Source organism: Peromyscus californicus, unplaced genomic scaffold (assembly GCF_007827085.1).
Source record: "Peromyscus californicus insignis strain IS unplaced genomic scaffold, ASM782708v3 Scaffold_2__1_contigs__length_46816999, whole genome shotgun sequence".
In the NCBI taxonomy this organism is placed as follows: domain Eukaryota; kingdom Metazoa; phylum Chordata; class Mammalia; order Rodentia; family Cricetidae; genus Peromyscus; species Peromyscus californicus.
The window spans coordinates 17182674-17254762 of record NW_026294540.1 but is presented as its reverse complement, the minus strand read 5'-3'; the positions used below and the strand labels follow the sequence as shown (position 1 = coordinate 17254762).

The 72089-nt window shown below is 44.5% G+C and overlaps 1 long non-coding RNA gene across 2 annotated transcripts; it reads right to left on the bottom strand.

The window, feature by feature from the left end:
- Nucleotides 1-43877: 43877 nt before the first annotated feature.
- On the bottom strand, nt 43878-53946 carry LOC128121077 (uncharacterized). 2 transcript variants are annotated; one of them, XR_008222057.1, is made up of 4 exons: nt 53752-53946; nt 52863-53137; nt 50529-50684; nt 43878-46669 (listed from the first exon to the last, which is right to left on the bottom strand). It is a non-coding gene; the product is annotated as an uncharacterized LOC128121077 (long non-coding RNA). The 2 variants fall into 2 exon arrangements; XR_008222058.1 differs by having other exon boundaries at nt 53784-53946.
- Between the last annotated feature and the right edge of the window lie 18143 nt (nt 53947-72089).

Here is a 72089-nt window from a genome sequence, read left to right as displayed (position 1 = left end):
ACATTTGCTATCACAATGCAGATCTCTTCTCTAGTGTGTCCGTCATTTCTCCACTTGTGTTTCCTCCTCTTAAGCCCAACTTCTTCAGACTGATAACTTCAACCACCACTGTTTCTCAGGAGACATGCTTGTCTCTGAAGGTTAGCCACACCCCCTCCATTCAGTGGACCCCTGTACCCCCGGCATTGCCCCACAGTCAACCCACACCTTCCTTCAGGAAACTTGGCATCCCTTATTTTCCCCCAAGTGCTGGATAATTTGTAGACAAAAGTTTGCTTTGGGAAGAACACCTTATTTCTAGTATCTTCTCAGCCCAGTGATTCCTAATGCTGCGACCCTTTAGTACAGTTCCTCAGGTTGTGGTGACCCCCAACCAAAAAATTATTTTAGCTGCTACATCATAACTGTAGTTTTGCTATTGTTACGAGTTATAATGTACATAGCACCTGTGTTTTCCAATGGTGTTAGGAAACTCCTGTGAATGGGCCATTTGACCCCCAAAGGAGTTGCAATCCACAGGTTGAGAAACACTGTTCTAGCCAGGGGCAAGCTACCTTCCCTTCTTCCCCTCCAGTACCCTTCTTAGATCTTTCCCAAATCAACAAGATAGTTTATTATAAGCCCTGCTGAGCTGACTCTGTCCATCACATCTCCGTATTTCTTTTATCAGCAGAATAAAAGTGGTTTTTTTTTTACCCTTCTGTTAGGTGCAGGGGTATATACAGGTACATGGGTGTGAAGAGGGTTGCACATGTAGGGATTTACATATGTATAGCAGCTAGAAGACTGCCTTGGGTACCCCTCTCAGGAACATCATCATCATCCACCTCCTTTGAGACAGTCTCTCAGTGGTCTCCATGATTCAGCTCCTCTAGCTGGTCATCAAGCTTCTGAGAGCCCCCATCTCCTCCTGCCCAACACTGGGATTACAAGTGAGCACCACCATGCCTAGTATTTTTATGTAGGTTCTAAGGATCAAATTCACTCTCTCATGCTTGCCTGGCAAGTATTTTACCTACTGAGCCATCCCCAAGCCTAACATACTCATCCTCATGCCTTCAATGCTCAGTGTAGAAAGTGGTACAGAGTGTACCCCTGGCTGATGGCTGAAGGGATGAAGGCAAGGATAATGGAGAAAGCCTTTTTGGTTCTACTTATCAGAGGAAACACCTGCCCAAATGAAGGTGCTGTCAGCTGGTCAGCACTCCCCAGAGACCTCACAAAATAAGCAGCTGTAGAGATTGGCACTAATGGTACTGTGTCCCTCCCTTGGAGATTTTGCTCTGAACCTAAGGAAGACTCTTGTCTTTCATGACACTAATGAGGACATAAAACTTGCATGTGGAAATAAGCTACAAGAGTGATGTACCCAAACTGCCTCCTCCAGCTCTCACCATCCCTGAGTCTCATCTATGCGCTTATGAGACACATTGCACCCCTTTCTGACCTTTTTCTGGACCAGAGTTCAATGGTTTTCACTGGAGGGCAATTTTGCTTCCAGGGGACATTCATTAATGCCTGGAGACATCTTTGGTTGTCACAACTCAGAGGGACTGCTTGACACTGGCACTCAGTGAGCAGAGGTCTGAGATGCTGATAAGTACAGCTGATGCCTGGCACAGCCCCTACACAGCACAGAGAGCAAGCATCCCTCACATGTCAGGTTGAGAAGTTCTGGATTGCTTCATTCACTACTAATAACATAAAACTAAGAGAAGGTTTATACTAGCCTGGGTCCAGGCAGATGTTCTGGCTTTACCTGAGCTTGTCCTGATTCTGACTCCTCCCAATCACACTGTACTAAACCTGAAACTGATGCCCCATCATGACTCCTGGACCACTGTGAACTCACCACCTGTTATGAAAACACTTGGCATTTACACAGGGGCTCCCCAGTGTACAAAGAACAGATTCTGCAGGGCTGTGAACGGGACCATTTTCCTGTTTAATACATCAGTGTTCTCCAGCCTGTAACATCCAGAGCCTTGAACTCATGCTGTGAAAATGGAGGTAATGTCACTTACATCCTAAAAGGCTGATGTGCCCATGAGTGGTGGAAATGACCAATGTAAAGAGTTTGCTGGGAGACCAGGAGCCTGAGTCTCATTTTGCAAGTTGAGTTCTTTCTCCCTTGTTTCCTGGTTGCTGAAACAGAAAACAATTTGATGGAAAAAATTTTTTATAGGGCCCTGAAAGTGCTTTTTATGTTTGTCCTCAAACAACCTTCAGTGGAATAGAAGAAATATTTTAAGATTTATTTTTATGTTTTATTTTATGGGTATGGGTATTTTGCCTGCATATATGTTTATGCAGTGAATGCATGCAGTATCCACAGAGGCCAGAGGAAGCGTCATGTCCCCCTGAGACTGCAGTTACAGATGGTCGTGAGCCAACATATGGGTGCTAGGAATTTAACATGGGTCCTTTGGAAGAAGAGTAAGGACTCTTAACTATTGAGCCAACTCTCTAAACCCCGAGAAATATTTCAAAGGGACTAAGCAATGTTTTTGGAAGTGCTGAACAACTTACCCAACAGGAGTTATGGTAACCCCAAGACTTCCAGTAGTGGCATAATGTGGATCCAGAACCTGTGCTTTGCTATGTATAGGTATGCTCTGCTGTGCATCGTCTATACAGGACATTTATGCAGACATGGCCACGGTGCTATGAAACATGTGGACAGCAACATGAAATAGAAGGGCACTGGTGTTTAAATCAATGGTGAGATGAAAGTACGGATTCAGAATCAGAAGAGAAAGAGTCCAGAGTATAAGTGGAAGTTTCTCTCCCACCTGCCTGTTCCCAAATGCCCGGAAGTGGCTTCTTAAATAATTGACTCCAAGGCTTAATATTACTTATAAATGCTCAGCCAATAGCTCAGGCTTATTACTAACTAGCTCTTACACTTGAATTAACCTATAATTCTTATCTATGTTTAGCCATGTGGCTTGGTACCTTTTCTCAAAATGACATTCTCATCTTGCTTCTTCTGCATCTGGCTGGCAATTCCTTCACCCCGCCTTCCTTCTTCCCATCAATCTCAGTTTGGCTTTTCCAACTAACTTCCTGCCAAGCTACTGGCATGTCAGCTTTTTATTAACTGATGAAAGAAACACATATTCACAGTGTACAGAAGGACATCCCACCTCAGAGGCAGGTTCTTAGGATTTATAATTTAGACTGACTTTCTGTCTTATGGCTCTGCTTCCTGTGTGTGGATAAAATGTGATCTCTCTAAGTCCTGACTACCATGTCAGTCCCCTTGCCCCCCCCAACAGCCATGCCTTCCCTGCCATAATGACTTTTTTTTTTTTTTTTGGTTTTTCGAGACAGGGTTTCTCTGTGTAGCTTTGCGCCTTTCCTGGAACTCGCTTTGGAGACCAGGCTGGCCTCGAACTCATAGAGATCCGCCTGGCTCTGCCATAATGACTTTTATTCCTCAGGAAAAGTCAAAATAAATGCTTTTAGCCTTTATGTTGCTTTTGGTCATGGTATTTTATCACAGTGATCCAAAGTAACTAATGTAATCAATGTCTGTTATTGGTGAGGTGAAGAAAAAAAGTAGACAGTAACTTCCAAACCTCCCTATAATTTATACTTCACACTTTAAGCCAATGATAAAATAAGGGGTATAGAATTCATGCCCTGGGACTTAGGAGTTTTCCCAATAACTGCCAAGGGTAGAGCACTGAAACTCCTCAGAGCCTCTGCATATCTCTTCCCAAAGCACATTGCCAATAATCAGGTTCTCCTTTGGAACACTATTCTAAACCACAGAGCATCGGACAATCCCATAGGAAAAGGGAGTGTGGCATGGATTCTCCTCTTTAGTTTGCACACTTGCACTTGCCTGCCAAGGGTCTCAAGGGCCTTACAGATTATTCCTAATCTCATCACATCTGTGCTTGAAGATGGATCATCCACACCTTTATTTCTTTTATTTAAATTGTTGTCAGACATCGAGGTGGAGGAAGAATTTATTAGCAGCACTCTCTAAGTGGAATGTGCAATGTTTTATTCTTATCTTGATAAATTACCAGCATTTAAAACGCAGCAGATAAGAGAAATGCTCCTGGAATGGCCAACATCCGCAAAAGCAATGTGAACCGGTGAGTGTCAAAAGCAATTTTATCGGAACTGAAAACTAATCAATTATAATAATCACCAAGAGGATTTGTAAGAAAAACTACTGAGTCTCATAAACAGCGGGATTTGTGGCATTTGAACTGGCCTGTCTCCATGCCTGCTCTCTGAGCTCTGGGATACCCTGGAGAACCATCCACCTAAAGAAACGGAGGGTAAGACAAGCATCACTGGCCAGGGTGTGCATTCACACTGGGTCCCACGCTTGCTTTGATGTTCTGAAGTTGACCTCTTGAAGTTTTTAATGATATTATTTTAAACTGCTTCTTGGTGAGAGAAGGTTGGGTGGGCAATGGGGCATGTGCATGGACCCAGGATACACATGCAGCATGCTCAAAGGCAGAACAAAAAGTCTGGTATTCCAGAAACATGTCCAAGTTCAGAACCTTCAACATCTTATTTTGTTTTTTGTAATCCCATGGACCTGCCAACTACCTGCTCCAAAAGTGATGACATGGAGGAGAAAGAAAGGGAAGCCACATATATTTCCCTTTCCTCTGATCAGCTAGACAACGATAGAGCCATGGTGGAATGGGCCTGCAGGTTGGAATAAAATGAAGACTGTTGGATTAACTTTTACAGGTTTATTATGTGTATGAACATTTTGCTTTCATATATGTCTGTGCATTACACACATGCCTGGTACCTGTGGAGGTCAGATGAGGGCATTGGATCCCCTGCAACTGAAGTTATGAATGGTTGTGAGCCAAAGTGAGGGTGCTGGGAATTGAACCCAGATCCTCTGCAAGAGCAGCCAGGGCTTTTAACTGTGTCTCCCCAGCCCCTGTTGGGTTAATTGTAATGCGGTATTTCCATTGTTCTGCTGCCTTTATAATTATGAATTTAAATTGCTTAATTTTGGAGATTTCCATATACATGTTGAACTTTGTTATATCTCCTTGAATATGCCATTATGCAAAATGAATATGAATGATAACATCCATAATAATTTAAATTACAAATTTCCCTCCATGACATTAGATAGCATAGTTAAAACATCATGCTAAGCAGGGCCTGGTGACACACCTGTAATCCCAGCACTTGGGAGGCTGAGATAGGATGGTTCCAAGTTCAAGGCTAGCCCTAGATACCCAGTAAGAACCTATGTCAAGAGAAAATAAATCAATCAAAAATACCATCTAAAGTCAAAGGAGAGACGTAGCCGAGAACACACTGTGTAATTTAGAACTCGTGGTAGCTTTTTTTTTGGGGGGGGGGGTTGGTTTGGGTTTTTTGAGACAGGGTTTCTCTGTGTAGCATTGGTGCCTGTCCCAGATCTTGCTCTGTAGACCAGGCTGGCCTTGAACTCACAGAGATCCGCTTGGCTCTGTCTCCCAACTGCTGGGATTAAAGGCGTGTGCCACCACTGCCCGGCATGATGGTGGTTTTTCTTACTGTGTGAAGGTAGCTTTCACTTTCACCCACAGAGTATGGGGTACTCTGACAAGACTCACCCTTTGTCTCCATGGTGAGTGGACAGGAGGATGTGTCTAAATGAGGCTCTTACAGGGCGCATGCAACAGTCTTTGCATGGATACTGCAGACATCACTTGAGTGACTATCTTGTTTCTAGTTTATTCTGGGTCGTCTGTATGTGCGTTTCTGCAGACCTGTGTCTGAACCATCTTCCTTTGGTCCCCCAAAGAACCTGGCATAAGGGTACATGCACAATAAATGCGAGCTTTGTTGGTGTTTACTCTCCAATGTGAATGCGAAATGCCCATAGAGGTTATCATCTTTGCCTTCTTGCCTCCGAATCTGGTGTGACATATATTGCAGAAGGGGACATTGAGACACTATGACCCCTTCCTATGTCTTCAGGGAATGCTGCAAAGCAGTGGCCACTCCATCTTGGTGGGCAGTCCTTAGCTTTTTCCCTGATGCTTTGAAGCTCCCTCTGCTGTAGGGTTAACTGCTGTAGGGTCAGGGCTCATGCTGATGAACCATTCTGTCATCCCCATAGGTGAAGGTGGGACCTGGGGCTGGCCAGTCCACATGGTCTCTTCTCCACCCACCGTGACAGAATCAAGAAATAGCATCAGACCCAGCTGTTCCATCCTGCGGTCTTGTTCTGATCCCATTCTATTGGACTTAAAAGTTGGGATGCAGGGAATAGGGGAATGACAGAGAGAGACAAGGATGGGGAGGAGCCACATTCTCAAAGTCCTGGGGACCCAGCTTTCCCTACAGCCATCTGACGCTTTGAGTTCCTCTAGCTGGACTGAACTATAGCCACCCACTCCAGAAAAGCATGGTAGCTTTGTCGGATACACTGCCTACCGCCAGGTTCTCCATGGGGGTCTCCTCTTTGGTCACTAAAGATCAGTGCCTTAGGGTTTCTATTGCTGTGACGAGACACCATGACCATGGCAACTCTTATAAAGGAAAACATTTAATGGGGTGGCTTACAGTTTCAGAGGTTTAGTCCATTAACATCATGGTGGCATGCAGGCAAACATGGTGCTGGAGAAGAAGCTAAGAGGTTTACATCTTGATATGCAGGCAACAGGAAGTGGTCTGTCTCACTGGGCATGACTTGAGCATGTATGAGACCACAAAGCCCACCTTCACAGTGACACACTTCCTCCAAAAGGCCACACCTATTCCAACAAGGCCACACCTCCTAATAGTGCCACTCTCTTTGGGGACCACCACCCTCAGGCCTGACCTTCAATGGGTCTCTGTTCCAGAAACATACCTCTTGCCGTATTAGACTCACTGTACGTTCTGCTCCTTAAAGACACACGTTGATAGTGATCACTCTGGCAGGACAGAGGATGTTCTAAAGAGGTTGGTACCCTTTGCTTTGGCTCTCAGACTAACAGAGACCCTAAAGGCTTAAAATTTCCCCCAGAATCCCATGCTGGGGGCAGAGCTGAAGCCCCAATGCCAGCCAGAGGAGGAATTTGCCTCCCAGGAAGGGATTTCACAGTTGTGACAAAACATCAGACCACCTTCCAGGACAGAAGAGAAGCCCAGACATTGCTAGGTCAGTGATGGACAGGATCATACCTTGGCCAGGAATCTCTTGCCTTCTAGTTACCCCCGAGCCTCTTATTGATGCCCAAATCACTGAATCTCATTGTTTGTGCCTCTTCCCTATGTGGCCATTTTGAATAAATCTCCTTTGTCTGCTTCCTACTATTTCTTGAGTTTTTATTGGCATATGAGAAATAGCAATCCAGTCTAGCTAGCCAGGCTTGGACCCTACAGGCTCCGGAAACATGGTGGGCATTCTTTTTTTCCCCTTGTTCCACATTAGCCCAACAACAGCAACTGTGGAATTGAAGCTGCTGAATTTCTCCGGAACACAGGAGGGTAATTTAGGGACCAGCTCCCAGCACCCCTCTAGGCAGAGAGTTCTATTTCTCCTCAGACAGTACATTCATCTCCAGGCCTTCATCCTTACTGTACCCTTGTGGACCAAGTTTGGAAAGGAGACAGTTCCCTGGGGCTAGGAGGGCTCTAAAACGTTAATGGTCCTTTATGAGCCTTTTAGTACCTCATTAGCACTGGGTCCAGCTGATACTGGAAGCCTGGGAACTTAATTACTTCAGAGACAAGTTGGCCATCAGAATCTTCCAGACGCAGCCCCAGTGTTTTATTTATTTCTCTCGAAGAGTGAGAAAATTCAGCCCCATGCTAATGAGGCTTGATTGGCTTCAGATGTTCCAGAGACTGATTCTCCTTGGCAAACAGTTCGGGCTTCTAATCACATCAAAGTCTGACCTCATCCTACAGCCATAGAGAGTCTCTCAGAGGATAATCACACCCAGGAAATTATACTTTTCTTCCTGCTTTCAAAGAAATTTAGTGAGAAGAAGAAAACATGCTTTATAGGTGATATGGCAGAAGATGCAAGTGTTTTTGAAAACTCAGGGGGGAAAGAAAGCTTTTGTTCTGTTAAGTAGGAACTTAGCTTCTCCTACAGGCTCCAACCAATGGGCATCCTGGAACAGGACTTGCTTTGGCAACTGTACAGTCTACTATTTTAAATATATCGTTTGTGTGTGTATCTCTCTCTCTCTCTCTCTCTCTCTCTCTCTCTCTCTCTCTCTCTCTCTCTCGTGTGTGTGTGTGTGTGTGTGTGTGTGTGTGTGTGTGTGTGTGTGTGTGTGTGTGGTGTTGCAATAGGGGTCTGGCCTGGAGCTCACTTGACCCTTTTACTTCAGCCTCTAAAGTGGGAGTGACAGACAAAAGTCACCACACCCAGGGCCTGTCTCTTAATGTATGATTATTATATAGACTGTGTTTCCCAGGACCCAGCTGACAAAAGTGAATTGATGCTCAGTTTCAAATCTACAATAACTTCCAGACCATTGCCTTACATAACCATACTATCAGATCAATAAAGCAAAAATTCACAGAATCAAAAAGGAATCTTTGGTGGTCAAAGGATGCCTTCTGCTGTACATTGTCTTCTAGACTCCACAGGGGAGCTGTACCCATGACATCTCCACAATAAAATTGCTGTGGTGTGGTCTTTCTGTACACTGTGAATATGCATTGCTACCATTGGTTAATAAAGAAGCTGTTTTGGCCTATGGCAACACAGGATAAGAACCAGGTGGGAAATCCAAGCAAAGATACAGGGAGAAGAAAGGCGGAGACAGAGGAGAAGCTACAAGCTGCCAGGAGAGCAAGATATAATAGAACACAGGTAAAGCCATGAGACATGTGGTGATACATAGATTAATAGAAATGGGTTAATTTGAGATGTAATAGCTGTCTAGTAATAAGCCTAAGCCATAGACCAAACAGTTTGTCATTAATATTAATCCTCTGAGAGATTATTCTATAAAAAATGGCTGCTGCCCAGGCAGGACTGGGTGGGACTGAGAAACTTCAGTCTACATAAGATCATCTTTATAAGACTGCCTGGCACATTAACACCACTAGTGGATGTACTAATGTACAGGAGAGAAATCTCACAAGGCCCCCACCCCTAGATAAGAGGTTCAGGCCAGCAATGGCTAGTGAGAAAGAGAGGATCCATTTTCACTAGGAATGAGACGCCTGAGAGGTTGTCCAGTCTCAAATGGTCACCCCTAAACAGAAGTACATAAGAGCAACACTAAATGAACTCTCCAGGTTGTGTGTGCATATGCACGATCCTCATCATCACTTAGATTATGACAGCACTTGTGAGAGCCAAAGTTACATTTTACATTTTAATTACTATGACCAAGAGATCCATGAAACAAAAATGCCTCTGATCTGCAATCCCCCTGCCCAAGGACAGATAGTGGCTGAAATGATGGGGGATATTGTTTATGGGAGATAACAAGCCACATGTTTTCACTCCCCTAAACAAGTTCATTTGACCTATCTGGACGTGGGTGGGAGGTTCAGGGGAAGGAAATATGTCAGGGTGTATGCTTGCTCCTGATTGGACCTCATATGAAAGAGTAAAACCCCTGTGAACTATGACTTGGGGTCATTTTCTGGAAACCTAAAGATGAACCTACCCAGGAGGTGGTCTTATTCTCGACCTGTGGGATTAACTCACACCCACAAACACCCTTCTACTATCAAGACTCTCCTGGAAGGGTCCCCGGCTGTGATGGTTGATCTTCATTGTTAGCCTGACTATGTTTAGAATCACCTAGGGGACCTCTGGATTAACTCAGGAGGGAAGAATCTCCCTGAATGTGTGTAACACCAACCCCTGGTATGGGGGAATCCAGGACCAAACAAAAAGGAAAACTGGAGAAAGCCACCTGAGCACCAGCTTCAATTCTTTGCTTTCTGATCCCGAATGCAACAGGATCAGCTGCCTCATTCTCCTGTAACTATACCTTCCCCTGCCCTGGTGGACTGTAACCTTGAATTCTGGGTACACATAGACTCTTTCTGGAGTTGCTTTTGTCAGGTAATGGGAAAAATAACTAAGACAGTGGCTGAGTCAGGACTAGCCCAATTTCAAAGCACATAGCACCCACCCTCTGTCCCACAACCTTGGTGGGAATCCCACCAAGGACCAGTGTGATTGCCTGGGTCATCCACATCATTCTGAATGTGCTGGCCTGTGCCTCGTGGGTATCTGAGCACAATCGTGCAATGTTCCAGTGAAGCTTGAGTCCATGCAACCCACGGCCCAACTTCTGTGTGGACAGAGAACAAAAAACCATAAAGGGACGTCTTGGTGTCCCATCATCCCTCGGCACCCTGGTCCCCCTCCTGCACCAAGCAGAGAGAGAGAGAGAGAGAGAGAGAGAGAGAGAGAGAGAGAGAGAGAGAGAGCAAAACCACTAGCTGAGAAGACTCTAGTGAACACAGAGGAGTAAAGCCACATAGAGAGTCATGGAGACATGGCAGAAAGAACAGGCTCTGTGGAGGATGCTTCATGACAGCTTCTGGGCTGGGTACAGCCAGGCACTCTCAGCAGCTAAGCCCCTCCCCCCAAACTCTCTCATCCTGGCCTAAACTCCATACCTTTATATGTGTGAATTTACTGCTGTCTCAGGGACCACAGCCTGGCCCCTCCCCCCAAACTCTCTCATCCTGGCCTAAACTCCATACCTTTATATGTGTGAATTTACTGCTGTCTCAGGGACCACAGCCTGGCCCCTCCCCCCAAACTCTCTCATCCTGGCCTAAACTCCATACCTTTATATGTGTGAATTTACTGCTGTCTCAGGGACCACAGCCTGGCCCCTCCCTTGATTGTCCCTGTCGCCTCCCTTGAATGCCCCTGGCCCCTACCTTGAATGCCCTGGTTCCAGGTGTTGGTTTAGCCAACACCATCATGCTGCATGTGTCTCTGCCCCCTGTGGCCACACCTCCCCGTCACTAATGCCATCATGTTTCATGTTCCTCCAAGTCCTCATCACCTCACATTCTGAAGACTCGGGTACTATTTTCTCTTTAGCATAGGATCTCAATGGGGAAGTCATCTACGGGAAGGCTGAAGCGTTGAGTCCGGACCTCAGGACCCTGATGGGGACAGGACTGAATGAAAATAGGATGAGGGCTGGCAAGGTAGCTTGGTCAAGGCACTTGCTACCAAGCCTGAAGTCCCGAGTTTGATACTATGTGGAGGAAAGAGAGAGTAGACTCTTGTAAATTGTTCTCTGACCTCTACACATGCATGCTTTCACATGTGCACTTGTGTGCATATGTGTACACACACACACTATATATATATCTATATATAGAGATATATATATAGATATATATATATAAAATACTAAAATAGGTGGATGATAAACATCTATGATGGGAGGAGCAGATAAGGGAGGATTGCTCCACCAATGGCTGACTCAAGGGGTCCCAATTATGCACGTGGCAAAATCATTGAGAATAACGTTGAAGCATCTCATAAAATATAATGTAAGTCAGCAAGGCGGCGGTGGGTGTGCCAACTTGCTTGAAGCAGGCATTCCACGCTGTGTGTCTACAAATATCACAGTGAGCCCCACAATATTGTCACCGTCAGCAGGGGCTCATGCTTGCCATCCTAGCCCTTGGGAGTCTGAGGCAGGAGGAAGGCTGTGAGTTCAAGGTGAAGCTGGGCAATACAGTGAGACTCTGTTTCTAAAAAAAATAAAATAAAATAAAATGACACTCATAATCACAATGAAGAAAAGGTTCAGCTGTAGATAGAGCCTTAGAAATCAGTTATCAGTACCAGCATCTTTGGAGATTCCGTGTTCTCAGAGTTAGACTCAGCTTCAGCCGTGGAGGTCTAGGGAGAAGTCAGGTGGAATTCCCAAACATGTAAAATAAAATAACAGGAACAATGTTTATAGATAATTATATACCAGCCACACTATAGTGACCAGTGTTTAAATGGTTTAGTTAAGATAGGAGTTAGAAAATTTATTTATGTGTGTCTCTAAGCCCTCTTCCTTATGCTTGAATAGAGATGTGATGCCTAGGGCACAGCAGCTGTCTTGGCACCATGAAGCAACAAATAGGAGCAAAAGGCCAAGAGAGTCTAAAGGACGCTGATCTTGGTATCACAGGACAGAAGGTCTTCTCCTAACCGAGTAACCTCTTCCTGACTGAGGCCATGCTTATTTTAGGGACCATGATTCTTCTATGCTGTTACAGACAGAAGCATTTCCAACTGAGGAAGGGCTAGCTAAGGACGAAGATGAATGAGCAGGTGCTAGTCTCCTAAAGGCTTGGTGACGCTCAGGACAGTGGGAAGAGGAGATTGTTAGGCACACTGAAAACCCAGATAAGCTAGGGAGGAGAGAGGATGGACAGGGGAGGCTCACTCTGTGTCTGTGTGCATGTGCAAGCCAGCTGTCTGACTGCCTTGCTGTAAACCACAGACAATCTCTAAAGAGAAGAAACCTGTGAATTGTGCCCCTTCCCCACTGGAAGTCAAAATGAGCTTTAATGTATTTAAATCAAAATCCTGTGTCTTTCTCCACTACATTCAGATGCACTTTTGATAGCATAAAAAAACAATAAAATAAAATAAAAACAGCCTGCTGCTACTGTTGTACGGATGACTCTAAATCTTTCTGGTTTTTCACCCTTTATAAATCCTTCCCTCTGAACTCCTCCCCCATCTGGGCCTTACTGTAAAGTAATAGATCTGAGAAGAGTGTCTTGTTATCTTCAGTATTAAAAATAATAACCGTGCGGCCTCTGCCAGCTGGAAATGCAATGCGCACAGAGACCCTTCAGTCTTGATCTCAGCTGCTGCCGTCCCTGCAGTTTAATTCTTCAAAGGGCCGGGCTAATTGTCTTCTCTGGTGTCGAAAGGAGACAGTTTCTACACTGAAGCTGGGTTATAGTTTTTAATAGCGTGAGACACAGGACCAGCAGGGAGGTTTGCCCGAGTTATATTTCCAATGGCCCAGTCACCTCTGGTGAAAATACCGTTCCATTTGCTTTGGAAGGTCACAGATTCGTGCATCTGGGCGGTGGTGGCGGATGTGATGATCACAGGACAAGGTGGATGTCTGTTTCAAGGCCTGATGTTGCAAGGGTTCGCTCAGTCCCTACTGACACTGTCACACCGAAGACATAAAGACATTGGCTGGTCAAGCCGTGTGCTCTTCCCTGGGGAAGGCTACTTCTCCTGTTTCCTTCATTTCTTATTGCCTGTAGTTCTTTGGGTCAGGTTGAGTCCTCAGGAGCTTTCCCCGGTCAATGCTGGGATGTCTATTGGTGTCGTCCTTGTTCAGCTCATGTTTAGGTGGTTATGTTGATGAGACTTTACAGAGTGTAGCTTCTGCAATCACTAAGAGACACAGTCTCACAGCCAACTCCCTGAGCCTTTGGCTCTTACCATCTTTTTTTCCTGTCTCCCATCAGGGACAAATGTCATGTAGCTCCACAATTGAGAGCCTTGGTAGACGATAACTCTGAACTTTACCTCACTGTCTATACATGTATCAAGGAAAAGACAGTACCCCCACACACACACACACACATACACACACTCACTGAACACCACAGTAAAGTTCCAGCAGTGCCCTTCTCACAGACTGAGGAGAAGCTCACATTCTGTTCCACCCACGAGCATGCCTGTGCGACACCATGGTGATATATCTGCTTGTGGAATCATTACATTTTCTTCATTTCTGTCGGAAGGGAAAATTGTATGGGTTATTTTATCAGATGGTGTTTGAAACGAGTTTGGGTGTTTGGATGTAATGCAATATGACAGATCTATCATTGAGAGGAAACAGAGAAAAATGAGAGCTTGTTTCTACTCAAGAACCCAGAAGACTGAAAAAAAGACAGAAAAAGATGTACGTGTGTGTGTGTGTGTGTGCATATTGTCGCAAGTGTGCATATCCATGTGTGTGTGTTTGCATGTGCGGATGATAGTTGCGAATGAGTCCAGGTGTGAATGCATGTACATGAGTGTATGTGCCTGACCAAAAAAAAAACACAGAGATCCTCCTGTCTCCGTCTCCCTAATATTGTGATTACAGGCACGAGATGCCACATCTGGTTTTAAATGGAAGCTGGGGAATCAAACTCAGGTCCTCATGCTTGTATGGCAACCAGTTTACCCACTGGTCCATCTTCCCTCGCTCAGACATGCATCTCTTAGCTGCTCTGGCCAACTCTACCTCTAACACAGAAATATGAGCTCTTCTTTTCACTCCACCCTCAGGGCCCACACTGAGGTACCACAAAGCATCCCCACCTCCTACCCAGACAACTACATCAACTTCCTGTCAGTGGTTCCATCTTGGTTCTCCTTCTGTCCCTCAGAACAGCAGCTGAGTGAGCCTACTACAGTGAATTTGATGTTCTTTCCTGTTCAAATCCTGCCATGGCTTCCTAGACCCATAAAGAAAAACCAAAGTCCTCTCACAGCAGAGAAGACCCGCAAGACACCGTTTTTTTTTTTCACCCCAGATGCAGCCTTCCTCCACCTGGAACCTGGGTACCCATTGACCACACCCACCCCACTCCTTTCATCTTTACTTCAATGCCACCTTTCTGGAGAGAGTTTTCTCACCTGTCTACGTTGTAAGCCTTCTTTAAAACATTATATATGACTCTGTAGTGGTGGTTCTCAACCTTCCTAATGCTGTGACCCTGTAATACAGTTCTTCATGGTGTGGTGACCCCCCCCAACCATAAAATTATTATCATTGGTAATTCATAACTGTAATTTTGATACTGTTATCATAATGTAAGTGTCTGATATGCAGGATGTATTTTCATTGCTACAAATGGACCCAAAGGGATATCCACCCACAAGTTGAGAATTTCTGCTCGGGAGGCAGAGGCAGACAGATCTCTGTGAGTTTGAGGTCAGCCAGGTCTACAAAAAGAGTTCCAGGCCAGCCAAAGTTACCCAGTGAGACCCTATTTCAGGAAAAAAAAAACAACAACAACAACAAAAGCCCCACTATGTATCCATAGTCTCTTCCTCACTTTGTCCTTTTATTTTCTTAGTGCTCTTCATGACCTAACATGCTCTGCCTCCATTAGTCAACTGTTTTATTTTCTGTCAGCCCCCAAGTATCTGCATCCCATAAGGGAGGACAGAGGCTGCAACTGTTCTTTTGATTCCTAGTACCTTTGCAGCATCTTCTCTGTCTGTAGATGGGCATTGAGTGAATTATTGAGAAGGATACAAAAGAATTGTTCACCTTACTTATTTTACACGTGGACAATGCTATGAAGCTCAGAGTGGTCATAACACATGGACCTCCCGCCAGGCACAGTGGTGCATGCCTTTAATCCTAGCACTAGGAGGCAGAGGCAGGTAGATCTCTGAGTTCCAGGCCAGTCTGGTTTACAAAGTGAGTTCCAGGACAACCAGAGCTACAGAGAGAAACCCTATCTCGAAAAATCAAAACAGCCTAGCTTCCCAAGAGAATAAATATCAGAAATCCATTTTTGAGACGGGATCTCATGCAGCCTAGGCTGGCCCTGAACTCCCTGTGTAGCCAGACTTTGAACTCCTGATCCTCCTGCCTCAATCTCCCAAGTGCTATGATTACTGATGTATAGCATCACAGTAGGTGTTTTCAGTCCTGGGGCCTCAAATACAGGGTTCATCCATGCTAGGCAAGCATTCTACCCTGGCTTCAACCCCAGTCCTAGGAATCCCTAGTTGACTCTTTATTCTCTCAAGAAGATAAGTATCAGAAATCAATAACCAAAAAAAAAATTCTACATTAGAAGGTAATAAAGACAACTGAAAACAATTTGATTTTTTAACTATCAAATTAACAGTAATTTTATAAAACAGATTTGACTTACAGTCTGTATTATAAGAATTTTGTACATTATCAATAAAAAAGTAAATTGACATAATCATTTACAAAGGCTTGAGCAATGGATTAGAAAAACTTTAAACTGTTTATGTTTCATAAACTATTTTACTTTTAGAAATAATCCAAACGACTTACAAGAGATACGAACAAAGATGTATTTTGAACACTTTATTGGAACTTTGCTTATACTATCAAAACCCTACTTTTATCCAACAAGAAATTAAATAAATTATATCTCAGTCATTCAGTCTGGGAAATAAAATGCTGTATAGATTCTATACATTGATTGGTATATAAGATCTCTTTTTGTTGTTTTGTTAGTTGCTTAGTTTTCTGAGAGTGGGTCTCATGTAGCCTAGGCTGGCTCTTAAACACCTTTTGAAGCCAAGGATGACCTTGAACTCTTGATCCTCCTGCCTCCACCTCCCAAGTAGAATGATTACAGGTGTGCAACACCACACTAGGTTTTTCAGTCCTGGAGCACAAACACAGGGTCCATCCATGCTAGTCAAAAACACTACCCCTGGCTTCAACCCCAACCCTAGTAGTTCCTATCTGATCCTTAAAATACCTGATGTACTGATCAACACCCAATTAACACTCAAGGCCAAATTCAGTTGGATCCAAACTTTCTACAGCTATAATTAAAATAGAAATGGTTAGCAGGACAGTAGCAATGTAGCAATGGAAAGCAAGCCAAATTTATCCCTCTGAGACCTCTCACAGCATCTGCATTTCCTCTGGGCCTGTTAGGCAAATGTAACAGAATGACTCACTTGTATCTCTGAATGAATCCAAAAATCTTTGTTTTGTACCCTGGTTGGTAGATAGACCCAGATTCTGCCTTCATGTGGGCTATGGCTCGAATAGAGCTGTTGGCATGTTTGCCCATTTTTGTGTATGTGTGTGTGGACAATGGAACAGGCACAAACACTAGCTCCTCCTCTCATTGATAGTGAGGGAATCCTTGCAGGAGCTGTGGAGACCACCAAGGGTCAAGGTACAATCCCACACATTGTAGCTAGAAGTTTCTCCGGTCCTGCCTGGGCCCTGCAGTCCCGTGGCCTGCTTATAAAATAATCACACAATTACAAAAAAAATATTTATAACTGCTCGGCCATTAGCTCAGGCTTACTACTGACTAGCTCTTACACTTAAACTCAGCCCATTTCTGTTAATCTATATGTCACCATGTTTTCCATGGCTTTACTTGTGTGCTATTACATGCTGTTCCCTGGATGGTGGGCTGGCGTCTCCTCACTCAGCCTTCCTCTTCCCAGAATTCTCCTTGTCTGCTTATCCTGCCTATACTTCCTGCCTGGCTACTGGCCAATCAGTGTTTTATTAAACCAGTGTACAAAAGCATTGTTCTACAACAACACATACCAAGCTGGAGTCTAGGAGGAGGCTCCAGAAGCATGTCTCTACCGATGAAGCAGTGTCTTCACTTAGGAATGAGCTCAGCCTGGGTGCCCTCTGGCAGCTGGCTGATACATACCCAACATCATGACCCTACACATGGAGAGCACACTGGTTCTACAGGCTGTTGTGGAACCATCTTCTGCACTGACATAACCATGCATAATTTACTGAATATGATTTGTGATTGGAAATATTGAAGGGCCGACTTTCTTATGGGGAGTGACCAAAAAGGATCTCTGCAACCATAAATTAACTGGCTGTCAGAACTTTGGAACATTCCAGAAGCCTCCAGTGCTGTACTCTGATCAACTCAGGTTGCAAAGAAATGTAGACAGAGAAAGCCCTTCAGGAGGCTCTTGGCTATGACCCCTGGCTGTCCAACACCATCCATCTCACCTGGATGCTAAAGGAGTCCCCACCTCCAATTCTTGCTTCTTTCATTCTACCATGCAGCAATACGCATCCAGAGTTCCCATGTCTTCCTTTAAATACACACAGTGTGACCAGGCCACTTCTCTGTTTAGAACCTCTGACTGTTGATATAAGTAAATTCCAAACTCTCTCCACAGTCTTGCAAAGCCCTGTATAACTGGCACACATTCCATTTTGTATAAAACTTCCCAATAGTTCCCACATACAAGCCACGCCAGCCTCTTCTCCATTTCCGAAGTATGACTGGATCTTTCTTTCTCCTAGATCACACTGGCATAGATCCTGCAGCCTTCAGGATTTTTTTTAATCTTATAGCCTCTCTGCTTTACAAGATTTTGCCCAAAAGCTGCATTTCCAAATTGCAGATTTTTTCAGAACATAAATTGACATTATTATTGAGTCACAATGCCAACTTACCTGACGATGTAATAAACAATGCTTTCATAGGATAAAATAAAACGTTGTGAGAATTTATCTTTGATAGCGCTGTTCATCCCTCTGCCAAGCAGTCTTCCTAGTCCCTAAGGCATTTACTATCCCTGAGAACTCCCCAAGGGCATATACGCCAACGGCAAGAAGGAACCAACTGGTCAACCCGTCACGTACAGACATAGACTCCTGAAGTTTCAGTCATGGAAAAGCCTGGAGAGTCTCTCCATCTCATTCATACACCAGGTAGATTGAAGATGGGGGAAGCTGGAGTAGAGGGAGGGTGATGTTAGTCAGGTGACGGTCATGCAAGCAATGAGGACCTAAGTTCAATTCCCAGAACCCACCAAAAATGTCCTCTGTGGTGGTGTTTGCTCATTAGGCCAGTTCTGGTAAAATGAACACCTAAGAGTCCTTCCTAGGGGGACTCATTGGTCAGCCAGACTAGCCTGTTTGGTAAGTTCTAGGCTACTGAGAGACTGTCTCAAAAACAAGGTGGAGGGGCAGGGATATGGCTCAGAGGGTGGAGATGTCTGTGCTAAGGACCTGAATTCAATTCCTAGACTCTAACACAGAGGCAGGAGAAAACCATCTCCCACAAACTGTCCTCTGACTTCCACATGTGCATCCATGGGGCGTGTGCATCTGTCCATGTACCCACAAAACAACAAATAAATGTAAAAGAATTTTTCTAAAAAAAGAGGAGAACTGGCGGCGGTGGCGCACACCTTTAATCCCAGCACTCGGGAGGCAGAGCCAGGGGGATCTCTGTGAGTTCAAGGCCAGCCGGGTCTACAGAGCGAGATCCAGGACAGGCACCAAAACTACACAGAGAAACCCTGTCTCAAAAAGCCAAAAATAAATAAATAAATAAATAAAGTTTTTAAAAAAGGAGAAATGGACACTCACACACCCACACACACACACACACACACATAGGTGTGAATGAATGAATGAATGAATGAATGAATGAACAGACAAATAAATAAACAAACAACACCCTGTTCCAGAATCCATTGCCCTCCAACGCTTTGGCCACCCAGGTGAAGGCAATGGTAGCTTAAATGCCATGGATTCTGCCCAGATGAAGCCACATTCTGTTTTCCCATCTGACCCTCTGACCAGACCAGCAGCAGCCAGTGCCCTTCTGTCCTGCTGGGGCTGTGTGGTGGTGTCTGGGGCAGATACTCTGCTCTCTTTCCTCCACATTGGAAGTGCCTCCCCACCCTACCCCCCACCCCAGCATCAAGTCTCTGCTCTGCTCTCCCAGCCTGCTTAACTGAGAGGAGTCGCTCTGGGCCTTGGGTCATTTGGTGAACAGAATCGACTGTTTTCTGAGAACTGAAGTCCTCCACTACTGCTCTGGAAGGCCATTCATCTTCATTTCAGTATTCCTTTTCCACACAGCTGGAGACTTAACAGGCCAGCAGTCTTTTTAGTTCCAAGGGATGAGAATGTAAAACAGGGACTGTATCTAGAGAGAGAGAGAGAGAGAGAGAGGGAGGGAGGGAGGGAGGGAGGGAGGGAGAGAGAGGAAGAGAGGAAGAGGGAGGGAGGGAGGGAGGGAGGGAGGAAGGGAGAGAGAGAGAGAGAGAGAGAGAGAGAGAGAGAGAGAGAGAGAGAGAGAGAGGAAGAGAGGAAGAGGGAGGGAGGGAGGGAGGGAGAGAGAGAGAGAGAGAGAGAGAGAGAGAGAGAGAGAGAGAGAATGAAAGAGAAAGCCTCTCCCTACATCCATTCTTCCCTTCTCCTAGCTCTATGCCTCCCTCTGTCCTTTCCATCCATGCCTCCTTCCCACTATCCCCTCTCCCCCCTTTCATCCCTCTACCCTTTCTTCCATCTATCCATCCTCTCTTTCTGCCTTTTGTGTGCATAGCTGTCCTTCTGGGAAGCCCTCTCCATCTCGGAGGCAAGGTGACATTTACCAGTACAACAACCCAGCAAAGTCCTGGGACAGTGCTCAGTGAAGCATCTGGGCAGGTGGACACTTGTGCAGAGGTCCTGTCACCAGCCCAGGAGTGACAACTTTTCAGAGAAAAATTAGTCTGATGTGAAAAATATGGAGAATGAGTACCGGCCAAATTTTTTAAATAATAACAAAAAAAGTGTGCCATTTTAACAGGTGTGTGGCTGTGCCTCGCTGCGGCTTTACTTGGTGTTTAACTAAGGACATGATGCTGATGGCGGTGCATATCCGCTTGCCAAGGATCAATTCCACGTGCATCAGATGTTAATGATCAGAGTTACAAATCATGGCCTTTGACTTGGAACTCAACATCGAAACCATGGGGCAATTCACCTCAGCGTGGGGAGGTGAAATAGGAACCGGTTTTCAGCAGGACTGGAATGAGTGTCTTTTTTAAAAGTCGCCCTAATTGTCATTTCAGATTAGTGGCTGCTGGCTCTTGAGAAGCTGGGCATACACATGTAATGTGACAGCTGATGGACACAGGACTAATCACAACAGGGCTTGCTAATAGAGGTCATCGCCCTTCCTGCTCAGCGGCAAACACTGCGTAGTAGGGGGATGGGCCACAGAGAGGGGAGGCTCCCCAGCTGTCATGTGTCTGCCTGGCTGGGCAGTGACCAATGAGTTCTTTCTAGACCCTAGGAAGAGGAAGAAAGTGATGGTGAAAGGGTGTAGAGCATTATTGTATAGATGGTCCTCAAGGTTGCTATGCAAATCAGAGTTCTAACATGGCGAAGAGGGTAGATGTGTAGAGCAGGCTGGGGTGCCACTGAGAAGCATGGTACCTAAAGGCGGGTTCTGGTGGGTTCTGAATGTGCTGTGTGATGTGAGCAAGCTCTGTCTATGCAGCAGGGAACAATCCCACCTACTCAAGAGGTGTGTATGAAGCATAAGCCAGGTGATGTATGCAATTATTGTTACAGCCACAGAGGGAGCAGTTCTGTTTGTCTAGGCTCCACATGCTGGCTGTCAGCACGATGCTACCAGGGAAGCCCACCTACTATTGGCAAAGAAGGTCTCTCCCCTTCCTTGTCCTCCTCCTCTCTCTCCCTCTTCTATCTACTCATCTTCTTGTTTTCCTTCATCACCCCCCTCTGTCATCTCTTCCTCCTCTGATTCCTCTCCTTCCTTTCTCCTCCTTTCTCTTATTTCCTTCTTCCTCTTCTTTCCCATCTTCATCTTTGAGTGACATTCTGGAAATATGAACCACAAGCAGAACTCTTCCAGAACTGAATACTTGAGGATTAAGTACAAAACTACCAAACGTCTTGGTGGATACAGCCCCGGGGTGCACCCCCGGCACAGGTTTGCAGATGACATCACACACGGGGTGTAACAGGAGGCAAGCATGCATGTCCCCAGAGTCACCCTGTTCCCTGTGTGCTGGGAACTCTGAGTGTCTCCACACCTTCTCCGCAGCATCACCTCGACCGGGCAGATTCTGAAATAGAAGCTCAGAAGAATCCAGGAATGTGGCCAAGGTCACACAGCCAGAGAATGTGGAAGCCAACCATGGCCCCAGGTTCCAGCTATTCCGGAGCAGAGACAGACTAAATGTCAATCTTCTCATTATCTCTCTGGCTCACCCGTCTCTTTCCCTTCCCTGCCTGTGGAGAGACAATGGCCAAATGAAAATGAGTCCAGATGTCTACGAACAAAGCTGGAGCAGCCTGGCCAGGGGTTGACAGACATCACCTCAGGCAGGAACATCAGCTGCCTGCCTAGCCTCCCTTTGCCTTGAGTGTAGGGGAACAGCCAACAATGAAACGGATCTGAACCAAGGCAGTTCATTCTGGCTACAATCCTGACATTCATTCAAGGCTGCTGTTTCCTTTATAGATGGTGCAGTTTGGGCCTGTGTGCCTCTATTAGTATACAAGTCAATTAAATGTTGAAAGCTGCATCCAAACATCACTTATGACTGTATGACTATGACTTCCCATCTTGTGCATCCCTGTGGCAGATCCCAGGCTAGTGTGGACCACACAAAGTTTATCCATCCTGCCTAGTGGGACTCAGGGGGCTGAGCAGGACTTGAAAATGTGTGGTCAAAGGAGTTTAGGACTTTCCACAAGCTCTTATACTCTTCCTCGTAAGAATTGTAAGCTGTTCCAGACAGGGTGACCAAGGTGGCAGACTGACAAGCGACTTCAGCAGCCAGAGTGGAGAATTTGGTCAATGACAAGCTCCTGTCCAGGGACCACTCTGGTAGCAAGATGATCAGTCGAGGAGGCTCAGTGTGTGACTGGCCAAAGTACAGCCTGCGAGCTCATCGCGGACAGATCACAAGCCAGTGGCAATGAGGCCACTCTTGCCCAGAGACTTGAGTTCACACTAGGTGTCAGCCATGCTGTCTGTCGTCTTGAGAAAGTCCATACTCCGTTGGGTGTGTTTGCCTTGGCTTTGAAGGGCTTATCCTACTACGAGGTTGGCTCTTCTTCATGTCCCCTTTCAAATTCAAAGGATTCAATATGTAATATAGTCAGATGACGGGACAAAGCACCAAAGGAAGAGCCCATCCTCACTCTGGTCGTAACCCAATCCTCAGCTGTGCAGCCATTAATACTGTGGATGCTCGATAGCATTTTCTCACAGCATAGCTACTTATGCTGACACGCATGTTTTCATGAAGCATATTTAATTATTCTTACATCTTGAACCTCAGAATTACTCTACCTCCTTGCCTTTTTTTTTTTTTTTTTAATCCCCCGAAACGGTTCAAATTGGAACTTACACATGCAGGTGTGACAGACACTCAAACGGTAAATTCTCTGCCACGTGCAGCAGTGACCTATGAAAACGAATGATTCCCACTTTACTTGTAATTTTAAGCAGAACGTTCTTCTGGATGTTCCATATCAACAGAAAGAAAACTCTTGGTGTTCATCATCACTAGCTGGTTGCAGGGCAGAGAGAAATGAAACCTGAACTGAGTGAGCTGGAAGCGTCTTCCAGGGTGGCTAGCATTCATAGTTCTGGTAAGTAAATGTGAGGTGCTGCAGGAGAAAAGTCATCGATGGTCTTACCCAGAGAGCTACAATAGTGACATTCTGGGTATGATGTGCTCACTGGTCTCATCGTAATGTTATCATTATGGGGGAGTCATAGTTACTTTTTCTATCACTGGGATAAAATTCCCTGACAGAAGATGTTTAAAAGCAGAAGGGTTGACTGGGGCTTAGAGTTCAGGGATACAGGTACAGTCAGTCATGGCGAGGAAAGCCTGGTAACAGACATTTTAGGCAGCTGGCCATGTGGCATCCACAGTCAGGAAGGAGAGAAAGATGGATGCTGGTGCTCAGCTCACTTTCTCCTTTCTATATGTTGCAGAAAACGGCACCACCCAGTTTTAGGATGGGTCTTACTGCCTCAGTGAACCCAGTCAAGGTCATATGTCACAGGCCTGGCAGGGGACTAACCTAAGATAGATACGCCTTCAAAGGTTTCTTCTAGGTGATCTAGATCTTGCCACTGGAGTAGCAACCAATTACATTTGTTTGGGTATGATGCCTGCCTGACTGGAGGGATTTCACACCTGGTACTGTAAATCTGGTCAAAATTCCATGGCTGACCTTATGGGGAAGTCTACTATTGGATGTTTTGCTAAATAGGAATGTTTTAAATTTGCTTTTTAAATTTTTATTTTATTTAAATAACTTTTTTTTCATTTATTTTACATACTAACTGCAGTTTCTTCTCCCTCCTCTCCTTCCCCTCCCCCACTTCCCATCTATGCCCCCCTCCATCCACTCCTTTGTCTCCTTTTGGAAAGGGGCAGGCCTCCCATGGGCTTGAACAAAGCATGGCACATCAAGTTGAGGTAGGACCGAGCTCCTCCCCTTGCGTCAAGGCTGGGCAAGGTATTCCAGCATTAGGAAAGAGGTTTCCAAAAGCCAGCTGTTGATTTTTAAACTTTTGCTTGTACCCATCGATTAGTGCTTCTCTCAGGCTCCATTAGGGAAGCTTCTCTTGCAATGGGTATCAATGAATACAGAGACTCATAACAGTTCTAAGCGATGTGAGTAAGTGATCGCTAATGCCAAACAGGACATATGCATCGCCCTCTCCAGGGAGCGCTGTAGAAGAAGAAGTGAAAAGGATGTAAGAGGCAGAGGGTGGGGGAGCTGTCAGATGCTGCCTTCTGGACAAGGCGTGGCTGTCACATTTGGGACTCACAGCAAGTTGCAGTTGTCCGAGCAAGGACTGAAACAGAACTGGGCTCATCAACAGGCCATCTTGGATGGGGAGCGGCTCATGAGGCCCCGCCCACCTAAGGAGCTACATTCAGCCAGTGGCTGCTGGTGAGGCAGAGACATATTTAGTTGCATGTGGTTCTCTGCCTTTAGCTTACACAAATAACCCTACACTTTTATCTCCTGAAATAAATCTTATTTAAATGCGGTGGGTCATTAAGGCAGGAGTGAAGGTGCAGAGATTAAAAACACCCCAACTCTTGTAGAAGACCCAGGTTCCAAGTTCCCAACATCCATATCAGATGTTCACAACCACCCGTAATTCCGGCTCTGGAGATCTGACCTGCACTTGTGTGCACACGTACCCACAAACACAGGGGAGATGGCTCAGGAAACAATAAAGACATGGAAATAGAAAGGGGAGACTGGGAGGGAGGGGTTTGGTAGGAGGAGGGGAAATGAGAGAGGATAATGGGGGTTATAAAAAAAAAGCACATTATGTATGTACAAAGCTGTGAAAGGATAGATTTAAAAAACAGAAAACACAGCCCCCAAATGTATAAATAAATGAACAAGTAAACAAACCCTCCAGCCACTTCACCTGTCAAAGCCACCTTGTGAATGATGTTGATGGCAGAGGCTCCATCAACTGCTCCTTCAACCGGGGACTCACACATGCTTGAGGGCCAGTTCAGGTCAGTGCGGGGCACATACAAACTTGTCTCAAAATAATAAACACTGAAAGGAAAAGAAGAGGAGGAAGAGGAGGAAGGGGAAGAGGAGGAGGAGGAGGAGGAGGAGGAGGAGGAGGAGGAGGAGGAGGAGGAGGAGGAGAAGAAGAAGAAGAAGAAGAAGAAGAAGAAGAAGAAGAAGAAGAAGAAGAAGAAGAAGAAGAAGAAGAAGAAGAAGAAGAAGAAAAGGGAGGAGAAGAGGAAGAAGAAATAGAAAGGGAGGAGGAGAAAGAGAAGGAGGAGAAAGAAGAAGACAAAGACAAAGAAGAAGAAGAGGGAAGAGGAGGAAGGAGGAGTAAGAGGAGGAAAAGTCAGACCGCAGAAGAAAGAGCCTTCAGTTGGATATGATTAGCATCCTGATGAGGGGAACACAGAGACAGACACACAAGGGACATCTACACAATGACAAAGGTATAAAAGCACCAGAAGTCATGAAGAAGAGGACACAAAGGCTAGGAATATCAGAGCATAAGTTCAAGGGGTCTGGACAGGGAGAGGACTTAAAGACCAAGCAGTAGGATTACATCTGATGTTTTGAAACATTCATTCCTGGTGACCATAATCAATAGCAAGAGTGACGACACTTGTCTGATGTTGAACAAAATTGTTGGACAGACATCCCTGTAGAAGTGATTTTTGTGTGATCTGTCTTCTCTGCTTTGCTTCCTGTTGCTGCAATAAACACCACAACCAAAAGCAACTTGGGGAGAAAAGGGTTTATTTGGCTAACAGATCATACTCCATCATTGAAGGAAGTCAGAACAGGAACTCAAGGCAGGAACCTGGAGGCCAGAGCTGAATCAGAGGCCATGGAGGAACACTGCTTAATGATTTGTTCTTCCTGGCTTTCTCAGTCTGCTGTTTTATACACCCCAGGACAACCTGTCCAGGGCCAGCAACACATCAACCACCAAACAAAAAAAAAATGCCCACAGACCTGCATGAGACCAATCTGATGGTGACAAATTCTAAACTGAGGTCCCTATTCCTCCATGTGTTTATAATCTTGTCATGTTGATAAGAACTATGACAATGGTGGTGGCCTGTGTAGCAAGCTGGTGGCCCCAGCAGTCTTCAGGGGGGATTACCAACAAGCAATTGTAGGTAAGAATTCTTCCCCCATCACCTCTTAGCTTCACTGACTGACTTTGTTTTGCTTGGGTTGACAAACGTGACTCCATTTTGATTCTGATATGAGGTTCCCATTTCATTCACAAGAGCGTAGAATCCACTGGCTCCTGCCTCGAGAGGAGACAGGACAGCAAAGGTGACCAGGAGTCATGAGGCAGGTTGCATTCCTTCCACCTCAAGCTTCCCCTTTGCAAAGTCAGTTTTCTGCCCCACTTGCTCCAGCTGTCCTTCTCTGCACAAACAGCCAGTTCATTTCACCTTTGACATCTGTATCAGTTAGGAGTCTCTAGGGGGAGAGAATCAATGGGATACACAGAACCGCAATATCAAAGGCTTTTTTTTTATTAGATTGTTTTACTCAATGGGAGGTTGGGTAGATCAAGAACAGTTGTCTGCATGCTGGAGAGATGATCAGTGAAGTAGCCACTAGTCCTGGGAATTTGGAAGACTCATCATGGATGACTGGATGGGGCCATATTGTATACAGATCTAACCCAACAGTGAAAGGCACGGAAGCTTCCTAAAGAGTCGCTGCTGGGAGTCCACACAGAAGGATGCTGGATTCTGATGTCCAAGGATGATAACAGCAGCAGTAGGTGAACTTGCTTCAGAAGAAAGTACGCTGCACGCATGAATCTGTGTGTATGTGCTGGTTTCTTCCGTTGTCTACTTTTATTCTACCCCAATGCCCAGAATATTGAATGGTGCTGACAGCATTGAGGGAAGATCTGCCCCACAAGGTTACTATTCCATGTCTGTCCTCTCTGGGAATGTCCTCATAGATATATCTGGATATGAGATGTACTAGGCATCTGTCATTCCAGTGACCTTGATCATCAAGGTTATAACGCATCTCCCTTCTCCAGGTAATGGTCTTGTCACATTGTAGTCAAGTGGGACTGTGTTGGGGACACCCTGCCCCTTTGTTTCCCTCACAGATCAGCAGAGCAGTGTGCTCCTGGTACTGCGGAGACAGCCAGCCCGTCTCACAAAGCTGCCTCTTAAATAGGAGTTCTCAACAGCACTCGAGGGAGCCCCAAGTGGGAACTCTCATCGAATATAAAAATTGTAAGATGGTTTTGGCTCAGAAAATGAGACCATGTTCTGACCCATTAGGTTTTTCTACTGCCTGGGCAGCTTGTTGTGCTGAGTGACTGTCTCCATTTTTAAACTCTTGTCCCCTGGAGAGAAGGCGACCTCATAGTCATCAGTAGGAGTAAGCAGCCTCATCAGACACAGATAAATAGTTTACAGATTTAGATGTTTCAAGGGGACTGGGGTTGGGGGTCGGGGTGGGGATAGGGGTCAGAAAAGAAGACCCTTGAGGCCTGAGGTGGCTCTTCACATCGTCTTTTCAATTTCAACCTGGTCTTTTCTCACGCCTTATTAAATGCTTTACAGCTTCCTTTACCTAATCTTGAATAAGCAGATTCCCTCTGGGTGTTAGTGTTTCAAGCTTGCTCTGCAATCACAGAGTAAATCCTAAGGTAGATTGCACTCAACGAAAGTGCACTGAGGATGTCTTCTCCATTATTTTAAAGCTATATCAACATGCAGCCTTCCAAAGCAAGTTGTAAATTCCCTTCTAATTAAATAGAATACAGTGACTATACCATGAATTTCTCCATGTAATCTGGGAGGAAGACTGTTAATAGACTCTGAGGACTTCAGCTCTTAGGGTTGGAGGGAACCCACCTCATACAGAGAGGCCATGTTTGGATGCTTTGGGCAATGGCACCAGGTGACCAACGAGATCAACAGCCAGATCTGTGATTAAATGAACCTTCTGGTGACTTCTATTGTAGCTGCTGGGTCACTGTGTCAGCGAGGATTATCCAGAGGAACAGGACAGACAGACTGTCTGCCACTGTAAGAGGGACTCAACAGACTGGCCTACATGATCTCAGGGGCTGCCAAGCCCCACTGCAATTATTTTCTTGTTAGAGAGACAGATGACATAGTATTTAATTGGAGAATCTGAAAGCGTCACATTGAGAGAAAGAGAGGATGATCCATGGAACCACAGACTGAGGAGGGAGCTGAGAAAGGCCTTGGCTTGGTGCCGGTGTCCACCACATTCAAAGGATGAAGCCTCCACTGTCTTAATTTCTGGGGTTGACAAGAGGGTGAAAGCTAGGTCTACTCCAGAAGGGTTGAGCAGAAATGATAGCCATTACTTACGCCCTGCACTTTTACCTGTGTCTGGCCTCAGCCTAGGGGATGTGTGGCCCCTGCTGAGAAGTATAGCTTTTCCCACTTGGTTTGCTGAAGTTCCCAAGAGCTTTTTCAGAAAGCACCCAGAAACATATACTGCCAATTCTCTAAGTCATCCTTCAATCTAGTCATATTCAATCTAGTCAACACCCAAAGCTAACCAGCACTCTTGCTTTTATCTCCACTGATCTTTGGGAATTCTCCGAGATAGGCCCAGATTTCAAAACGTAGAACCTGCCAATTCAGTGGCTCACTTTGAAATTGAAAATTCATGAGCTGAGTAAATAGGTGCTCTTGCTCTAAACTGTTAAGTTTTGTGGTTTTTTTTTTTTTTTTTTATCACACGGAGATGGCTATCCAGAGCAAAGGCTTGTAGCAATTAGAGCAATGGCCTTAGAGAATTAAGGCAAGTCAGCACGTGGGCAGAATACAGGCCTTGGAGCTACACCGAGCTCACAGTGGGGAACTCTGGGTATCACTCCTTCCCCCCAGCCCAGCCAGTGCATCACCACCAGGCACATAGGTCACAGCCAGGGCCTGAACATTGCAGTGTCTGTTCCTCAGAGCTGTATGACAGGTTGTTGTTTTAAAACACAGAAGAGGACAAGGCCAGAGAGTTGGTGGCTCAGTGGTTCACAGAGGATCCAGGTTTGATTCTTAGCACAACTGACTTATAACTGTCTGTCATTTCGGTTCCAGGGGATCCAATGCCCTTTTCTGACCTCCAAAGGCACTGCACACACATGGTGCCCACACTTCTCCCCCCACCCACCTGCACACACACACACACACACTTACGGGAAAAATAGAAGGTGTGTTTGGGCTCACAGATTAAATAAAAATAAATTATATAGAGAAGCATGGTGGTAAGAGTGACTTGCAGTGTGGCTTCCTCAAAACAGGAAGCAGGAAAGTGGGACGGATGTAGGGTGCTCACTCTCCTCCTCCTCCTCCTCCTTCTCCTCTTCCTCTGCTCCTTCTTCTTTTTCTTTTGCTCTGCCAGCCCCAAACCCATGAAACAATGTGTGCAGTTCTCCTCCCTGCCCACCCAGGAGTTAATTGTCTCTGAAAATGCCCTCATAGACTCACCCAAGGTGTGCCTCGTGAATGCCCTAGGCGTTTCTTAATCCAACCAAGCTGATGGTCCAAATCAGCGGTCATGGCGCCATGAAGGGAAGTGAAAAGCGAAGAAATGAATTTAGAGCCATGAGTGTCATCTGTATTTGCAGTCAGAGAAGCCGGAGACGTTCTGTGGAGGGTGAAGAGCAGGCTGTGGCACCCACAAGGTAGAAACTCAGACTCATAGGAGGTAGTGATGTGTGGGTGTTGCCACGACAGTTGATATTCAGGACTCCAGTCTCCTAACAATTATGGTACTTTTCTACAAGGAATACGCTTGTCTTGAGAACCCTTTTTGAGCAGCCATGGTATAGCACAGTAGCTGAACACTCTTCCTATTATCTCTTTGCCTCCGCAGTCAATACTCACCATCCAACCAAGCAACATGATATTAGCTGATCTGGATGGATGGGGCTACACTGGCTGTTTTAAAAGTGTATCATAAATATTACTGTCATGAATGGCATCTCACAAGATGTGCCATGTCCTGTTCTTACCACGGAAACCTCCAGAATTCTGTTAATGGCTGAAGAACAGCAATTTCTCTTGGAAACATGTTTATCTGACTGTGTTTCCTGGCTCTGTTGGGAAGTTGTGTGTCAGGATAGATTTTCCCAAAAGCATGCTGGGCAATATAGCTTGGTGTGTACCTCTCCTCTTTTATGTGTTAACTGTCTCAAATCTGATTGCTGGGATCAATTCTGTTGTGCTTTGTATTTCTGAGGAAATCACATAGAATATTAGCCCTGCTTTCTGGTTACTGCAGGAATAAGCTTGTGGAAAACGCTTGTTGGTGCCGCACACTATAATAACACTCGGCTCTGGGACTTTAGAAGGGTTGCCACTCACAGTGAGCACACACAATGGCATTGATATAGCACCTGGTTTTAATCCTATCCTATGAAGAATGCTATTTCTGGATCCTGGAACACTGTATTCACAGGGCATCCCTTCCCTGTGAACGTTTCAGCCCAGAACAGAATGGATCAATTAGTTAAAGCCATTTGTACGTAGCTGAGCAGACAGCTCTATGCAAAACATCATGCCCATTCTAGTTCACACAAAAGCACAAAATGTCCACTTGCAGCCAGTTTATTCTGAAACCAGTAGCCATGCAGCCAAGTCCCTCTGGCACACAGCCTCCAGCAAAGACTGAAAATGATGATGCTTTGGAACATGAATCTGCAAAAATCATATGACTGGAGAATTAATCAAAAGCAACTTAGAAAGATACAGAAAATCATTCCTTTCCTGTTAATGCTAATGCCTGTATCCAGGGGGAAACAATCACCTTTATGATGAAGAGATTTTTAACTATGTAGAATCAGAAATCTATGTTTCAGGTTTCACTGTGAAAGCTGGAAGGTATAGACATTTAAACTAATCTCCCCAAATCTAGGAAGTCTGTCCACAGTACACATAGAATCTACCCTTCTCTTGTATCCCAGGCAGCCATCACTAATCAATCACAGAATCCTAACAGAAGCCAACTTTGTCATGAGGATAATTTCCATCATAGAGCTTTGGGGATACATTCAGCTCATGGCATAAAATCCATTTTATACTCACACTGGACCAGGCTTTAAAGACTGCAGTGGGAAGTTAAACCTGGAAACGTAAATAACCAGAAAGTTCAATACCAAAGGCTAAAAACCATATTTAAATATCCCCAACATGGAATGATATTTGACACCGGTCTATACTTTTAATCCTTGCACTCAAGGCAGAGGGTGGTGGATCTCTGTGAGTTCAAGACCACCCTTAAACTTATACAGGTCTTGGGACTGCAGTTACAGACACTGTGAGTTCATGTACAACGGCTCTACCTATCATGTCCAGCAAACACTATTTCACTACAGACATCCACTCCCTATGGTGCTAACAACTTTTCTAGCCAGTCTCCCGTGGTGATGATCCCTGAGTTTGTGGAGAGAGGTCTGACATGGACATCTTATTTAGACCCTGAGCACCTCTAGGTTCCTTATCCTTCTCACTGCCCAGTTCTGTGACTCTGTCAAAAGAAGTTTCGTTATTGAGGGTTGAGAGATGCATTAATCTCTGGGAGGATATTCTGTCACAATGTGGACTTGGCAGAATAGTAGCACTAAATTCTCCTCCAGGGACCATGACCTCTTAGTACATTCCCTAAGGCACTGGCCTGGGGTCCCAACAGTCCCAACACTCAAAAGCACACTTGTCTTAAAGCACACTTGCATTCAAGACAACCCCATGAATGCTTATGCAAGATAAGAATGCCATGGTTAAGAGCATTCTGCAGAGAAATGTAACCTGTATCAGTGTAAACACATGAAGTATTTAGATAAAAAGTCCCACAATTAAAATACTGGCTGATTTTATGAGTCTGCGTTTGTTTAAAAATAACTCAGTAAAGGTGAGAAACACTTCATGGAGTAATTGTTTTCTGATCATTCATTTTGGTCTTTGTAAAAAGTTGAACGGCATAGTTGGCAGTTCTCCATAGCTCAAACAGTGAAGAAACCCCAGTGTTGAGAGTAATGTAATTCCATGAGACTGTAGATGTGAGGGTGCGTGCTGTTTAAATTAGCCTAAATGAATTAATCTCCTTTCACAGACTTTCAACAACATTGCACATTAAATGTTGATCTGTTACAGAACCATGTCCAACTTCGTTAGACTGAGTCCCTGCAAATAGCAGAATATCATTTCAAATAGCTTGACTGAAATGATAAGGGAATTATTTACCCATGGGAGCATTACAAGAAGGCACAATACATTGTCCAGGAGCTGTGATTGTCTGAGGTAAGTCAGGCAAGATGGGGAAACCATTTAATCTCAACTTGGCAATGGGCAGGACACTTATAGGAGTTACAGCTGCCTATGGATGCCCTGGAGTATGCCAGAAGCCAAAGGATGATGGACCCGTGTTCTCTCCTTCCCTCCAAGCATTCGACAGGACTGAGCCTGTGCTGAACTGGTCAGCACATGAAACCAGGTGGGCAGGCCATGGGTTCAGGTCACGAGGTTATAAATCGGGAAGGTGACCAGTTTAACATGGCTCCTGTTCAGGACACCCTTTTTTTCCTACCTTGAGTCATTTTTCTTACAAAGACCTTTCCAAATTCTGTAACAAAAGTGAGCAAATTTGCTCTCGTACTTTTGGTGGGCCTGCAAACTAGAACTACTTTACGAGACAATACGGTTATAAGACCCACATGAGTCCCTCTGCAAGACCATATGCGGCCTTGCAGAAGCCATGTGTTCAACGGTATTCATTGTATATTTATTTTCGGTGGTTAATAGTATATGCTCAGATGTCTAACTGTGGAAAAAAATGTTTTCAATAAGAATATAGTATGCCCAGAGAATATAACGTTATAAATAATCTCAAACTATGTGATGGGTCTATTTGTACAGACATAGAATATTTAAGGAAATGATTTTATGAAAAAAAAACAAAGAGCAGAAATGAATAGAATAGTTTCATGTCGATTTAAATATACATGAAGAGGACTACTAGTCAACCTATTCCCTCTACAAGGATATTTCTTACATTCCATCAAAATAAACCCAGGACCTCAGGGATGTTAGATTCCATCAGAAACGCAGAAGGACAGTTTTTAACTCTGCCAACTGTCCTGTGTGCAGGATATTTGGTCATTAGCTGGGGTCTGAATAATATGTCTGATGGAAGGATAAATGAGTGAAAATTTGTGGGTAGAGAACCGAGCTTAGAGAACAGATATGACCCATTTCTCCATGATGTGAGCTCTGTCCATGCATTTTCATAGTCTGTTTCGATGCTGACCAAACTCAAAATACCACAGGCTTGATGGCTCAACCCTAGGGACATATTTCTCCCTACTAAAGTGGTGTATAGTATAGACACCAAAGAAGGCTCTCTTCCTGATTTCTAAACAGCAGGCCTTTTGTGGTGTCCTCTTGGAGGGAAGGGTAGATGAAGGTTGTTCTAGAATCTTTTCATAAAGACAACAACTTCATCTGACTAGAGCTTCATCCTTCCTTTCTCATGCAATGTTAATTACCTCTTACTGGCCCTGTTTTTAGATATGGCCACGTTGAAAGGAAGACGGTCAACCTGTGACTCGTGGGGTGGCAGCAATCCTCTCCCGACTGATGGGGGAGGAGAAACAGTGATTGCAGGGTCCGTCAACTTGAGCAGAGTCACAAGCTAAGTCTTTTTCTGTTGCTCTTCTCTCTCAATCACGGCTGCTGAACATCAGAGAACTTTCCAGGCCGTCTTGTCCAATAAGGCTCCACACAGTGTTGAGCCACATAAGGGACCTCTACATCATCCCTCCCTACGAGGCTCAGGGAGCGTAGTGAAGAGGGAGCAGAAAGACAGTAAGAGCCAGAGATTGAGGAGGACTCCTTCAAAAACAGTGTGCTCTAATCACGATAGGACCACTGCATTCATGATCTCACAGCAGCTTTATTTGCCTGCACAAGCCAAGAAAACTTGCAGCACAGAGGAGGGAGAAACTCACAGCCCCTACTCTCGGCTGAGAGATATTGACAGTTGATGGCTGCTGGGGGAGAGAGAGCCAATTTTCCTCCGAGTTGTGGCCTCTCTTGTATTCTCCCATTCTCCAGAGAATGAGCCCCACACCCGTGAGCACACAGGAAGCTGAAATTTGACTAAGTGGGTATTTTGTTTTGTTTTTAAGAGAATGTGAAGTTGGGAGCAGATTGTAGAGCGGCCTGGGAGAAACTGGAGTGGGATGGATATATCACAGAACTATATCGTATACATGCATGCATGAATGAAATTCTCAAAGCACAGATATGTAAAACTAAAAAAAAAGAATAATGTTAAGATTTAAAGACATAAATGTTGAATAAAACAAAAAGAAGCAGTGGCTCCATGTCCATTAGAAGCGAGAACTCAAGCTGTGTGACAGATGGTGGATGGTCCAGTTGACTGTCTAGAAGGGAGGAAGCTGTATTCTAAGGAAGCTTCAAGGAGTGTTCTAGCACAGGAGGTGTCAGGAGACACCTGAGAGATTAACGACTGTCACTCTATCCTCATTGGCAGGTCAAAGATCTGACAAATGGCTTGTAGAGAACCATTCTGTACCCCAGTCCCACAGTGAACTGTGTCAAGGTGTGAGAGCACTCTCATAAAACACAAGTTTCTAAATACTGCAGCTAATGCTGCTTTCAGGTCAGAGGAGCATCACTCCTTCTTGGTTGCATCTCACCATCTCTTGGTAACATTCTGACCACTCTGATTGCTTTTAACTTGGCTCAGCAGCCATTTCAGCAGTGCTGTGAAAGCTCCCCCTTTTCATCTTGATCGTGACTCACAGAAAAATGTATTACCTTTTCCATTTCAGCTCCTTTAAAGTGGTCCACTTGAAGTATTATATTGTTTCTCCCAAGGTAGGGTAGGGGAGAAATATCTCTGTGTGGATCCTTGTGATATGATATAGGCCTGGAAATCCTGAGAGGCAGTGTTCAAACAAGCAGGCTGCTTTTGACTCTCACATCAGTTTGTCAGAGGGATGAACTCGGAAAGCTTCTCTCCAGCATAAGGACTGATGGAAGAGGACCCACTCGCTTTGTCTCTCTTAATGGCCAATGCCATGCAGAAGGGAAGTTGTTGGGTACAGGGTTCTCATCTTTTGGAGAAGTGATTTGTGACTCAGTATCACAGTGGCTCACTTACCTTTCCGTGGCTACCATATGCAAGAACTCTTCTGGTCAGACAAGACCAAGCCAAGCTGGTTCTTGTCTTGTCATTAAGCATTCACAGTTGAAGCATCTTCCTGCCACATCTGTAGCTCGGATTTGTTGCTCTTCTCATTGCAGGGACAAAAATACATGACAGAAGCAATGCAAGGGAAGGGAAGTTGATTTTGTCTCACAAGTTAAGGAGGTTTGCATAGGGCATAGTGCTACAGCATGAGGCAGCTGGCCACATTGCATCTGCTGAAAGGAAACAAAAATGAATGCCAGTGCTCAGTACATTTTTTTGTTTGCTTCTTCTTCTTCTTCTTCTTCTTCTTCTTCTTCTTCTTCTTCTTCTTCTTCTTCTTCTTCTTCTTCTTCTTCTTCTTCTTCTTCTTCTTCTCCCCCTTCCTCTCCTCCTCCTTCTTCTTCTCCTCCTCCTCCCCCTCCTCCCCTTCCCCTTCCTCTTCTCCCTCTCCTTCCCCTTCCCCTTCCCCTTCTTCTTTTTCTTGTTTTATTCATTCCTGGACCTCAGCCCATGACATAGTGCCATCCATATTCAGAGTGGATCTTCCAAGTTCAGGTAATGTTCTCTGGAAAATCCCTCCTGGACACACCCAGAAGTAGGTTTCCATAGCGACTCTAAATTTCATCAAGTTGACAATGAAGATGAACTGTCAAGTTGCTCAGTCATTATGAACGTTTGAATCAGCTTTCCAGGATCATTGCTCTATCAAGGAAGCCAGAGTTACATAATTGACACAGGAGTGCAGGGCTATAGGCTGACTTGAGTGTATTTGAATCCTATCTCTGCCACGCATTTGCTCTTTGACCTCTTAACATCTCAGTCTTCCCAGTTGTTAATTGGGGATTATGAAACTCATGTGTTTTAGCTAGGGTTTCTATTGCTACAGTGAAGCACCATGACCAAAAAGCAAGTTGGGGAGGAAAGGACTTATTTGGCTTACACACTTCTCTATGGCTGTTCATCATCAAAGGAAGTCAGGACAGGAACTCAAACAGGGAAGTAAACTGTATACTGATGCAGAGGCCATGGAGGGATGCTACTTGCTGCCTTGCCTCCTCTGGCTTGCTCAACCTGCTTTCTTATAGAACACAGGACCACCAGCCCAGGGATGGCACTACCTACAATGGGCTCGGGCCCTCCCCCATCAATCACTAATAAAGAAAACGCCTTACAGCTGAGGAGCCATTTCCTCAGTTGAGGTACTCTCCTTTCAGATGACTCTAGCTTGAGTCAAGTTGACGTAAGACTAGCCAGCACACCATGTAAACTTTATTTAAGGAACTTCATTAGGTTAGGGGTTTTCAAACCTGACTATGCATTAGAATTTCTTGGTGTGACATGAAGTTATTGATAGCAGGCTTACCTGGCCTTGGCAACAGCCTGAACTTTGGGGGTTTAAAAATCTCTCCCAATGACTCTTAATTAAAAATGAACCTAAAAGCCAATAGATAAGGTCATTTGTAGGGAGCTGCGCTCTTATGTCATTAGCCTTATTCAGACTCACAGGGCAATTTCTCAAGAGAGATGACCAGGCTCATCCAAGAGCCTTGAATTCAGTAGGATGCTCTTGTGTGCTTAAGAGTTCCCAGGGCTGCTGCTGACCCAAGATCCTCGCTTGGAGGAAGACTGAAAAGACATAATGTAAGAGGAAACATCTTTTTGAGATGCAATCAGAATTCACGGTTTTCCAAAGCCAATCTCTGGGGGTAGACTCTAAAATAAGAATCTACCTTCTCGGACTTTTGTCATTGGCCAGCAAGAGGCCACATAGGAGCCTTGGATAAAGAATTACTTTCTCATAGTGTGTCTACCTCTCTAATAGAACTTTTGCTTTTATGAGTTTGTCTAAAATTAACTAAGTCTCTCTCTCTCTCTCTCTCTCTCTCTCTCTCACTGTGTGTGTGTGCACATGCATGCACACAAGCATGTGTAAACTAGTTATAACCAATCTGCCCAAGGATTCCAGTCCCATCTTTACCAAAGTAAACATTTTAATGGAACCTCAATGAACAGAGGTCTATTAGCAAATATTGAAGTCTTTACTTTAAAAAGAAAAATAAATAAAAGTTTATAGTGTCCCCATGATTGTGTTTGAATTTCCTTCCAAGGTTTAAAACATTGCTTGGAAAATGAAAACTAAATCTGGGTTCCAGAAAAATAGCATATATGAGGAGAGGAGAGGAGAGGAGAGGAGAAGAGAGGAGAGGATATGAACACACACAGGTACAGGTTTCGATGACAAAGGTCAATCACAGGCAGTGGCACATTGTCTGCTCTAGCTGTATACTTCTTCAGAATCCCATGTGTGGGACGAGGGAGTGGAGTTGGTGAGGCAGAAAGAACATGCACCATTTAAGACTGGAGGGATAACTCCAAGGTGAAGAGCACAAAATGCCCTGGCAGAAGACCATGATTTGGTTCCCAACACCTGGGTCAGGTGATTCACAGCAGCCTCTAACTCCAGAGGGTCTGGTGCTCACTTCCAACTGCTAAAGGCTCCTGTATATCTGAGGCAGACACACAGAGAGAGTGAGACAGACAGACAGACAGACAGACAGAAACACACAGAGATACACACACACATACACATAGATAATAGAATCTTTTAAGATACAAAAAAAAACACATATAGCATAAATCCAAATAACCACACAATAACACAATCCCTTTGGCTCCATGTTCTTCCAACATCATCTTTAGTTAGGAGTAGGTTGATCAACTTTGGTTTTTTGTTTGTTTGACACAGGTCTCTCTACATAGTTCTGGACATCTTGGAAGTTGCTATGTAGACCAGGCTGGCCTTGAACTCACAGAGATCCTTTTGGGAAGGATAGAAACTCAAGTTTGGTTCAACACGCAATGAGAAATATGGGGGTTGAAGCCATGATGACATGAACTTTCACTTGTACGAGGCTGAGGAGTGGCCACCTCCGATGTGGGTGGTGATGAGCCAGCATCAGAAAGGTTTTCTGTGGCCTAAAGCGAGCAGGCAGCACACTGGTTACTGTCCTGCTGCTGTGATAAAATGCCCTAATGAAGGCAACGAAGGAAAGGAGGGTTTGTTTTGGTTCACAGATTGAGATGATAGTCCATCATGGGCTGGGGAAGGAGTCATGGCAGCAAGAACGTGAGGCGGCTGCTCACATTATATATTTAGGGTGGCTCTCCCCACCTCAGTTAATAGAATCAGTGTAATTCCTCACAGACATACCCAGAGACTTGTCTCCGGATGATTCTATCAAGTTGACCTTATTAACCATCACGGGGAGGTGGGTACCCTCTCCCCGGGTCCACTCAGAAACCCCCTGACACCCAGCACATACCTATCCACTGGCCGTGGAAATGTGAGGGAAGAGGAAAATCAATTTTATGACTTTGTGCCATATAAGTCATTTTTAAATTACCTGAAGCAGGTAATTAGGCTGGATTCTCAGTCTCCTTCCAGTCAATGTGGGCTCCACTAGAGCATATTCAGGTGGCTTCAGGAAGGCAGTGGTGTGTTGATTTTCCTTACAACTTTATAGCCTGTTCCTTTTCGTGCCCCTTTCTCTTCTTTTCTAAAACGAAGTAGGTGCATATTCCCTTTTCCTTCCACTTTTATTACCCACCTTTTCCAAATCTTAACTCAAGCACATTCTGTATGATTGAATGAAAAGGTGTATAGAATATATGACATTTTTATGTTACAAATCTAAAAGCCAGAACCAAGTCAATTTGTGAGTATTTTATATTCAAGATTTATGAAAGTGATATTGGGGTAAAAAAGTTTGATTCATGGCTCAGATGAAACTGTAATGCTCCAAGGACATTTAATTTTAACCACCTGCTTGGCACAAGAAAAAAAATCATATTCTCATCACAGCTGATGAAAGGTATCAAGGAACTGAACTATTTCTTGACTTTATTCTCAGTCTGTTATACATAAGGAAAGTTTGAAACTTTGGTGGTTGGAAGCTATAAAAATAATAATATCTAGCATGTTTTAACTGCCAACTAAGTGTCATATATAGATGATATTGGGTATCCCATAGGCCTTTGCTCCTTCATGAACATGCTTCTTCACTTCCTGGATGCGTATGTGGATACTGCTCTGGTCACCTTTGCATCCCAACCTTTTCTGTTTATAGCATCATGGTCTTTACTTTCCAAACCTGTTGCCATAGAGAGTGAACCACTGTCTCCTACCCAAGGACCTTTGGCTTTAGGACTTGTGGTTGGTCTTGACTGTCAGCTTGAGGCGATTGAAAATGCCACAGACTAGTGAGGTGTACTTCTGGAAGTACCTATGAAGTGTTTCCAGGGATGACTAGCACGTAGAACAGTAACTGAGGAGGGTAAACCTACCTTGAATGTAAGTGGCGCTAGTAGTAGGAAATATTGGATAGTAAAGTGTTGGGAGCAGAGGAAACTATGGCGCATGTAAGATCCATGCACAATGAGTGAGGGCCCTTCCTCCTGCTGCCTTCCCCCAGGACTTAAGATTATGGCAGTTTTGACCTTTTAGCATCGATTTAACACAGTGACTCTCCTGGGAGCTCCAGGCCTTCAGTGTGGGGCTGCTGAGGTTTGCAGCTTCTCAGACAGAGCAGTTTCTGGGTTCTCTATCTCTCTCGTGTGATGAAAGCCATTGTTCCGTAAGCTTTCAGGTTATATGTCTACACTCTAGCTTAACTACTTCCTAGGTGTGAGCTCATGACAGAGAGCCCCACGTTTCCCTACCTCTGTTTACACTTACCTGCAGAATGGGCACTGGAGGAGACTAGGGAGGCGGTGGGGAAATGGCAGCTCTTAGCAAGCTGCCTGCCTCCCTCTGAATTCTTTGAATTCTAATGTAATATTAATCAGCCTCAACACTCCTCATCAGGTCAAAGTGCCCCCAAGAAGACAGGACAAGAAAAAGAAAATTCACCTGCTAGGTACTCTGATATTTAATACAGTTCTAAAAATGGTTAAGTCAGATGTCTGTGAAGACAAAAGTCCATATTTGAAGTTTATCTAAAAAGATGATCTGTGAGCTAATTTTGTTATGTGGCTAGAGGGGGCTCATCTTTAGATCATATCAGTTTCTCATTAAAGCCAAAATATTAGTCTGAGGGGCGTGTGTTTAAGTTGGCATTTAATAACTTGATTTATATGACCTAAGTAAATAGGTTTCGGTATGTTAGACAATATTTCTTTCAGTCACACCATAAAAACCCATTTTAGGTTAAACTAAGTTCGTTTAATTTTCATTGCTTTTTGATAAGTTCATTTATAAGAAAATAAACTAACAACGAAAGGCTATGAATTTGAAAGAGAGAAAGGATGGGTATATGGGAGAGTTTGGAGGGGCAAAGAAAAGGGGGAATGGAATAATGTAGGTACATTATAATTTCAAAATTAAAAGAAATGGTTAAAGAAATGAACACAGCATGTCACAAGCCCTTATATTTCATGTGTTTATATTTACATTATTTTGTATTTCTTCCTTACCACTTTGCTAACCATTTGTTAGCTCTATAGCAAGATGAAGGATTCTAGGTATTTCCTAATACCCCCTTTTCTCATGGTAAAGAAAGGTATTCAGATGCCAAGTAACCCAGCTCTCCTCTGCCTGTGTCTCTTAGCTTTTATTATTTAATCTGAACTCAGCAGAGAACAAGAAAACAATAAGGACACTCCAATGTATATATGCAGGGGGTAAGAAGCGTTATGCTCATGTTATAGCTGCATCACTTCTAGTAATGTTATGAAGTAATGTGATGTATTGATGGATATGTATATAGAGCATAGATAGATAGATGGATACATACATACATACATATATACATACATTCATACATGCATACATAGACACATAGATACATACATAGGTGCATAAGTGAGTGGATGGATGACAGAAAAGTGATAGGTTAATATGTTATGGATGACAGACACATAGATAATAGATAAATAGATAGATGATAGATGATAAATAGATAGCTATATAGATAATTAATATATGATTCATAAAAAGATGATAGATTGAACCATAAGCAGAAAATACAAGATAGGCAGATGGATAGATTCATATATAGGTGGATATATATAGATATATAAGATAGATAGATAGATAGATAGATAGATAGATAGATAGATAGATAGATAGATGGATGGATGATGGATGGATAGATGATAGATAGACAGATGACAAACAGACAGACAGACAGGATTGAGCATATCAGGACTTCATCTTTAAAAGCTGAAGCTGCTCTTTGTCCATGAGATGGCACTCTAAAATAGGAATCCAATTCTTCTGATGCTCATTCTCCCACTATGAACAGGACAGGAAGAGGTGATCATCGTCTCTACATTACTCCTCTGTCTCAGCCATGGACCTATCCATGCACGTCCACAGTAGCCACAAAGTAGCACGGAATAATAGAATGCGATAATACTCATCTGCTAATGAACAAGAAAATATTGAGCATGTATCTGACACCAATGACAGCAATGAAGAAGAGTAAAAATGCTTGTACTATTATTCTCTAATGAAGTGAGGTAGACCACACTGAAATCAATACCCAACATGTCAGGTGGTAACACACACAAAGAAGCCAAGTGGACAGTGAAGGTGGGCTGTGTTTTTGAGAAGGATATACTGAGGACAGGGACATGTCTTTACTGAGGGGACATGTATGGTGATTATTCTCAGCTTGACTACACTGAGAAGCACCTGGGAGGTTACTCATGCAGACCTCCAGGTGTGTCTGTGAGGGTGCGTGCACTGGTTAATCTACCTTGTCAGTTTGACAAAACCCAGGCCACCTGGGAAGGTGGAAATTCAATTGGGGAATTACCTCCATCAGATTGCCCTGTCAGCACATCTATGGGGCATTCTCCTGATTGCTGACTGGTGTGGGAGGGCCCAGCCTACTGTGGGCAGCATCCCTCCTAGACAGGTGGTCCTGAATTGTATAAGAAAACTGCCTGACCAGGAGTCAGGGAAAGCAGGCCAGTAAGCAGCGCAAATACCGTGGGGACGAACCTCAGACCAACTTAGGCCCGTTACCCTGTTGAATTCTGTTTTCTTATCCAGGTCAGAAGAGTTATGATATCTGGATGCCTAGTGGCCAACACTACTTTGAACACTCGTGTTTTGGTCACATAGTAAGATGAGAAAAATGTAAGTACAGTCTGTCTTATGTGGCCAGCCAACTTTGTCACTTGGGGAGTCCTCCTCTAGAAGGAGCTTTGACGATGCTGTCTCATTTCATGGGACATTAATAATTTAGGAAATAGGTAGAAAGGAAAGGTGCTTCCTGCTTGTATTGATGATAAGTCTCATTAAGAAGGTATGCAAAAATCTGAAAATCTAAAATTATATTGCACAGGAAAATATACCATTGTGATGAAGACAGAATATGTCTGTGTTATTTAGGGAAATAAGCAATCCCACAATGCTCTGGGTGAGGGGTTGCTAATTTGGTACTTTGGTTGGATATTAATTCTGTTTCCTCTGGAATTGAATTTGATAATCATATGTTCAAGACCAAGCCCGGGACAACTGAGTATAACACACACACACACACACACACACACACACACACACACACACACACACACACACACTGTACTATAGCCTCAGAAACCTGTCTGTAGAGCGGAGGCTAATGCAGCAAATGAGTGTGCAATACCCACATGGTATCATTAACTCAACAGAGATTGAGTAACATCCACGTACACTCCACATAACGAATGGGGGAGACCCATGTCCCACAGTGGAATTTACTAAATGTGGAGATCACCAAGAATCAAAATCAAAGAGCCAGTATCAACTATGCTATCTGAAAGACTGTGTTAATTGATATGGCAATATTTAGACTTAATATGGCACACCCAGGGAAGTCTTATCTACCTCCTCTAGAACTGTTCATTAAAAAGGAGCCTGGCTGAGGATCTAGAAGACCTGGGATGTCATGAACAATCTTAAAAAAAAGAATTCAGACTCAAGCCCAACCCTATACTTCTGTTGTTTCTTTCCAAGGCTTTCTGTTCCATGAAGATGAATTCTGAGAGGAGATCAGTGGGGTTCTGATTTATCAGGAGCATTAGAACAACTTGTTAGAAATGAATGCTGGGAATGTTTTTCTGAGACCAGAAGAAAAGGAAACAAGCAGGCTAACACTCACCATCCCATCTACCTCAATTCCTCAAAGCAAAGAGGAGTCTAGGTCTCATTATGACTGTCTCCATTTCCAGCACAGCAGAGTGGATTTCAATAGGACGTCTTTCTCTTATTAATTTTCTTATATTTGCTGAGCTATGGATGTCTCTGGTCCAGACAATCACAATTATGTAGAGAATATTGTTTTCAAAAGTCACAAAAAAGGAAGGTACTCAGATGGGAGAGGATACTGAGTTATTAGCCAGAGAGGTGGCTCAGTAGTTAAGAGCACTGGCTGCTCTTTCAGAAGACCTGGGATAGATTCTAGAAACCACGTGTTGGCTCACAAAAGCCTAGAACTCCTGTTACAAGGGATCTGACACCCTCTTCTGACCTCTGGGGGCACCAGGCATATACATAATACATAAACATGGAGGCAAAATATGCATACACATATAACTAAAAAGTGTCTTTATTATTATTAAAAAGGGCAAAGAATCATGAACCTGAAGTGCTTGTCATTATGTGAACACACTCCATCACCACCAATTCTTACTATAATCATGTTGATGCTGTTACCCAGACTACAATGTTAATATTAGCAGGCTATTATCATGCATTTAAATAATATTCTGTTAACAAAAAACTTGCTTATTACCCAACTTGGATGTGACCGAACTGTTCTGGTCAGGAGATAACAGGAAGCTATCAGGTGGAAGTTTAACTTAGCTCATCACAATAGTTTAGTTATTTGAAATAGGTGGGGTGAAACATCCACATAAAGTAAAAAATTTCAATCACACGAGAAGCAATGTAGAAATGAGTTTTCAAAGGAAAATTCAAACCTGCAACACAGATTCAACTCTAACCCTGGTTAGTTATTAACAAAGGCTTTGAGGTCTTGGGAAAGAAGATGGAGGCTGCCCCCAAACAATCGTTGTCACAAAGGGATGCTTGATGTAGGATGCTGGTATGAGACAGACCAACCTCTCTTGAAGAGAAAGTGTCCTGGGATCAGAGTGTAGCTCAGAGGTACAACATTTGCCTATCATGTGTGAGGGTTTGGGGTTCAGTCATCAACACACAAAAATAAAAAATTAAATTACTGTTTTATTGGTAGTAGTCATGTTTGAGAGAGACTCTTGAGAAAGAGTCATGAGACTTGTCTGTTTCCCTCAGATGGCGTTAAAATTAGTGTGTGCCCATCCATTCTGAGTTTAGTGAATGATATAGTGTTAGTGCGTGGCGCTCTGGATAGTGCCTATTCATCCTTCAAGTGTGAATGTGTTATTAACTATCCAGGTTTATGAGTTTCCTTTCTGTTGTTGTGATAAAACACCCTGATTTTAAAAAGAAATCTTAGGAAGAAAGGGTCTATTGTAGTCCACAGTTCCAGAGAGACACAGTCCATCCTGACGGGGAAGGAAGAGCGGCAGGAGCATGAAGCTGATCCGACAGACGGGAAGCAGAGAGATGACGTTTTCATGACCACACATAGTACGCTGAGAAAACAGGAAGTGGGGTGAAGCTATAAGCCCTCAAAGCCCGCCCCCAGTGACATACTACCTCCAGCCAGGTTGCATCTGTTAAAGGTTCCAGAACCTCCTCGAACAGCACCACCTGCTAGGAACCAAGTGTTCAAACACCGGAGCCAACTGGGGAGACACTCCACCATTCTTGGGAAAGGGTTGTTACTGGGGACATTCTTACTTAAATCACCATTCTATGGAAACAGTTGTTACATCCACAATCCGCAAGATTCCTCTGTGCTATGCCCTAGAGCGACCTTGGTTACCTGCCACACTTGCTTCGTCCTCTTCTGCTTTATAATAAGATAACTTCAGATTTAGCCTCAAAATGTAAGACAGTTCCATCTGTGTCTCACCTAACACAACCAAGATGTAACGATCAACACAAACATCAACATCAGTATGTTATTATAAATTACAAGTCTTAGTAGAATTTTATCAGTTTCTTTTTATTTTAAAGGTTTATTTTATTTTTAATTGTGTGTGTGTGTGTGTGTGTGTGTGTGTGTGTGTCCGTGCACAGTGGGAAGGGGGATGCTCAAAGAGAGGAGAGGAGGGCTGGGATTCAGATGCCCTTGAGATGGAATGGTGAGCCACCTGATGTGGATTCTGAAAATTGAACTCAGGTCCTCTGGAAAGAGCAGCTAGCACTCTTCATGGCTGAGACTTCTCTCCATCTACCACAAACACTTCAGTATATGACGTCAATGTCATGCACTTGTTTATCCATCTGATTTAATTATTTTTCCATGGTAAATACAGACAAAAACATAACACAATGTCCCATAAATATAATTATTTTTAATTAACAAAAAAATCAGAAAAAAATGAACTCAAAAAATAAATCTTGTAGCAATGCCTTCTGTTTATAAATTAGTTTGTACGCCTGGAATAGTTTATAGTGTGTTAGTTTGGGGGAGACATTGACTGGGTAGAATTCTGTGTGCCAAGTTTATTTGGTTTACTTTGTAGCTTTCAGTACTGTTGGATTTGGTTTCAGTGCTTTTTTGTTTGCAATATTTCAGTGATAAATCTGCTGTCACTCTGTCCAGGGGAACATACATGAGGACACCAGCCAGTTGATTCCATGTTTTTTCTTTTTTATGGCTGGTTCAGACTTCATTATGATGAGCCTCATAAAGATTTCATGCTTTTTGAACTTCAAGTACATTAGTCTTTTTAGATTTGGAATTTATTATTTTCATTCAAGTGGAACATTTTTTGGGTATTATTTTTTTCAAACATCCCAATTTCCATTTCTTCTGAGTCTCTCTCTGGAATGGTTGCAGAATTTACTTCCATGCATCTCTGACTATAAACTTTCTTGTCTTTCATGTTGGAAGATGTATGTCTTTATGTGTTCAAGTTTATTCTCTTCAATTCCATCGTGTGTGTGTGTGTGTGTGTGTGTGTGTGTGTGTGTGTGTGTGTGTGTACTCACTTAACTATTATATATTTCACCTCATTCATCAATTTTCATTATCAGTAATTAGAATTGAGATTTTTTTAAATAGTTTCTAGCCCTTTAATTAGATTTGAAATGCATAGACTGATAAATACGTGTCTGCCCATTATAACATTCATGTTACAACCTGTGTGTTTCTCCACCAGGTTTACCTGGGGTAAAAAGCTACTGGAGAAAGTAGAGATCAAGATTTGCTCATGAGTGAGCTACTGCTGGGTAACCAATCACTCCACGTAGAATTGCACAAGTCATTAGCCTGTTTCCAGGCCTGTGGGTCTTGACGTAGAGTCCCCTTTCCAACTGCAGGCTGAGGCATCTCAGGGTCAGCTCTGTGCGATCTCACACCGTTTTTTTAACAAACAACCTGAAAGAGCAAATGGAAAAGGCAATTATGCAGATCACACATCTCCCCGTCAGATTTTTCAAAATCCAATTAGCCAATGCAAATCACACAGAGAAAACCAAATCAAGAATATACCACCCATGAGATGGTCCGGTACAGATGCTTGGATAAATCCAAACATCGATTCAGCGAGGAGGAGATGTTACTTTTTATTCCAGATAAAAGCAGGAAACTATGAAATGGCTTAATACTTGAAAAGTAACATTAACCATAGAAAATGTGTTCGCAAAGGATGTTAAAATTGGGCTGATATTTATGAAATAGGTGAGATATTAAGATGGGTGGAGAGAAAGTGAGAATGTGTATGTTATAAAAAAAAAAAGTGCTATGAAAACCTTCAAAATGCGCAAAGAGACGTTTCGCCAGATCACAACAGACTGGAGTGATTCCTGGCTCCTTGACACATCCTTTCCTACAACGTAAATAAGCAGATTTCTCTGTGACTAAAATATTTTAGTTCCTGAGCTGTGAATGAGATGTTTTCATTTCAAACTCCTTTATTGGGAATGACGAGATGAGAAAAACTTAATTAATCGACACACACAGCATTGGGGGCTGGCACAGGGCCATTCACCGTGTTCCTATTCCCAGGGCCTGCTCATGGAGGAGAAGGGGTTGTGGTTGGGGGGGGGCGGGATGATTGAACAACCACATGCAAGTTTTCCTGCCCTTTTTTGCTGCGTGTTTGCATAAGTAGCTGCTACCTGTGGGAGCAGAAACAGTGAGCTCACCTGGAGTCTTTTGTGGTTTTTTATCTTACCTACTAGGCCAAAACGGATTAATTTTTGTTTTCTTTTTCCATCTTTGTATGTATGTATGTATGTATGTATGTATGTATGTATGTATGTATGTATGTGTTGTGTATTTTTTGCATGTGTGCATGCATTGATGCATGTACGTGGCAGCCAGAGGTGGATGACACTGCTCTTCTATTGCATTCGCTGAGGCAAGGTCTCTTAACCAAACTCAAAGATCCCCGAAATGTGCACACTTCTCGTCAGCTTGCTCTGGGGATGTCCCAGTGGACTGTGCCTTCTGAGACTGGAGTTTCAAGCCGGACACCAGGCGTACCTGGCATTTGTGTGGGTTTCCGGGGATCTGAACGTGGGTCCCCACACTTGCTCAGCCATTGCTTTAGCTGCTGAATTGTCACCTCAAATCCTCAAAGAGGCTTCTTAGAGCCATCTAGTCACAACGGCTTCACTGTCTTACTCTTGAGTCTTTGCGCTCCACCTGCTCTGGGTGGGTTGGGCTAAAGCTGGAATCGTAAGAGTGGACCCTGAATTAAAGTTCCACTCGCCTCTCTAGAGTAGTGCTTCTCAACATTCCTAACGCTGCGACCCTTTAATACAGTTCCTCATGTTGTGGTGAGCCCCCAACCATAAAATTATTTTCATTGCGACTTTGTAACTGTACCATTGCTGCTATTATGAATCATAATGCAAATATCTGATACGTAACCCCTGTGAAAGGGTTGCTTGATCCCCAGAGGGGTCATGACGCATAGGTTGGGAACTGTCACTCTAGAGCCTCTCATAGACGACTCAGTGTCCTCCACCAGGCTGGCTGTTTTCACAGGGTACATGGCTGGGGACAGCACAAATAGTCATAGGAACCGGTGGGGCAAGGTGATTGACAGGGATACTACAACTATGGGACCTTCTGCTTTTGCTAACGGTGGATGTCAATCACCTACAGAATAGGTAATTTTTACTCCAGTCCTTAACAATGCCTTTATTACACCCAAATGCCAGGCTCTACCTCAGCCCACCCAGAGGGCTTTCCACAGCAGGACATTAAAGAATTGCATTGATCTTTATATTCGCAGACAGAATTGTTATTCAAGTACAAAAACAAAATTCACATGGACACTAGTTATAATTAATATTGGCTGAGAGCCTAGTATACAGCTGCTGGAGGGCTGGAGAGATGATTTAGAGATTAAAGTGTTTGCTCCACAGAGAAGGACCAGAGTTCAAATCCCCAGACACCTAGGTAAAAGCCAAAGGGAGTGGTGGCCCATCTGTTATCCAGCCTGGGAAAGTGGAGACAGGTGATCCCCAGAACAAGCTGGTTAGTGAGACTGACCATATCAGGGCGCTCCAGGTTTGATTAAGAGACTCTGATTGCGTGAATAAAGTGGGAGAATGGTTGACAGAGATCTCTCTGTCTCTCTGTCTCTCTGTCTCACACACACACACGCACACACACACATGCATGCATGCACACACACACAGAGGCACATGCACACACACATGCAAACATGCACACACACATACACACACAGGCACACGCACACACACGTGCGCACGCGCACACACACACACACACACACACGGGCACCTGCTAACATGCATATGACACACATGTATACGACATGCATGCAACATACACTAAAATACAGTCTCAGGAGTCTCTCTCTCTGCTCGTCTCAAGGACCCTTGGAGGTAGGTCCTGCTTTCATCCTATACACTCCACAAATGTAAAAAGTAGGTGGAGAGAAACAAGGTTCCCAGGGGGAAGCAGCTCACTAAATCAATGAATACCCAGGCCACATTTCGGGGACCCCACAGACCTGTCTGCCCCACATATCCCAGCCTCCCACCAACGATGTGTAAAGGAACAATTACCTTCTGGGAAAGGAAAGGGCCAATCAAGAGCAGAAATGGAAATCACATACTGTCCTAACTTATGAAATTAGAAAAAAAAAATACAGAGAAAACGAACTGGCGAAGACACCCTGCTACGGGGCAAAGACTGCAGTACCATGTTTCTGTGCTTCAAATAAGTAAGAGGCGTGCTGTGGAGAGCCGTCACTGCACATGCCTTCACGGCTAGCTGCTGGTGAGTAACTACAATCCGATGGTGCTGAACTGCACCCGAGCCACATCCCTCCCGCAAAGCTCCCTTTGAATCCCCCTGTTCTCATCCTCTGACTTACCATAAAAATAGAAATTTAAAAAAAAAATGCCTAAGGCTCTGTCCACATAGTCTCGTGGCCTCTGTGTGACGCTTTTACTTGTTTGTCACAGGGAGAAACAGAGTCTGCAGTTTCTGTCTCTTCATCTCTTGGGTGAATGACGAGATCAGAATTCATTATCCATTGCCCTGAGACCCCCAAGTCTAGACAGACAGGATGATAAGCATTCCCTTTCCCAGTGAGTGACAAGAGACCTGTTAGGAGATATGTATTCTGTCTCCTCTCCCCTCCTGAGGCCCACTGTCTTGTCTCTGATGCAGTCAGCTGAGTAAGACCAGTTCTTTATTTTTTTACATTAGATTTTCTTTTTTGTTTGCCTTCAGTAAGTGTTGAATCATTAAAATCCACCACCCTATTGTGGCATCTCTGCTACTTACAATTTCAAAAATTAAAGACAGAGAAGGGGGAAAGGAGAGAAGGATCAGAGAGAAAGAGAGGGAGAGGGAGAGGGAGAGGGAGAGGGAGAGAGAGAGAGAGAGAGAGAGAGAGAGAGAGAGAGAGAGAGGGGAGAGGGGGAGGGAGAGAGAGAGAGAGAGAGAGAGAGAGAGAGAGAGAGAGAGAGGGAGAGGGAGAGGGGGAGGGGGAGGGAGATGGGAGAGAGAGAACGCAAAGACTCCATAACTGCTTTTATCTAAGAGCAGAAAATGGATAGAACCATCTCTGGTTATGTTGCTCACGTCAGACACAACACACTGAATGTCACCAGGGACTCTTTGGCACCAACTAGAATATCCTCTCAGCAAATATGAAGCCTTTTCCATCTGAGAAGCGTGATTAGACATTACTTTCTGAATCTACATTTGACCATAAAGATTCACAGAAACAATCTCTCCATCATACCTGTGTGTGGAGGCCAGAGGTTGCTCCTCAGGAAGCCGTCCATCTTGGTTTTCGTGACGGGGTAGGTTGGCTGACAAGTGAGCCCCAGGGATCCACCTGTCTCCAGCGCTGGGATTGCAAAGGTACACCACGACACCTGGATTTTTCACATGGGTTCTGGGGATGAAACACAAGTCCTCAGCTTGCAAGGTGAGCATTTCACCTTCTAAACCTCCTGACTCCCTGGCCCCAGAACACATCCCTTGTCTCTTCAAAATCTCCAAAGACTGGCTAGTGTGTAGAGATGCGTGACGATCTGAAAAGACCCAAAGCACTCCCTTGATCTACAGACCGTGGTAGTTCTCCCCTCAACACGCTTCCAGATTTTTAAAGACATGGAGATTTTATGCAAAACACTCATTATCATTTGCCAGAAATTCTGCTCATATCTCTCAGCTTGCAAGATTTAAAAAAAAAAAAGAAACGCCTCTACACTTGTTGATCAAAGTCAACAACAAAGACAAGTCCGTGTTTTTATCCAGCTTGAGTGGGGTGGGATCCCTTAGGACCTGCACTTAGATTAGTCGGATATTAGTAACTTCTGCACAGAAACCAGCCTTGAATGTTTCATCTCATCTCTTTAAAGACCATTAATGAGGTGTCTTTTCTCTCTCTATGCGCCACACTAAACCGTTAAAATACGTGATCATAATTTAAAATATGTGTGTGTGTGTGTGTGTGTGTGTGTGTGCGCACGTTCACTCCTGTATGTGCCATGACACATAGAGGTCTGAGAACATCCCTTTCATTCATTGTTACTTCCCACCATACGCTTGGTGTGAGACAGTCTCTTGTTTCAAGACCAAGGAGCTTGGGGTACACTCCGGTCTCTATCTCTCATCTCACAATAGGAGCACTGTGATCACAGAGGATTGCGCCCCTGTCGGGCTCTACCTGGGTGCTGTGGATCCAAACTCGGGTCCTCATGATTACGTGATGAGTGTTTTACCCACCGAACCATCATCCCAGCCCTACAACGTCATTTTTAATAACTACAGCGGATTACACAGGACACTGAGACTCATAAATGTTGTCACTCAGTATCATATGGGCAGGATTTGAACCAGCTGAATCTAAATGCAGAGATATCTATGTGGCCTTCCTCAATTCTCAGGTGTATGTGACCTTTCAGGCCTGTGGGAAAGTCTGCAACAGACTTGAAATTTGGGCGACTGAAATTTCTCCTTTGGGCTTAGATTGGAGACATGAGTAGCCTCTATTTTGAGTGAATCATGCACACACACATACACACACACACACACACACACACACACACACACACACACCACAGTTTTTTTTCTAATAATTAGTTTGTAAATCAATATGAATGGGGATAACCTTTCTATTTCATTCCAAATATATATTTATCTTTTCCATTTTATTCATAGACCAAAGAAAATCTCACAGTTCATAGCCAGTATCTTTAGTTCTAAGCGAGAAGTTGAACAGAGCAGGCAGACTCACCTGCAGGACCACCGACCACTGTCTCCCTGCTGAGACCTCACCAAAGTTATGGCCATTCTTGGTGTCAACAGCCAGTGCAAGCAGAAGGGGGTTTCCAGATGTCAGACTGTCATTTCCCCCTCCCTGGACATCCTACCTTCCCCCTTTCTCCTGACTCTCAGCAAACTGAATGACCCTGCCTGGTTTTCCTCTTAGAAACAGCAGCTTGAAATTCATGTGTTCAAATCAAGAGTTCGAGATAAAACTAATCAACAAAAAAGGTAATTTTTTAAAGATTATCACTGACCTCAAAGTTCAGAAAATTATGTGGGGCCACACAGCCACTTGCCTAGACAAATATTTAAAAAACAAAGGGGGGGAATTTTAGCTTGTTTTTCTATGACCTCTACTGAGGAAATTCCACGGAGTCTATTTGAAGGTCGAAGGAATTTATTCAGGGTTTAACTCACAACAAATATAATTGAGTTGGTCTCGGAATCTAGGAGGAGTGGGGCGCGGTCCTACGCCGTTCTCAGGAGAGCTCTGCCTTGATCGGCAGCACCAATGTCCAAGACCAAGAGGTATCAAAGAGAGGGCGGGCGAGCACATACTCCTTCCGGGTATTAAGGGATCCCCCATCTGGGCCACGCCCTGGGGGGGGGCAGGTACCTGTTAGTTACCTCCTGCCTCACAAGGGGCGGCGCTTCAGGGTAAAGCACCTGGCAACCACCCCTACAGACCTCAGTGTCTTCCCCTTACATGGGGAAATACATTTGGGAAGTGAAGAAATAGTCACAAACACTTCCTTTGATCTGTTCTCCCTAGGGCTGTAGTATAATAGTCCCAGCTCACCTTGAAGAATTCACTCTCGATTCTCTGGAATTCTTTGCTGGTCTCATTTATCCACGGGGCACCAGAGGCCTAGAGTCTCCAGCATTTCAATGAGTCATGGTCCAGGTGTAGAAGGGGAGCTGGCTGGCTTTTTGATGTGTTATTCACCAAAGGAATTGCAAATGTATAAAGCCAGGGAGTCAGCTTCACTGGGAGTACGACAAATGTCACTTTGCCTGTGAGAGCGTCTCATAGCGACTAGCACGCTAGAAAATAGCCGAGTCTGAAAATGTGACCTGTGGATGACAAGAAATGTGAGCAAGCCGGGCGGTGGTGGGGCACACTTTTAATCCCAGCACTCGGGAGGCAGAGTCAGGCAGATCTCTGTGAGTTCAAGGACAGCCTGGTCTACAGAGTGAGTTCAAGGACAAGCTCCAAACCCTGTCTCGGAAAAAAAAAAAAAAAAAAAAAAAAAAAAAAACTTGAAAAAAAGAAATGTGATCGAAAGCTTCTAGAAAGATCTCCTTACACTGAGTCATCGGCAAGGCTGATTAACTGGTAAGCAGGCAAGATGGCTCGGTGGGGAGCTTGGTGCACAAGCCTGATGGCCTGAGTTCCCTCCCCAAACCCCACATAAAGGTGACAGGAGGGAACCAAGTCTGCAGGATTGTTCTCTCACCTCTGTATGCATGCCATATAGCATGTCCACATGCCTGTAGGCACGTGCATGCACCTGCGTACACCCATGCACACACAATAATAACGGCCATAATGATGATTCATAATAAACACAAAGCTAAGGAAAAATAACTGCCACGATGTAGATTGGGGCGTTGCATGTACACAGCCTAATTAGAAACCGTCTTGGGCCCCCTTTGCCCCTCCCACCAGTTAGTCATTCTTTGCCCACCTCTGTGTTATCTTGGGACTAAGAATAAAAACCTTTGGGGATGTATTCACTAAGCAGACCACCAGCTTCCATCAGGCAAAAGGCTGAGTCTCATCAGACAGCATCTGAGGCCTAGAACAGAGAGATCTCTCCTCTTGGCTGTAACCGCCTTTGACATTTCCATCAGGGCATTTGTCTTCTTCTTCTTTTTTTTTTTTTCTTTTAACTTTCTTTGTTCTATTGCTAAAAAAAAAAAAACAAAAAAAAAAACATGAAACTGGAAACTCCTTGCACGTTGGAACCTGGAATCGGGCATAACCTGCGTCCGTGTTCCCCAGTTGTGGTCACTGATATTTGGCTCCAGAATAAACTCTCTCTTATTCTATTTGAAGCAAGAACCACATATAGGAAATGTCTGGCAACATCTAATCCAACTGGAGGTAGACACATGCTTTGACCCAGAAACCCACTTGTAGACATATTTAACTGCACCCAAGGCGACAGGTAAACCATGACTGCTTAAGAAGTTACCCATCTCTTCTGCCTGGGGATAACAATGTCCCTGTAAGGATCCCAACAGCTGACTGATGCTTGCTGGCTTTTGAGCTTGCTTATTTTCCCAGCTTCTTCCCTCCTCCTTCAAAACGGCACGGCTCTCATCTTCATTTTGCACATTTTCCTACTAACAAGCATTTAAACTGTTTTAAATTAAGACCCTCTCTCTTTTTTTCTGGCCCAGTGTACTGAGTCCTTACATTCAACAGCCTTCAGAATTCTTATCAGAGTGTTCCAGGCAGCTTGTACATTATATTCTATTAAAGCAATCCCGCCCAAAGTTGTCAGAATTCAGAGACCGCAGTATCAGTGGGACACGTTTGTTAGGAATATATTCAGAGATTCACTTTACTGGTCATCAAACATGTCCCACGAGGCTACGCATAACATCTCATTTGGTAACATAATTCAACAAAAAAATGGTAAAAATAGGCAATATTTATTCATACGGCAGGGTGAATTTTGTGGGAGATATGAGAGAGACACATGCCGGCCTTCCTACATTTGAACAGCACACACAAGGTCATGGAGAAATGGAAATAACAGAGGAAGGGTGGGACCGAAATGTGATGATTCTTAATTATGTAAGTTTCTTACATAAAAGAGTACTTTTTTCTCTTATGCAATCATTCTTATCCCTTCTAAAAATAATGAGAATGTTATTCTCATAAAATAAAACAGCCTCCATCTGTGCTGTTCGTACCAATTTAAAAAATCTCATCCCTTGATCCAAAAGTTGGAAAAATGTACATCCCCTGAGATCCACAGATGTTGTTGTGAGAGCTCCAGACTGTGATTTCTGCAGAGGCCGAGCCTCTCGGTGGGTTCCTCTATGAGAGTAGGGCCTGGAAGATATTGATGTCTAGAGGGATCCACCTTTACACTGTCCCCATCAGCATCCACCAATCACCTAACCTCATCCCCTCATCCTCGGTACATTCAAGAGTCTGCTGGGATCCTGGTAACTACAATTCCATGGGGCATGATAAAGAATATAAAAAACTGTGCCAGAAGGCCTCCCTACTCCTAACTGAGGAGCCATTGGCAGTTGATGGCTGTTCATGGAGGGAGAGTGACTTTTCTTTGGTCATGACCACTGCTAAGAGGTCCATTCCATTCCCTGACAGATGATCCCACACCTATACACATACAGGTACTTCAAACTACACGCAGTGGATAAATTTTTTTTAAAGAGGAGGTGAAGTGGTGAGCAAGGGGTATTAGGGGTGTTAGGGGAGGTTCTTGGGGAGGTTGGGTAGAGGGGTGAATAGGATCAGAGTGCACTGGGCTGGAGAGACGGTTTAGTAGTGCATACTCCTTTTGTAGGGGACCCATGGTCTGCTCGTAGCACACACATCAGTGGCTCACAACCACTTGCAACTCAAACTGCAGGGGGTCCCATGCCCTCTCTGGTCTCTGCAAAAACCTGCATTCACATGGCATAGACACACACACACACACACTCTCTCTCTTTTAAAAATTAAACAAGCCTTTGTAAAAGATACATTTTATTTTTGTTACTTTTCAATTGTCATGATGAAACACCATGACCAAACAAGACAAATGATAGATAATTGAAGTTAAGGGACTCATGGTTCCATGAGGATTGATCCATGACCATCAGGACGAGGAGCATGGCGGTAGGCAGGCAGGCATGGCCCTGGAGCAGTAACTGAGAATTCACATCTGACTCACAAGCACAAGGCAGAAAGAGAACTAACTAGGAATAGTGTGGGGTTTTGAAACATCAAAGCCCATCCACAGTGATACACCTTCCCCAACAAAGCCACACCTCCTAATCCTTCCAAAACAGTTCACCCAACTGGGGACCCAATATTCAAATATATGAGCCTATGGGGGGCTATTCTCAATCAAACTATCACATATGAAGTGAAAAATATGGTTGTCTAACCAAGACCTGCACAATGACAACACCAGTTCGCATGGCAACATAGTTGGGAGTCTCACAAGGGTCCACCCCTAGATGAAGAGCTATAGGCCATCAATGGCTGCTAAGAGGGGGATGTTCGGTCTTCTCCAGGGATGAGACTCATGATAGGTTATCCAACCCTAAGTGGCCATCCCTAAACACGTGTACATCCAAGAAACACTAAATGGACTCAGCAGGTATTTATATATATATATATATATATATATATATATATATATATATGTGTGTGTGTGTGTGTGTGTGTGTGTGTGTGTGTGTGTGTGTGTGTGTGAATATATATATTTATGTGTATGAATATATGTAAAAATAATTAAAGGTCAATAATTTGAGAGGGTACATAGGAGGCGTGGGGAGGAGAAAAAATTATGTAAATCGGTACTAAAGAAAGACCCAAAGTTTTTAAGTAGAAAATTCATGAGGTCAGTGACTAAGGTAAAAATGTGTAAAGTTGTGATGAATGGCTCCTGGTGGGGAGGGATGGCTGATAATAAAAATCACTGTTTTATGTGCACACGCGCACACACACACACACACACACACACACACACACACAAATATTTCAAAGAAAGAAAATTCATTAGATTCATAAGGCAAGTTCACAGTTGAGTTGGAACCTAGAAAGTCTGGTTCTTGGGCTCACATTGTAAACACTATAAGGGAAAGGTTATAACCATGGTGACAAGGACAGGTGTTAAGCTAGATATGATATGCCACTGGCCTTGGGGTACCACGGTTGTGCTTTTTGTCGCTTTTGTTGTTAGTGAGAGTAACAATGATGCAACTCACCATGTTCTTGCGAAGTGTCGACAACGCAAAGGGATGATCCCATATGTGTTGTGACTGTCACATTTTCATCTCCGTGAAAACAGAAGACACAAGACAAAAAACCATCGAACTCCAGCTAGTGTGTTGCAGAAGATGGCACATACGAAGACAACTATTTAAAAAGGCTGCTCGAGAGAAGTGAAAATAAATCCAAATGGCCTTTGTTTTTGGAGGGATGTGAGACACAGGCGTCGCCACCTTCATGCTGCCTTTCACCAGCAGATGGTGCCAGGGAGGTGGGAAGAGCAAACGCCAAACACAGAAATGATGGGAAGAAAACTCCTGTGTTTCGATACTGAAGTGTGACTTGGAACCAGGAGATCTTCAAGAAGTTACTTAACTTTAAAAAAAAAAAAAATTAAAATTGTGTGTGTACATGAAAGTGCAGTGCCCACAGGGACCAGAAGAGGGCGTTGAGTGCCCTAGAACAGGTTGGGAGCTGCTCAACTTGGGTACTGGGAACTCCAGTTCTCTGTAAGGGCAGCAAATGCTCTTCACCATTGAGCCCTGCAAAGTTCCTTAACTTTTCTTTTCTTTTTTAATGACAATGACATTGAATTTCAGAGGATGTTATGAGCTTTGGGCACACAATGCACAGGTTCTTAGATGGGGGGGGGGGGGCTGGAATGTGTCAACTGCCTGGGAAATCACAATGGTTTTTATTTCTCTCAAAGCAAACCCCATGCATACTCCCCAGAGATCACACAGCCAGTCACTCTGGCCTCCTCTCTGAGATGCGTTTTGCAATTCCTTGTCATCTTTGAGCATTAAACTACCTTCCTTCCCGTTCTGATGCAAGGTTGGAGGAGTTAATGATACACTTCGGTGGGGCTGCAGGCAAGAATGCCATCTTCTTCAAAACATTTCAAAGTAAGATGAGGTGTGTCCCAGCTGGACCTACACTGTGCCCAGCTTATGGGAAACGTGATAACTGCTGCCTGATCTGTAAGGTGCCAGCTCTTGGGGCTGGAGAGGCGGCTCAATAGTTAAGAACACTTTGCTGCTCTCCCAGAGGACCTGAGTTCAATTCCCAGCACCCATGTCAGGTGGCTCACAACCACCTATAACTCCAGCTCCTGACGCTTCTGGTCACAAATACACATATCAATATTCCACACACATGCATATAATTAAAAATAATAAAATTAAAATATTTTAAAAGATGTCAACTCTCTCTGGATGAGGCAAACCTGTGTCTAGAGTCATCCAACTGTGTGGGCATTATAGGGACTTAAGGAGTTCTTAAAATAAATGCAGGATTTATGCACTCAACAGGGGAAAGCCAAGACACTAGAGGAGTCAGTTCAGCTCAGTGGTCATCGAAAGACCCATGTTGGGAGCAGGGGAATATTGAGATGCAATGTACCAGGATTTATCAAACTTAGCACAATTGTTTGGCCAGCAGGTGAATTACACAGATTTCCAGCCTTAATACCCAGAGGTCCTTACTTAGTTTCTCTGGGGCAGAAAATTCAAACCTCTCCATCTCCTCAGGCCCTCAGAGAATCTTCAAGCTATTAACTTGGGTTGGCATCCTACAGAGGACAGAGTCCCTGTGGCCATATCTTTCCCTGCCCACCCACCCAAGGAAAATGACACACAGTAGCATTTGGCATTTGTCAGACATTCTGAGATATTCCAGCCCTGGGAAACAGAGGCACTTTTAAGGGGTGTGATTGATGACAACTATGAAGATATGTCTAATTTGGATTCCCAGCCAAATTAGTCTCTGTGATAAATTAACCAGAAGGAGAAAGAGAAGGATGTAAAGTCTGCAATTACTCAGGGCAGCTGAGGGCTGGTGTAAGGTATGCTATCTCAAACCAAGACACACAAGGCCTAGGGAGATTCCAGAAATGGAATCTTGGAGGGATTCCATCATATGGGACCTACTACAGAGCAGAGCAAAGGAGTTCTATTTCTGTCCCACTAGGGCAGGACATACCAACCTGGCCATCAGAGATTCCTAGTTCTCGTCAATGAAGTGAAAGTGAAATTTAACCATCTGGAAAGAAAATTTGTAAACACTCAACCCATAAACCATAAACCTGCAAGGAAAGAAAAAAAAAAAGCATGATACAGGAGTGATTCCAACTCTGAGTATTCAATGTAAGGAGGCAGAGCCCAAAGCAGGTGGGGACTTTCCCAAACACAAACCTTTGTTTAGCAGAGATGGTGTCACAGTTTGCTTTCTGCTACTGTGATAACAACCATGACCAAAAGCAACTTGGGAAAGAAAAGGGTTGTTTGCATTACACATCCCCATCACAATCCATCATGAAGGGAAGTCAGGGTGGGACCAGGAGGCAGGAGCTGATGCAGAGGCTGTGCAGGGATGCTGCTTATTGGCTTGCTCCCATGGCTTGCTCAGCCTGCTTTTTTTTATACAACCCAGGACCATCTACCCAAGTACAGCACCACCACAGTGAACTGGATTTCCCCTCCCCCAGATCAATCATTATAATTTAAAAAATGTCCCACCCACATGTCCACAGGCCAGGCTGATAAAGGCTTCCCCCTCCTTCCAGACAGGGTTTCACTGTGTAGCCTTGGCTGTCCTGGAACTCAATCTGTAGACCAGGCTGGCCTGGAACTCAGAGAGATCTGCCTGCCTCTGCTTCCCAAATGCCAGGATTAAAGACATGTGCCAGCACTACCCAGCTGAAGGCATTTTTCTTAATGGAGATCCCCTCCTCTCAGACAACAACACTTTATGTGAATAAACAAACAAATAAAAACTAAAACTAACCAGCATAGGTGACTTCCTTTTGTTTAAGGGTTGATCTTATTTTATTTACCTAAGAAGGATGAATTCTAAGTTCTAAGACACACTTGTAATCCCAGCACTTAGACATAAGAGGCTGAGGCAGGAAGCATGCAAATTCAAGATCAATCTGAGCTATATAGCAAGACCCTCTTCCCACAAAGTCCTGTGAGGTGTCATGATATGTACCTTATCAAGAACATCAATGAAATGAGCCACATATATTTACTAAAATGAGTCACAAATAATAATGTTAATAATAGAAGCAATATTTCATAGAAATTACTCTGTTTCTGTGAAATTTGGAGCCATGAAAAATGGTTTTAAATGAAAATATATTTGTTGTGCTATGTTCAAACATTTGTTGTTCTTTTTTTTTTGGTTTTTTGAGACAGGGTTTCTCTGTGTAGCTTTGCGCCTTTCCTGGAACTCGCTTTGGAGACCAGGCTGGCCTCGAACTCACAGAGATCCGCCTGGCTCTGCCTCCCGAGTGCTGGGATTAAAGGCGTGCGCCACCACCGCCCAGCCTTGTTGTTCTTTTTTTAATATAATTTCAAATGTGAGTAAACGCAGCACCCATCATAAAATTCCTGAAAACAGAAAACTCCACTTAAATTTAAAAAGAGAAACCCACAGGAATGATAGGCACAGGGTAGGACCGTGATTCATCTAACGGAGATGGGAATGAGCAGTAATGAGAAGGGTACCACCACTGAGGGCCGTGGTGGCACAAGTAGTATTTTATTTCTTAACCATCGTGGTGGGCACACATAGTCGTCTTCATGCTCTTCTTAAATGTTAGATTTTGCATCATAAAAGAAGCAGGTTTAGGCTCACAATCAGACAGCTCCAGTCCCTAACTGTCCTGCAGACTTTATCTGTCATGGATGCCAGATGCCCAACCCCAACTTTCTGCTCAAACCTCACCAGCACTGGAGACTTGCAGAAGAAAATATTGGGATTTCTGACCTGGACCCTTGATTCCTATCAATTTCACATGCCCAGTCTTAAAGATGTTTTTCTGGTCACAGTCGCAATCCAAGTGGCAAAGGAAGCCATACCTAAGTGATGGTGAATATAATTGTGTTCTATTAAAACTAGTTCCTGAGGCCAGTCAACTGCAGTCAACATGCAAGAGCTTCTGTTTCTTTTCTTGCTAGGCATTTTCTCCTTCAAAATGGGCTATTTTAGGTTCCTACCTAAATGACTGTACCTCCCATAGTGGAGTTCTAACATTGAATCTTGCTCGTTTCTGCAACTGAATCTCTTGAGAGTTTCCCCTTCATATTGCCAAATTGAAGCCATCTTTCAGTTCTCAGCCTTTAGAAGAGAAAACCTGCATCTGTGGAGAAATGAAAATGAATTATATTTTCTGGTGTCTTTGAAATAAAAGTGTACTGACTGCTCTTGCAGACGACCTGGGTTCAGTTCCCAGCACCCAGATCGGCGGCTCACAATCATCTGCAACTCCAGTTCCGTGGGATCTGATGCCCTCTTCTGGCTCTGCAGGTACTGCAAGCCATGGAACACTTATACCTGCATGCAGGCTAACACTCATGCTCATAAAATAAAAATGAATACATCTCTTTAAAAGCAGTTCTTTATGAACTTACTGGTTTATGCCAATAATCCCAGCATTTGAGATGCTGAAGCAGGAGGATTGCTATGAATATGTGGCCAGTCTGGGCTCTCTGGTCTATATATTGAATTCTAGGCCAACTAAAACTACACAGTAAGACATTGTCCTCTTCCCTTCTGACTCCCTACACACAAAAAAAGAGTTCTTAAAAGTGATTGAAATCTCATATAATTAAATGTTACTATAAATCACCTAGTGTTAGAGCAGCAGTGGGTGGGTCAATTAATGATGGGGGTGGAGGGCAGTGAGAGACCACTTCACAGGAGAAGGAACACTTGTACAGAACCTCAGGGGATTTCTCTATGCAGAGAGAGGGCAGCGGCGTGATTTTTCCACAGTGCCATCACGATGAATTCCTGTCTTGGTGTGAATTGAAAACTGAACTTTAGGTCAGTTCAAAAGGATTTTTTTTCTCTCTCAATGGAGGCTTTCCATTTCCAAGTTATCTTAATGGCTGGTTCTAACATCTTCTGAGGTTACTTTAGTAAGTGTGCTGGAGTGCTATTTTATGTAATAACAGCTTACAGCTAACATGTAATATTGGGGAACCTCTTGGCTTTGTATTTAAAGGCTGGCTTGAGTCCTGAAGCTCCCTTATGGAAAATGAGATCTCTGCATGTCCCCTTTTGACAGCTCTCAGATAGATAAGGTCCTAGCAAGGGACATCTCTATATGCTGATGATGATCCCATGGCACTCAATCACCAAAGTGGACAGAAAGGCAGAATTATGAATGGGACCCCTGGAAACTGCTGAGGTCATCAAGCCATTGACAAAAGAGCACTATAACATCCGAACTGTGTTGAGCTTCATTTGGTTTGAAATGTCACATCAACAGTGAAAGACTCCATGTGACCCATAATTAACCCTGAGAAAAGTTGCCAAGTTACAAATGGGTTTAAAGTGTTATCTGCCTAAATAATCATCAGCAGTGTGCTGAAATGGGGTTTTACTCCTTGTCTGTCACTGTTTACTTTCTATGGGCAGCCATGGCCCAAGCCTGGCTCTTACCCCTTTCATTTACTTTAAAACAATCAAACAAGCAAATAAATGGAATATTATGAAGCCCAGGATGGCTTCAAACTCTCTGTGTAAAGGGATGACCCTGAATTTCTGATCCACCGATGGGTGGTGTATGCCAGACCGGGATGGGGTCCCAGACTTTGTGCTATGCAAATATTCTACCACTTGAGTCCGCTCTTTGGGTAAACTGGTAGAGGATTCTGAACCTTTGCCCACCTGAGGTCTTGTTTGGCTTCAGCTGTAGATCCAGCATCCACAAAACCCTGAGAGCAGAAAGGCTTTGTGGGGGTGGCAGTGTCTCCCACAGATACTCATTTCCAGGTCTCCAGAGAAAGTTTCAAGAGATGAATAATTGAGGGCTGAAAAGATGGCCCAGCAAGCTAAGAGCACTTGCTGCTCTGGCAGATGACCAGTTCCATTCCCAGCACCCACATAGTAGCTCACCGTCATCTGTAACGCCCAGAGCATCTGTGGTACACATGAAATCATGCAAGCCAACACACCCATGCATCCATACATAAAACTCTTTTTCAAAAAGATAAATATTTGCTGTGAAGCAGATTAATTCAGTAACCTAAAGAGAACAGAGACCCGGGAGCAACCCAGCCTGTCCCACTGACAGCCACAGACCATCAGGACAGGGAGGAGCCACTTCAGGACTGCTGGCTTGCTCACAGGTTTTGGATTCCAGGGAAGTTTTCCCTAGACAGTTCTGCTCTTGGGACCATCTTGGTGAGTGGGAGCTGTGCGCAGTTGAAAAGCCTCTCTGGAAACCCCTTTGTGGAATTCAAGCCTGAATCTCATTGGGCAGACTCATCAGGTGCCCGCCCGCACAACCTGCTGCAAAACGTGTTTGCTTTCTGTTAAGTTTGGTGTGTTGGCATGGGAACACAACTAGGGCTGTGTCTTTAACGACCATGTACGGGGACAAGCCTATGACACCATGTTTGTCAGCGTGCTGCCCGCTTAACTCCTCGACTCAACAGCTATGCTGGAATTTACCAGGGTGGAGGCACAGACAACATACACAAAAGCTTAAACACGGAGAGTTGTACCAACTTTAATCAGAATGCCCAAACCTGGAAACAGTCCAAATATTTACCAAGAGAGGAAGGATGAGTAAATATCCTTCAATAAATACCCAACAATAAAATACTAGTCAGCTGTGAAAAGGTGAGTGAATTTCCAGTTTACGCCGTAATTTTGGCCTGGTGGTTAATATGGATCACCAGCTAGACAGGACGTAGAACGGCAGTGCCATAGGAGACAAACCTCTGGCATGCTTGTCTGTAAAGGATTTCCGAGATAAGTTTAGCTGAGACAGGAAAACCCACCTTGATGTTGTGTGTCACGATCTAATATTGGGCTGGGGTCCTGAACCAAATAAAATGGAGAAAGGGAGCTGAGCACCAGCATCCATCTCCCTCTGCTTCCTGACTGTGGCTACCATGTGACCAGCTGCCTCATGCTCCTGCCATCTTGGCCTCCATGTCATGATGGGTTCTACTTTCAAACAGTAAGCCAAAATCAAGTCCTCCAGGCTGGAGAGATGGCTCAAGTCTTGAGCTCCCTTACTGGTCTTTCTGAGGACCAGAGAGCTTGGTGCCTTACAAACACCTGCAACTCCAGCTCCAGAGGTTTTGATGCCTCTGTCCAATGTCCCCTTCTGATCTCCGCAGGCACCAGGCCTCCACAGGCACCTTCACTCGTGTGTACACAGCTGCATACATGAACATATGCACGTAATTTAAAATAATAAAAATAAATATTTAAAAATAAAAAAGAAACCCTCATTATTGCTTCATTTGCCTTTACCAGGTAATTTTATCACAGCAGCAGGAAAAGTGACTAAGGCACATGGATAAGCCTGAAATTGTTTTTCAGCAGATACTTGCTTATTTTCAGTTTATTATTTTTCATGCAATTTAAAAGTCAGCACACAAAGTATCAGGTTTCATTACAGCATGCCCATGGATCTACTTCATTCTTTTTACTTATTTACCCCCTCCCTCACCACCCCTTCCTTATACTAGTCCCCTCCTCCTCAACACCAAATAGTCCCTCCTTCTGTACTATGTCACCTGAGTCCCACTTACCCTCATCTTCCACACACACTTCCCTCTCATTCTCTCTCCCCCTCATACTCCCTCTCTTACACACACACACACACACACACACACACACACACACACACACACACCTCAAGATTCTGCATAAGAGAAAACATTTAGTTTCTCACTCAACACCATTTGCACGGTAAAAGAAGCTAGACAGTTCTTGTATGATTCTAGAAAGAAACATAAATATAATTCAGATGGCCAGGAACCAAATCAAATGTTTCTGTGGGACGTGAGGCTGTATCATGTGTGAGAGAACTTTGATGAGGTTTTTTTTTCTTTTTTTTTTTTCTTTTGGTTTTTCGAGACAGGGTTTCTCTGTGTAGCTTTGCACCTTTCCTGGAACTTACTCTGTAGCGCAGGCGGGCCTCGAACTCACAGAGATCCGCCTGCCTCTGCCTCCTGAGTGCTGGGATTAAAGGTGTGGCCACCACCGCCCAACGGGATGTTCTATATTGTGCTGTGATGGTGGCTTTGCTGGAGGAAAGACTACATATCCACATAAGTTTCATCTCTACAAAGTTGATTTTTAAGTATACCTATGGTTTAACAAACAAAAATACAGCCATCTGCTGCTCCAAATAGCACCTCCCCCCAGCTCTTCCCAGGCAGCAGTTGGAGCCTTCAACCAATAGTCTTCCCTTCACTCTTGGTCTCTCAATGTAGCTAAATCCTTAAAAGAGGGACCTAGGGGCTGGAGAAATGGCTCAGTAGCTAAGAGCACAGGTTGCTCTTAACGAAGACCCAAGTTCAATTCCTGGTACCCGCATGACAGTTCACAATCATCTGTAACTCTAGTTTCCAGGGGATCATCTGATGCCCTCTTCTGGGCTCTCCAGGCACCAGGCATGCATGTGGTGCACAGAGATAGATATACGTAGGCAGAACATTCATGCACATAAAATTATTGATCACACTTAAAAAATAAAATAAGTTCTGTTCCTAAATCACCTCATGGTCTAAGATTCCATAGCTCCAGCCAATACACCCCCCTCTAGACACTAAGAAATAATAAACCCTGTACACACACTCATACACACACACACACACACACACACACACACACACACACACACACATCACATTAAGAGCACACCAAGAAAAGGTGAGTACCCAGAAGCCTCACCCTTTGGAAGAAGGAGGAGGAGGAGGAGGAGAAGAAGAAAAGGAGGAGGAGGAGGAGGAGGAGGAGGAGAAGGAGGAGGAGGAGGAGGTAGGACATTTTGTCATATTCTGAGGCTAAAAATCCAAGTGTCTGTGCCTGAGGCAGGCAGGAGAGCATGGTCACTGGGGACAGTACCAGCTCCAGTGTCACTGGTCTGCCAGTGTCTGCCCCAGTCCACCTCCCTCTTCCTTCCCTCCGACTCTCCCCTCCAGCAGGCCTGCCTGGCTTTTCCCAGCTGCCCCACCCCCACAGCCTCACAGCTTGTCTGTCCATCTGGGTGGGACTCCTGAACTTCAGCCGGTCTCAGGGCTCCAACTTCAGCCTTGTGTGCTCAGCCCTTTCTGTGTTCTATCCATTCATATCGCTTTATTCTTCACGAGCTCAGAGAAAGCTTTCCTCAAAAAGGAGAAAGGAAGGGAGGGAAGAAGCGGGGGAAGAAGGGGAGGGGGTCCCGACTGCAAACATAAAGCTCTACAGAGAAACGAGGCATTGCTAATTTATGAGAACTGTCTAGCTGGATAGTCTGAAAACCTTCAACCTGAAGGAGGATTCTCAGGCAACTTTTCAGCGTCGCTGAACTTTTCAGGGCGTTTATAACTTTTCTTCAGGAATCGACACGGGGCGGAGAATACGATTCTTTATCCTGAACCTGATCGGAGCACGTGCGAGGCAGGGAAGAGTTCCCCAGGCCACTTGCTCCAGGACTCCAGCCCCAGCCTGGTAGCGCCGCCTGTGAAGCACATAAAGATGAGAATGCCATTGACAGCCATTCTAGAGAAAGTGCCAGTGGCGGTATTGTGTCTCCAGTCGAACCCTTAATTTCCCGTAACACTCCGGTACGAAGGTGGGATGGATAGGGTGATGGGCTTCCAGGAGCAGGGCTCTTCGGGAAATTCAGTACCTTCTTCATCCGCACAGGTGGCTGATGATGGGCGGGGCCAGGGCCCGGGTACTGAGAAGATGAATCTGGGCTTAGACCCTTCCCCTTCCCAGAGTCACAGTGCAACCGACTTTGGGTCAGGAAGCCACCGTGAATAAAAGAGGCTTTTTCTTAGCTGCACTTTCACGGACGCTGAACCAGCCTCGCTGCGCCGGGACTCACCGCTGAGTGAAAACATCCCAGTAAAGGAGAAGGGATGCGACCAGCTCTCCGTGCTCCGTCCATCTCCAGTTTGCACCTAGGACACATCTGTACAGTCCGACAAATTTCCAAACATGAGGCGATCATCTCGCTGTTTTCTTTTTGCAGAAGGCGTCCCCTAAGGTCCTGGGTTCCTTCCTGTCCCCGCGCTCATGCGCTCATCCCTGCACCTTGTCCTGCAGTTTCCTCAGCAGCCTGGGCTCTTGGATGCACCCAGACAACTTTTCCAAGCGGGCTCCATCCATTCCAGCTCCCTCCCCCTGTATCCTCTCCGAGGTTCACTGTTTCTTCTGGATTCAGCAACCGGTTCGGAGTCCCAGCTTCCCGGCCCCACCCCCACCCGCTAACACACGATAACTTTCCGTGCATAAAGTATAACCGGACTGAGCATCCTTCCAGGTGAGGCAGGAGGCTCCCACAGCCAGGAGGAGGATATCCCCGCCTCCCAATCCAGAATTGCATTGACAGGCTGGAGAGTCTCCTACATCATCTGCCCTTCCAGCCGCCAGGATCCCTAGAGGTCTGAGGTCTGCCCTATAGACTCAGCTTTAGGCCACACGCTGCTTGGGATAGAAAAAGAGCCAAGCGGCTTCATAAGGAAAGATCCAACTTCATTTTAAAGTGGGGGAAATGGGACTGGGAAAAATAAACACTGGTGCATATTTCATATTTGAAGTTAACGTTGGCGCCCTTGGGAAATCTGGACCCTAAAACAGGAGGTTTTTGTTTGTTTTTGTTGTTGCGTTATTTATCAATCCAAGAGCGTTCTGTCCTGTGCGATTTCTCGGTATGTGTGCACAGGGTACTCAGGAAAGTTAAACACCACACTAACAGATTGGTCCCCTTTCTGTGCAGAATCAGCCTGACTTTCCCAGCACTTCCCCCTGATGGCCTCCCGCCACCCAGTGAGATTGCTAAACTGTCATTGTCCCCTGGAGTTGGCTGTGCCTTGTGGGTGGGATTCAGCCTGACCTTCCAGAATTCCCTGTGTGAAATTGTAACTATGGGAATCTAGAACCCTGCAGGGAAGAGAACCTTCAGACTGACCTGAATTCCTCCCGTCAGCCTAAACCAAAACAGTAACTCGCATGATGTCTCCCACAGGACTGGACAGTGGTGTGGTTTTGTTTCTGAAAATGAACCCCAATGTAAGCGTCCCAGCTCTTCACTTTGTTTGGCTGGTGTGGCATTGGTTTGTGGGATCAGACCTAAAAGTCCATGGAGACTGGCTTTGTTCTCTTAAACTCTTGTGTAGGAGTTTTCTCCAAGATGTGAACATTCCACCCTACAGGGAAGTTTCTTATGCCCAGGACAGAAACTACTCAAAGCCTTCAGGAAGTTCCTGAAACTGACCAGATTCTGTCCCCAAGTATATGTAAGGAGTAAAGACTGGTAAGAGACCATCTTAGACAAGCTAAACCGCCTAGAAAAAAAAAATAGATGTCAGCTGAGCTACCAGGAAGAACCTCAGAGCAACTGAGCCGTCTAGAAAGGACACTCGTCAATTTGTCAAGAAGTCTGCAGGCTGTGTGTGCACTGTGCTTCAGGTTCCTGACTTTTGTGAGCTGTCACCCATGCTGGGGTGGACTGTTGTGATGTAGCTTTGAATCATTTCTGCTCCTGTAAGTAACCCCTCACCAATATTCTTGTAAATAACCTTGATAAACTCATTGGCTCACGTAGGTAGATTTGGGTGATATCCATGCTCCGGTCTGTCATTGTTCCCTATCCGAGACGAGTAGGTATTTGTTCATGTTACCATGGAAAGTGTCACACAGCAGCAATAAGCATAGTCCCTTTTGAAGCCCCTGAGCAGTTGCTGCGTAACTACTTGACCTTAACTTCTGGTTCGACTAGGAATAAAACACGCTTTGACCAGAGTCCCTATGAATGAAAGGGGAAGGCTGGATATGGGTACAGAGACATGCCACAAATGCATTCCAAGATGGAAAGGACAGGGAGCCAAGGAATAAAGGTAATCTGAAGGACCTTAAGGGTCAGTCGGAAAGCTACCAGAAAGGGCCAATCCTGCTGACCTCTGGGACTTGGGAGGGGGCGGTAATCACAATAAATTCTCCTTATCTGAAGCCACCAAGCCTGTAGTAACTTGGAAGAGCAGCTAGAGGAAACCAATATGCACGTGAACGACCATGTCACCCGGCTTCTCTCAGGCTCTGACCATCGAGATGACTAAAGGGGGTCTCCTTGCTGCTTAAACCCACTGTCTCTGTCTGCACCTTCGCTACTCGGTGATGGTTTGGTTTTTAAAAGGATAACGCATCTCAGTGAAGAGTGGGTGCTCCTGAATTCCTTCCCACTCCACGCTAGAATGTTAACTGACCTTGTGCAGGCAGCCACGGCTGCCATGAGCTCATGAGTGTAGCTTTCTGCCATGTACCAAAGATACTGTTTTTGCTCTGGTCACCCCAACCTTTGGCTCAGACTTTCCACCCGCTTCTTCTGTGCTGGTCCCTGAGCTGTGTTTCTGTGGTGTGTGTGTGGTGGGTGGGGGTGTATATGTTTGTGTGGTAGGTGTGTTGGCCACTGAACAAGGCCACTCTGTGGAGAGAAAAGTAGTTTATCGAAGACAAACTGCTGGGCTGCCTCAGAGAATAGGGAACAGCACCTGGGCACAGAAGCTTGCTGGGTTTTTTGTGGGTAAATGGCAGGGGGAGGCAGCTAGAGGCCTGGAACAGCCAGAGGGTTGGCATGTAGGCTTTTGGGAAGGAGGGGTGACATTTGTGGTTAGGAACAGACAGCCACCTGTTAAGGACTTCTGAGAAATGGTGAGGTTTAGGTTTTTGTTTTTGAGCCAAGACCAGCCCAGGTGGGACCTGATCCATCATCTTCAAATATTACCACCAGCAGCGCCATCCTGGGGCCTATTTTGTAACCTAAGTATGAGAGCTGCACTATAAATACACAGATACTAATTTCAAGTGTAGTTTGATATGATGCACATTTAGCCAAATAATAATAATAATAATAATAATAATAATAATAATAATAATAGGTTTAGCCCTGGCGCCTGTGAGCACTCCAGCTTTGGATTCTCAGCCAGATTTACAGTACCAGGCATGTGTTTCTTGCTGTGTAGAAGACCTTAAATCCAGCCAGAGAACAACGGACAGGCGATGAAATCTGTGGGAGGGAGGGTCAGTTTTCATTTAGGGTGTGGTTCCAGCTAACTCAATTATGCTGTAATTGCATGACCACATACTCAGAAGTATAGGGACGGCACAAATTGGAGTTTGTGGGGTGTTAAATTTAAAGGTGTGTGAGTGAAGAGGTGGCTCAGGGGTTCAGACCACAGGCTGCTCTTGCAGAAGGACCTCGGTTCATTTCCGAGCATCCACATAACAGCCATCTCTAACTCCAGTTCCAGGCGATCGGACATGGACACCTCTCTGGCTTCTGAGGCCACAAGGCACACAGACGGTGCACAGACACACACACATGCAAAATATCCATACACACAAAATCAAAATCAATACGTTAAAAATAGTGACTTTGAAATTAAAAAAAATAAAAAGAGAGAGAGGTGGGAGGTATCCGGGTAGAGTTACAGGGAGGAGTTGGGAGTAAATATCAAAACACATTGTGTGAAATTCTCAAAGACTTACTTAAAAATTAAGATTTTTGAAAACATTCATTTAAAGAGAGATGATATACAAGGAGATTTTGATAAAACTGTGTTGTTTGGCACGTACCACGAGATAATGATGTTTCCCTTACTATTGCCCTAAATAGCTGCGCGGTGTAATTGCATCACGGTGGACAAATGGATCTCCTTAAACACTGTCGCCGTGTTAAGGGCTAGAATTTAGCACAAAGAAAATAAAGAGCATCTCAGGTTCCCTCGTAAAGGTTGTGTCCCGTGCTAAAGCTACAAGCCAATCAAAGTGGTGGCACCAAGTCCAGCAGTCATTAGGATTTTGTTTGGGTCATTGGGAAGAGAAATACTCGGCTGCTGCTGGCCTCATTACCACCGACTTGCATGATTTAAGAACTGTGATACTCTTGGGGTGATTTTTCTTCAGCATTGCTTTAATACGTGGGGTTAAAGCGGTGAGCTAAGGAGACTGGGAGGTGGACCTTTGCTCTTCATGGCACAGGGAGTGTCTGGGATTGTTCAGTTCTCTGCAGCCTGGGCCAGCTGGGTCCAGAGGAGGGGTGACTAGTGGCGGCATCCGTGTCCTGTGCACCCTATTCTCTTATACCACGAATTGAGGGGATCGATTATCAGATGGTGGTAGTGCCCTCCTGTTGGTTGGGTTGGACCAGCAGAGCAGCTAAAGGTAATGCAGAATAAGATCAACACGGTGATCTAAAGGTGGTGGTGCACGCCTTTAATCCCAGCACTTGGGAGGCAGAGGCCGGTGGATCTCTGTGAGTTCGAGGCCAGCCTGGGCTACAGAGCAAGTTCCAGGACAGAGAAACCCTGTCTCGAAAAAAAAAGATCAACACGATGGGAATAATGGTTTAATTATTTAATTATTTAATGTAAGTTCAATCGTGAAGACGACAGAAGAGAGAAGATTGGGGGGGCGGGTTTCTAGCAAAGCGTCTGGAGCAGTTAGGCTGCACTGCTACAGGAGTGGGAATGGTGGGGGCTGGGGGAGGTGCACCCCACTGAGAATGAGGTCAAGCTGGAGCCTACTGCCATTTGTCTGTCTGTTGCCACTGTAGCCCGGGGGACCTCAGAGATGAGGTGGCTGTGCCTTAGTCTGTCTTATTAAGCATTCACGGCATCCTCTTAGCCTGGACATCACAGGGAAGGGAATTCTGGGAAATACAATCTTCTTCAAACTGGCACAGGGCAAACAGCTGCCGTCTCCATAAACGGATGTTTAGATATACAAAAACCATCCAAAGGAACACCTGGCTTTGAAAGCTAATATAAATAAAAGTGGGGGCTGAAAAGATGGGATAAGGATTAACAGCACAGGCTGCTCTTCCACAGGACCAGGGTTTGATTCTCGGCAGCCACATGATGTCTCCCGACCATCTGTAATCCAGTCCTGGGGGATGTGAACCCCTCTTCTGGCCTCTGTGGGCACCAGGCGTGCACATGGTGCACAGACAATCATCCAGGTAAAACACACACATTAAACAATTTTAAAGTAGCATAAACATATGATGGATAATTTTGTAATGGTGGAGTCGCGGTGTTGTGTGTA